The 71,439-nt window shown below is 41.3% G+C and overlaps 4 protein-coding genes and 1 non-coding gene across 8 annotated transcripts in view; 3 read left to right on the top strand and 2 right to left on the bottom strand.

Moving 5' to 3' along the window:
- The first annotated feature begins 9,558 nt into the window (after positions 1–9,558).
- On the top strand, positions 9,559–26,479 carry DCAF11 (DDB1 and CUL4 associated factor 11). 3 transcript variants are annotated; one of them, XM_075277074.1, is made up of 15 exons: positions 9,559–9,639; positions 12,923–13,088; positions 14,923–15,050; positions 16,668–16,786; positions 17,060–17,115; positions 18,131–18,231; positions 20,062–20,208; positions 20,377–20,431; positions 20,711–20,779; positions 23,078–23,135; positions 23,312–23,497; positions 23,812–23,965; positions 24,057–24,209; positions 24,845–24,951; positions 26,041–26,479. In XM_075277074.1, exons 2-15 carry the CDS (start codon positions 12,934–12,936, stop codon positions 26,155–26,157), a joined length of 1,605 nt encoding a protein of 534 aa, XP_075133175.1. In that variant the 5' UTR covers positions 9,559–9,639; positions 12,923–12,933; the 3' UTR covers positions 26,158–26,479. The 3 variants fall into 3 exon arrangements, with proteins under 3 accessions (XP_075133175.1, XP_075133157.1, XP_075133165.1); XM_075277056.1 differs by having other exon boundaries at positions 9,563–9,639; positions 12,890–13,088; XM_075277064.1 differs by having other exon boundaries at positions 9,577–9,639; positions 12,906–13,088.
- Positions 26,480–26,548: 69 nt separating this feature from the next.
- Positions 26,549–26,657, bottom strand: LOC142190907 (U6 spliceosomal RNA). Its single transcript, XR_012714554.1, has one exon. It is a non-coding gene; the product is annotated as a U6 spliceosomal RNA (small nuclear RNA).
- Positions 26,658–28,504: 1,847 nt separating this feature from the next.
- Positions 28,505–36,024, top strand: FITM1 (fat storage inducing transmembrane protein 1). The gene is made up of 2 exons (XM_075263327.1): positions 28,505–28,996; positions 34,969–36,024. The coding sequence occupies exons 1-2, from the start codon at positions 28,803–28,805 to the stop codon at positions 35,585–35,587; spliced, it is 813 nt and encodes a 270-aa protein (XP_075119428.1). The 5' UTR covers positions 28,505–28,802; the 3' UTR covers positions 35,588–36,024.
- Positions 36,025–41,108: 5,084 nt separating this feature from the next.
- PSME1 (proteasome activator subunit 1) lies at positions 41,109–59,010 on the top strand. 2 transcript variants are annotated; one of them, XM_075277415.1, is made up of 11 exons: positions 41,109–41,254; positions 42,318–42,350; positions 42,462–42,524; positions 44,602–44,703; positions 46,112–46,157; positions 47,814–47,911; positions 48,055–48,123; positions 48,201–48,268; positions 50,015–50,069; positions 50,199–50,285; positions 58,708–59,010. In XM_075277415.1, exons 1-11 carry the CDS (start codon positions 41,216–41,218, stop codon positions 58,786–58,788), a joined length of 741 nt encoding a protein of 246 aa, XP_075133516.1. In that variant the 5' UTR covers positions 41,109–41,215; the 3' UTR covers positions 58,789–59,010. The 2 variants fall into 2 exon arrangements, with proteins under 2 accessions (XP_075133516.1, XP_075133522.1); XM_075277421.1 differs by having other exon boundaries at positions 41,110–41,254; positions 44,602–44,697.
- Positions 59,011–61,009: 1,999 nt separating this feature from the next.
- The window catches only part of EMC9 (ER membrane protein complex subunit 9), an 11,062-nt gene continuing 632 nt past the window's right edge, over positions 61,010–71,439 (bottom strand). The window contains exons 2-6 of the mRNA XM_075263339.1: positions 66,266–66,458; positions 63,991–64,067; positions 62,336–62,405; positions 62,166–62,263; positions 61,010–61,369 (exon numbers count right to left, since the gene is read on the bottom strand). Of these exons, the coding sequence (XP_075119440.1) occupies positions 61,189–61,369; positions 62,166–62,263; positions 62,336–62,405; positions 63,991–64,067; positions 66,266–66,454 (615 nt within the window). The 5' untranslated portion in view covers positions 66,455–66,458 and the 3' untranslated portion in view covers positions 61,010–61,188. The remainder of the gene's footprint in view (positions 61,370–62,165; positions 62,264–62,335; positions 62,406–63,990; positions 64,068–66,265; positions 66,459–71,439) is intronic.

Below are 71,439 nucleotides of genomic sequence, written 5' to 3' on the forward strand. Positions count from 1 at the left end.
GCTGGGACCAATGTAACAAAGCCTACCATCAGTAACACACTACGCCGCCAGGGACTCAGATCCTGCAGTGCCAGACATGTCCCACTGCTTAAGCCAGTACATGTCCGGGCCCATGTGAAGTTTGCTAGAGAGCATTTGGATGATCCAGAAGAGTATTGGGAGAATGTCCTATGGTCTGATGAAACCAAACTGGAACTGTTTGGTAGAAACACAACTTTTTGTGTTTGGAGGAAAAAGAATACTGAGTTGCATCCATCAAACACCATACCTACTGTAAGGCATGGGGGTGGAAACATCATGCTTTGGGGCTGTTTCTCTGCAAAGGGGCCAGGATGACTGATCCGGGTACATGAAAGAATGAATGGGGCCATGTATCGTGAGATTTTGAGTGCAAACCTCCTTCCATCAGCAAGGGCATTGAAGATGAAACGTGGCTGGGTCTTTCAACATGACAATGATCCAAAGCACACCGCCAGGGCAATGAAGGAGTGGCTTTGTAAGAAGCATTTCAAGGTCCTGGAGTGGCCTAGCCTGTCTCCAGATCTCAACCCTATAGAAAACCTTTGGAGGGAGTTGAAAGTCCGTGTTTCCAAGCAACAGCCCCAAAACATCACTGCCCTAGAGGAGATCTGCATGGAGGAATGGGCCAACATACCAACAACAGTGTGTGCCAACCTTGTGAAGACTTACTGAAAACGTTTGACCTCTGTCATTGCCAACAAAGGATATATAACAAAGTATTGAGATGAAATTTTGTTACTGACCAAATACTTATTTTCCACCATAATTTGCAAATAAATTCTTACAAAATCAGACAATGTGATTTTCTGGATTTGTTTTCTCATTTTGTCTCTCATAGTTGAGGTCTACCTATGATGTAAATTACAGACACCTCTCATCTTTTTAAGTGGTGGAACTTGCACTATTGGTGACTGACTAAATACTTTTTTGCCCCACTGTATATATATATATATATTTATATATATATATATATATAGGGCCGCCGATAGGCCAGTATTACTGCTACTGGCGTCAGGGGCCCGGCCAAATTGAAAAAATGAGGGGGGGGCCCGGTTTTGGACCACCACCGTGTGCCGGCCCCCCGGCGCCCGCAGCAGTCGTGTGTCCGATTTCAACTCAGATCTGCGTCCAGAGGATGCAGATCTGAGTTGGACACATACGTGGCTACAGCAAGGAGCTGACGTCACATCGCGTCTACGACTATGCGCGAGTGAGAGAAGAGGCGCGCAGACAGCAGCGGGGGAACGAGGAAAAGGTAAGTTTAATGTGTACACAGTACACTGAGGTGGAATGTGAAACGGGGGCAGATGAAGGAGAGGACGGCATGACACTGAGGGCAGAGATGTGGGGACATAAATCTGGGGGCAGAGATGGAGAGGACAGCATGACACTGGAGGCAAAGATGGAGGGGACATGAATCTGGGGGCAGAGATGGAGAGACATGAATCTGGGGGCAGAGATGGAGGGGACATGAATCTGAGGGCAGAGATGGAGGGGACATGAATCTGGGGGCAGAGATGGAGGGGACATGAATCTGAGGGCAGAGATGGAGGGGACATGAATCTGGGGGCAGAGATGGAGGGGACATGAATCTGGGGGCAGAGATGGAGGGGGGACATGAAACTGGGGGCAGAGATGGAGGGGACATGAATCTGGGGGCAGAGATGGAGGGGGGACATGAAACTGGAGGCAGAGATGGAGCGGGGACATGAAACTGGGGCAGAGATGGGGGACATGAAACTGGGGGCAGAGATGGGGGGACATGAAACTGGGGGCAGATGAAGGGTGTATATGAAGCTGGGGGGAGATAGAGGGGGACATATAATTTACGGGTGACTGTAGGGGGATTATACTGTGTGCGGGCACATGAAAAATTTATGAGAATGGGCGGAGTCAACATAAAAAAGGGTGGGGCTAAATTTGCCGCAGCGCGCAGAGCGCGCCGCACATTTTGTCCCTCTTTCAGTTCTTCAAAAGTTGGGAGGTATGGGTACAGGGGGCAGTGGAAAGGATGTTAGAAGGAGGACGAGGGGGGGGGGGATTGTTGGGGCATTGGGTGTGCGGCACTGCGGAGAGGGAACTGGGGCAATAATATATAAGTTTTTAGCTGGAGAACTACCTCCAAAGGTATGTGTGCTTTGTATTAATAATCATGTAGGCCGCTATGCTACTAGCATAGCAGCCTGTTTGGGGGTGGGACTTTCACTTTAAAGGAGTGTTCACATTGCGTTTTTGGCCTCCCTTGCCGGGATACGTTGGTAACGAGTCACAATCAGCTACCCACTTATCCCTGCACGGAGAACTGCAGGCCCCCCCCTTTTTTTAATGGCCAGCTCTTCGTGCAGGGATAAGTTGAAAGCTGATTCTGACTGGTTACCAACATATCCCGGCAAGGGAGGCCAAAAACGCAATGTGAAAAAGCCCTGAGGATTTATTAAGAGGGCTCTTATAGATGGTGTTGGCTCTCTATAGGGGCTGCCACACGTAGCAGATTTTACCTGCAAATAGAATCTGATTAAGCCTTGTAATGCTGCTAAATAAAGAGAAATGTAACACATAATTGGTATGTCGCAAAATAAGGTAGTTTTAAAATGGCGGGGGGGGGGGGGGGGCAGACACTTAGGCTGTATGGGGCCCCAAAATTCCTGATGGCGGCCCTGTATATATATATATATATATAGTGTCAATGGATGATCTGGAGCTATCTAAATATCAATTTCTGCAGTGTCTATGGACATTACATCATAGGATAGCACCAATCTATTTCACAGCTATAGGGAAGAGAAAGGGAATTTCAGTGGGCATTTACTAATGACATATACAATTACTTTCAATGGGTGACAGTGATATTTGTTTAAATACTTTTATATGAAACATGAATGTTGTTGCTGAAATACCCCTTTAATATATCAGAAATTGCCCCTACTGAGCATTACATACATAAACGCTAGGTCCCTTTCTTGAGCAGCTTGACCCCACCACACTTTTTACCATATTTTTTTTCAAGATAAGTACATTTTTTGCTTCCATGTTAACATTGACGAACCTGTCCAGACTACATTCTTTCTAGGTTCTCTCCACCTTTTAAAATTGGGAAGACATGATCCTGGAATCAATCCCTTCTCTTCAAAGGGCCACACAGTCTGCCACTATGGTATGTATGTTCAATAACATTCGGTGAGAGGCAGAAACAGCTCTCAATACATAAGCAAGGGGAAGAGTAAAAAATGCAGGATTTCACAGAACAGGTCCAAAATCTGTTAATAAAATATATTACAAAATGGATTAATTACACAAATACTGCCAGAAATCAAAAGTTGTCCAAAAGTTTTGTTATACTTTAACAAATCAAATCCTAGGATAATCATCCAAGGGGTGGAAATATTTTCTTACAGCAATGTACCGTATTTTTCGGACTATATGGGAGGAAAATGTGTGTGCGTCTTATAGTCCGAATGCAGCGTGTGCAGCGTCTGTGTCCCGTCTGTGAGAATCAAAAGGAGAGCAGCACGGTGCCTGCCTGCTCTGCCCCTCCTTCCCTGTCTGTGTCGCATGTTTGCAGGAGCGAGATATGAGAGGCAGGGAAGTAAGGGCGGGTCAGACGGGTGAAGGAGGCGTGGTTTCAAGCTTGCCGAGAAAGCCACGCCTCCTTCTCCCGTCTGGCCCGCCCCTCCTTCACTGCCTCTCAGATCTGGCTCCTGCAATGATGCCACACAGACAGGGAAGGAGGGGCGGGCCAAACGGGAGGAGGAGGCGTGGTTTTCTCGGCAAGCTTGAAACCACGCCTCCTTCACCCGTCTGGCCCGCCCCTACTTCCCTGCCTGTGTGGCATCATTGCAGGAGCCAGATCTGAGAGGCAGTGAAGGAGGGACGAGCCAGATGGGTGAAAGAGGCGTGTTTTCAAGTTTGCTTAGAAAACCACACCTCCTTCACCCGTCTGGCCCGCCCCTTTTTCTCTTCTTGCATAGCTTCACTGCAGGGTGTCTCTTTCCATCCATGGATGAGAATAGATAGATTAGATAGATAGATAGATAGATAGATAGATAGATAGATAGATAGATAGATAGATAGAGACAGACAGATAGATTAGATAGATATGTTCAAATCACCCCCATATCCCTAGAATACATATAAAACAAAAACATTACTGTGAAACACATACACATTTGGTATCCCTGTGTCCGAAAGCCCCCGATTCTATTTACATTGGTGAAATATTATATTAGGTTATTAAATATTTCACCAATTTTTTTTTCCTTAAAAATTTTTTTCCCCTATTTTCCTCCTCTAAAACCTTAGTGCGTCTTATAGTCCGAAAAATACGGTATAACAAAACAATGTTATATTTATCCAGGGCAAAGTAGAACAAAGTATAATATAAAACAGTTCAACAATGTTGTTTCAATGAATGACCCCTACGCCCCCTGGTGGTCTGTAGCAGAACTTAGTTTCTTAGATTATTGTACATTCTCATCTTCTAGACCAGGGGTAGGGAACGTACGGCTCTCCAGCTGTTGCAAAACTACAACTCCCAGCATGCATACTTACTCTGCTGTTCATGGAACTCCCATGGAAGTGAATGGAGCATGTTGGGAGTTGTAGCTTCACAGCAGCTGGAGAGCCCAAGGTTCCCTACCCCTGTTCTAGAGGCTCCATCAGATTCTGTGAAAAAAATCTGGACAAAATTGCGAAATAACGAATACCCTGATGGAGACCCAATACATCCAATTGCAGTCAATGGGGTTTGGTTGGCTATATTCATATCTGTCCTACAACAAGTCCTACACATTGTCATTTTAATTGTTCTGCTCTTATAACAGAAGCGAACAATTGAAAGCAACGTCTTTTTCAGGGACGCCCTTGGTTATTTCAGCAAGACAATGCCAAGCCACATTCTGCACTTGTTGTCAAGGATAAAAAAAAATATTAAGCCAGGGAAGGTTAATCCCCACCCCCCCCCAAACACTCACCTGTTATTCTCTTTCAGCAGAAGATAACATTGGAGCAGCAGAACCCGACTGCGTTGGGAGAAAACAGAGAACCAGGGACAGGTGTGTATGTTTTTTTTTATTTAACATAATATTAAAAAAATAATAATTAGCGTGAGCAACCCCATTAAACCAATGCCCTTTGGGCAAGCAATGTGGACAACTTATGATTGCTTCCTAGAATATCCAATTTTATATCCTGTTCTAAATTAAATAGATGTATATGATCTTTTGAGGAAATTAAAATTTGTTGACAGGTATTAATCACTTCTAGACAATGAGTCTAGTCTCTTGTGTCAAGAGTAAGCAATATACTTTATTACCTAAACAATAAGCCTATCAGCCATTACTGATAGTAAGCATAAGGCAATGAAGATACTCTGTTGACAAAGAACTCAGTGTTTGGTGTCGCATAGTTTCCATCCTGTCATAAACATATTAACTTAACGTTATGAAATTAATTTCCTTTGCTAAACAATGGCAATTTATATGGCTATGTCCATGATTTAAGAGAATAATGTTCAGTCTGTAGGCAGCATGTTCTAAAACAGAAAGAGCCAAGCACATTGGTGTATAGGTTTGTGCGAAAAGATTCAGTATAATTTTATTCACTGACATCTCTGCTCTTTCTATGTTGAGAATTCAAGGAGGCGGTTCTATTAGTGATTAACAGCCGGTCCTCTATGACTGTATATCCAGAGATAACTGTTTTATTTTACTGACTCATAGACTTTAAAATGGTTAACCAACCAGTTAAAAAAAAACAAAAAAAAAACGGGACAGATAACAGGAAGCATCCATACAAAACACTTCCTAATATACATTGTGATTAAATTTGGCACTGCTTATCTGCTTTATTTCTAAGTCATTGACCATAACTGTGAAGTTTCACTTACAAGCTGGAGGCTTGGGGAAGCTAGGGGAAAGTGGAAAAAAAAAAACAAAGAATACTCACCTTGTTCCTCAGGCCTTTTACAGTCTCATACATGAGTGCTGAGGCCCACTCACAGGCCTCAGTGGTTTTTCATGTCATTCATAACATATCTGAGACCAGAAGAGGCCTGGAGTAACATTACTAGGTATGTTTAATAATCTCCCCCTGGACCCCCGCTTTTTATATTCTGGGGTCTGAAGAGAACCCAAAATATAATAATGTCTTGTGAGTGGAAAATCTCAAAAATTTCAGTTTTGGCTGAATCTGAAATTTTTGGAAAAAATGAGATGTATTGTGTGGAGGGATCACTATGGGAAACTATACTGTGTGGAGGGACTACTGTGAGACATTATATTGTGTGCACTATGGGACATTATTCTTAAAGGGATTTTCCAGGAGTTGGAAAAACTCCAGAGGAGTGGGGGCAGGTGTAACATTTAAAAAAAAAAAAAGACATATTCACCTGTTCCTGGAGCTGTGATGTCTGCCACCGCAGTCCGGCTGTGGCTGCCCTCCAACTCATCTGTGTCTTCGGCGTACAGATGAGTTGAATACTAGAATGACGCAGTAGCTGTCCACTTTCTGCTTCGCCATTAGGCTCCTGCCTCTTTCTCCTGGTGTCTTAGGAGCAGTAGGAGCAATGTAGTGATGTCACTTCCATCACGCCTGTTGTTCTCTGAAGACTCTATTACTAAGTTCAAACAGCAGAAAACGAAGAGGAATTCCCATATATTCTGCGGTAGTATCACCGCTATGGATGCTCATGCAGGGCATCGGCAATCCACTGCGTCTTTCTTCTGCTGATTAGGACCAGACGAATAGGCCTAATCAGCAGGGACTTCCATGTAAATGTACACTAAGGGCCAGTTCACACATAGTTTTTTGGTCTGGATTTTGACGCAGAATCTGTGTCAAAAAACCGCCTCCCATTGAATTCAATGGGAGCTGGTCATTTCCGTTTTCCAAGAGCGGTATTTTACCACTCACAGAAAAAAGAAGCGACCTGCCCTATCTTGATGCGGATTCCGCGTCCACGGCGTCCGCGTCAAGACAATCCCTCCGGACTAGGCCCATTCAATTGGGCCTAATCCGGAGTGGAAAACCCCGACCGTCGTAAGCTGCGACAGTTGCGGCTGGCTGTGGCAGGCGCATTTTGGTCTGGATTCTGACGCGTCTTCCTGCGTCAAAATCCGGACCAAAAAACACATGTGAACTAAACCTAAGCGTAGACACAGATGAGAACAGGGGACAAGAGAGTATTGTGTTTTTCTTTTTTTCTTTGTTTGATATATACTGTGGAGGGGGACATGTAACTATGAGGGCAATCTACATGAGGACATTAAACTGGGGGCAATCTGGAAGGGGGCATGAAACAGTGGAGGTAACCTGCATAGGGACATTGCCCCCACCCCTGTGATGTTTTCGGGGGTGCCAGTGTTCTTATTTGGCAGCTTGGTGTCAAAACAGTGACCCCAGGTCAGCCCCACCGTTGCCCTGTCACATACCTGGTTGATCCTGCCCATAATGGAGGCTGTGACCCTATTCGTCTGCATAAGCTAACTGTCTAATATACACTGCAATACATGAGTCAGCCACGGAATCTGTGGGAAGATAAGATGTGTCACTTCATTTTCCCTCTAGCTGAAAAAAATCGCTAGTGGGAAAAAAGGGAGCAACTCCCATTGAAATGAATGAGAGCCTGTTCTGCAGGCAGAATTTGAGGCGGATTGCGCGTCAAAATCCGCATGCAAAAAACTCCTTGTCAAAATACCCTTAGGTTAAGGCCCCACGGGATGACCCGCAGCTATAAAGCAGTGCAGAAAAAACCGTGGCAGGAACGCATCACGGTTCTTCCAGCAGCGCTTTAAACAGAAAGTTCACTGAGTTTCCTTCCGCAGACTTTCTGTTACAATTATATCTATGAGAAAGCCGCCGGCGTTTCCATATATGTATGTGTAATTGGTTTTTATTGAGGGTTTTATAACATAAGAACAGAACAAACATGGAAATCTGATAGCAAGGCACGCAGGCCCTGATTGTATGCGCAGACGAGGGGGGCACCCCCGGCCGACAAGATAAAATACAATATATCACTCATTGTCAAAGCAAAAATAAAGATAATACGAATCGGCCATATGGGCCAACTCATAAAAACGGAACGAACAAGAAGAGAAAAAGGGGAGAAAACAAGGCCCCGGAAGGGCAAGACAAACAAACAGAATAACAAGGGGGGGGAACATGACACGAATATGGAGGAAAACTGGGAAGGGAAAGGGAAGAGAGAAAGGAGAAGGGCAGAAGCGCAACCAGGTCCCCCCTCAGGAGAAAAAAAAGAGAAGTCAGAAGACTCCTGGAGACTTATCCCAATCAGCAGGCGGCAGGCCCGAGGAAAGGTCGGCATTCAGAATGGCCACATATGAGAGCAACCCCGGCGTAGCATCAGTGAGGAGGAGGTCGTACAAGAGAGAAAACACACGTTGGTAGGGAGTTCGAGGAGACAACGGTGGACTCCAAAGATGACAGGGATGTAGAGAGCAGGGGTGGGAGAGAAAACGACAACTGGCCATACTCCTGCCAGGAGAGATGGAGATCTGGGTGGGACAGGCATAGTCGAGGAAAGGGAAGGAGAGGGTTTCCGTAGATATAATTGACATGCTGCGATTTCCAAAAACGCGCCGGTTTTGGAAATTGCAGCATGTCCGTGCTGCAGTTTTTACTGCAAAGTGGGCATGGGATTTGCTAGAATTCCATCCAAATTTGCAGTTACTGTAAAACTCCGCACTTTTTCCTGTAGCATTTATGCCATGGGCAAATTGCAACATTTCCAGCGCGTGGGGTCCCCAGCCTTATGGTAAGTTCAGATAGAGTTTTTTGGTCTGGAACCTAAAACCGGGGAACCTGAAACCGCAACTGAAAGCCGATGCACTGCACCAGCCGCGCACTCCACTCTGGATTAGGCCCAATGAAGGGGGCTAGTCCGGAGAAGGGAGTGTCTTCAGGCCGAATTGCGATGCAAATCCGCCTGAAAGAATGAGCACCTCACTTTCTTTTTTTAAATTTCAATGGGAGCCATCTTTTTGGTCAGGATTTTGAGTCGGATACAGCCTCAAAATCCTGACCAAAAATCTCTGTGCGAACTTACCCTTATAGTCTATATGGGGTCTGTGGATTTCCTTAGGTAACCGCTTTTTAATGTGTATAGGTTTCCTTTGGAGGGTCCCTAAGCAGACTCCCCAAATGGAAATCTGAACGCAGATGTGAACGGGGCCTAGAATGGGAGGAAATCCACACAAACACGGAGAGAACATACAAACTCCTTGCAGATGTTGTTCCTGACGGGATTCGAACCCAGAAATTCAGCAATGCCAGGCTGCAGTGCTAACCACTGAGCCACTGTGCCGTCCCTGCAGTCATTTCTGTACAGGGGCACAGGTCAGTTAATGTACCGTTATTTGTACTAGGGATTGAGTGTGAGGAGAGGGTTAACGGTCTCCTGGGTGACCGGACCAACCAATGAGCTACAGATCGCTGTTCTACAGTAGAACATTGTAAACAAGAGGGCGGGACTAAGGGGAGCCAATTACTGGCGGCGGTGTAGAACTCAGGCGACCTGTTGACCAATCAGGGTTTAGTCACGTGCTGAGTCTGAGAAGCGGAAGCAGCCGGGAGACGGTCTGAAGAGATGTAAACACTTGTGTATGTATCCTCAATCTATATACTGTTCTTAGCGCTCGGCATCCCCTCTGGGTGCCAGGCAGGGCTACCGACTTAAGGAGCTCCGTGGGCAAGCTCCGAGCCGGCCACTTTGTGCGCCTGACCTCCCCGCCGTCATGCTTACGTAATGTCACTGACAAGAGGTGGCTCATGGGAATATATAGGAGTATTGTGCACTAATGCCCAGGGCTAAGTTTACTACAGTGATATGTTACACGGCCGCCATGGTGTCGTGTCTTCAGTGATAAGCATGCATGCAGTGTAAGCTTGTATTGAGGATTGCTTGACTAGCACTCCCCTAACATAGGGCCAGCCATCCAATATTCACGTGAAGGGCTGCAGAGAGTGGCAACACTGCTGGCTACTGAGAAAGGGGAGTTGGAAACGGAGTTAACCCGTTTAGGACCGTCCAATGTGGGACCTTTATGTTAATTTGTTAAGATTTGAGCAAGAAATGGCCACAAATCTCTTCATTACAATGATCAGAAACACTTCGGCATTTGAGTAATCGGGTGGGGGTGGGTTGGTGTAAATTATTGAAGGGCTATATCTCCAGTATGTGATTGTTGAGGTTTTGACACTTGGGACCCCTACACATCAGGTGTTTGAAGAGTGTCCTGACTTCTTCCCTGTGCTAGTGACATCACGTGGTGTGGCAGCAGCTCAGTCCCTTTCTAGTGAATGGGACTGAGCTGTATACCAAGCACAGCCTTTGATGCAGTATATAGCGCTCTGTGCTTAGTATTGAGGAAGCCGTATACAACACCAACCAAATGTGGCCTCTTCAACCAACTGATCTATTTTTTTACGGTGTAAGTACTGAAAAAACACTTTAGGTTAAGGTCCCATGTAGAGAAACAATGTTTTTCATTACATTTTTCTGTGCACTCTTTCTTCACCTATTACATTGGGATAATGCTCACAACTCCGCAGCTAAATTCTTGTGCTTTTCTGTAACTCTTTTTTCCACTGTGTGTGGATGAGATTAGTGAGTTTTGTTAATTTGCTGGTACTATAAGACAAAACGTTTTTTTTTGCGCTGTGTTTGCAGCATGGGGCCTTAGCATAAAACATTTTATACAGTGGGGTTTTCTAAGGCTGACAATTAATGACATTTTCGTATCCATCTACTTCAGGCTTTGTACACTGTGCTAAAAGCAACTGATCAGTGCAGAACCTGGGTGTCAGACCCCTACCAATCTGATATTAATGACCTATCCTAAGGATACGTCATTAAATGGAGTCTATCATTGGCAATAGCCATTTTTAAATAAACATATCTTTGCATAGCTTTTAGAAAGGCTGTTTCCAGGGATACTTTTTATTCTTTCATCGGCGCTGGTGTTTTGGAATGAGCCCATTTTTACTGATATGCAAATTGTCCAGCACAGAGCACCAGAAGCCTTCTAACTATTCCTTGAGCACTGCTGCATCATCAGCCTTCCCCTTCTCACCGCCCTCTGGAAGAAGAACTATAGGAGGAGGGATCCTGTGCCAAGAAAAACCACCCCCTCCTACTTTCTAAATAACATTTAATCAAATATGTATATTTACCTACATTTTCTGATTATCTGGTGATGATCCGTTTCCCTATTTCCGGAGATGGATCATCACTACTACTCCCACCCCCATCCACCCCCATCCACCCCCATCCACCCCCATCCACCCCCATCCACCCCATTATACATACCCTCCATGCTTCTTCTGGCGAGATGGCTCCTCCCCCTTTAATGATTCTGCAGGTGGCGCAATGTTCTCCTCTTCTCCAAGTGCTGTGTGCGCACTACTGCTGGTAATTCACCTCTACTGCATATCCACGCATGTGCAGTAGAGGTGGATCATCACTGGAGGAGAAGAGCTCTCACAGACAGAATCAATACAGGAGGGGGAGGGGCAGTCTCACAGGAAGAAGCGTGGAGGGTAAGTATATAATATGGGTCGGTAGTTTGGGTTGAGTATGTAGGGAAAAGCGGGATAGCTAGAGAGACAGGGCGGAGGTGTATGGGAGGGAGTGAGGAAGGAGATGGTCCTATCAGCATTTCACAACTAACTCTGTGTGCATATTCATAGGTCAACCGGTAGGTAATTGGCCCATCACAATGTATCAGCAATGACGCCACCAGAACCCAACATGTGGCCGCTGAGCCCTGTAATGGGTTGCAATGGTAACGTGAGCTTCTTCATTTTTGGCCTCGCCAGTCCTGGCATCAGAGAGAATGGGGGATGTGCCATCTGAATAGAGGACCATCATTTCTTATTTTATTTTATAGTAACCCAGCTCATTGTCATTTATCCAGGACAACCCTTTTAAGGATGAAGTAAATTTGTTTTGCTTTTTTTTTATTGTACTTATTTTTACTGCTTTTTCACAATAAAAGATATGAAAAAAATCATGGATAAAAAAAAAAAGAAGCATTACCACATCCAGAGAGCCACAACTTTATTTTATTATTGTTATAGTTTCATGAGAGCTTGTTTTGGGGGGGGCAAGTTATGTATTTCTTTGGCGCTATTTTAGGGTACACTTATGTCATCAATTTGTTATATTCATGTTTATGGGTTGGGTTTCATAGGAATAAACAGCAATTGTGCCATTATTTTTTTTGGCTTCCTTCTGGCACTTGCCATGTAGTATGAATAACATTATTAGTTTATTGTGTGCATAATATCAGTGCAATATTTGAGAATTGATATTTGTTACATCATTTCCAAAAAATTTATTTGTTTTGATGAAAAACATCCCTAATAAGGCAAAGATACATTCAATACAGACAGTAGTAAAAAAAAAAAACAACCACAACATGCTCCGTTCAAAGTTGTATGTGGGCTTTTTTATGTAGATTGAGAGCCCCACATAGAGCTCACAATGTACATTTTTCCCTATCAGTATGTCTTAGGAATATGGGATGGAAATCCATGCAAACACGGGGAGAACATACAAACTCCTTGCAGATGGTTTTTTGCCCTTGGTGGGATTTGAACACCAGGACTCCAGCACTGCAAGGCTGCAGTGCTAACCACTAAGCCACTGTGTGGCCCTGTATGTGGGCTTCTTTTCACTGTGAAAGCATTGCTTTGGGGGGAATAATACAGTGAGATATTTTGCCCATCACAAAACTTATAACTGCATTTAAAGAAAACACTGTCAGAGAAGCACAAGGTCCCAAGTACAACTGTTCCTGAAATATACGCAAGTAATGTTAATTCTCATGTTTTTTTCTTTGTAACAAAGGCTTTGTTATATTAAGGCTTATATGGTGTACAGGGGAATGGAGAATGGGAACACGCAGTAGTAGCAGTGCGGCTGGAGGAGGAGCTTCAGGGGATTCTCCAAGAGGCTCCCGCAACAACTCAGGATCTCGAAGTCTGCAGGATGATGATGACGAGGAGAACGTTGACCTGGCGCAGGTACTGGCGTATCTTCTGCGCAGGTAACAACACCCCACACGTCATTGTACAGTTCACATTACATACATTTTTCTATTTCATCAGTACATAAGTGTTAGTACCTCACCTCTGTGCAGATATATATAGTGCCATAGGTCCCAGTCGCTTTATCCTCCATGTTCACATTTAGAAGGGCTCCACAACGAGCTGAAACATTCTAATGGCTGTATAAAGGCATCGTGGATTTTGGTACTGATCTTATATCTTAATTTTGGATTGCTTCTGCGAGACATTGCATCAAGTCTTTTGAGGTCTTGCACCTTGGATGTCCTGTGCAGTTCTTGTATTTTTATATATCTGCATTGCTTCTATGCTCAACTATACATTGACCAAATAGCCTTTAGAAAACAGAAGGGCTAATAAGCAACCAGAAAATTGACAAAATATTATATGAATAGTACAAAAATTAATAATCATGTACAAATCTAAATAAACATCTAAATAATAAAAGATAGATAACAAATGCATTAATATCTTTCCAGTTATTTTTATCCTGAACCAGCATCATTTTCTGTTTACAGTTCTTCAATGAGCAGCTTTTGTGTGATAATATATAGTAATAATAGCATATAATAATAATAATTGTCTTCAATCCTGAAACAATATCCACCATATAATACAATCAATAGAGCATTGTAATACAATGCTGAAACAATATCACCATAGCCAGGACAATGCTGTTTTACAATGCTTAAATAAAAGTGGAAAAATCATCCACGTGATAGCTATCTATATTACAATCTAACATTAGTCACATCATGGTGCTATAGAGTGCTCAAACAATACTGCTACATAGAACCAAAATAGTAATGTCATACAGTTCTTAAATAATCCTGTTTTCAGGAGTTTTTATGCAGCATGTGAATGGAATTTGTTTAAATGCTGCAACTATAAATCACATAGGTTAGCTGCAGGAGATGTTGTGTCTGTCCCCAGACTCACTATACCAAAAAAAAAAAAGAGCATAAAAGCACACATACAAATATGTGTTACTTGCATGCACACTCACAAACATACGTAGACTCATTACTTCCATGCTAACTAGATACATTTGGGTAGACAGTACTTGTATGCAGTGTGTTTTCTTCACTGTTTAGGGCATAAGAATGTACAAGTTCAAGTTGCAGACTAGGTTGGGGATCCTTGGCCTTGGGCCTGGATTAGTCAGAACAAGATGCAATTGCTGCGGCACATTCAAGCTGCGTAGCTTTTATTTCACAAATTTTAGTATTTATATACTCCCTTGATGGAGAGCCGTATTCTGTCGTACATATCCCTGTAGTTAGCACATTACTTTTAATATTAATCATGTAGGTGATGCCTACAAATATATTTTCTTTCAGAATCGTTTGCCTATACTGTTACAGCAGTAAAAACACTTCATGCACCTCTATCTATCAACATTTTTACTTTTACTGGTCGGTGATATTTCCAACTATACAGGCATGTTTACACATTTTGGATTTTGGCTGCAGATTTAGTGTTTCATGAAAGTCCGTATGAAATTTGCATCACATGAATGTAATTGTGCCTGCAAACCCATTTGTATGCATCCAAAATCTCCTTATTTCCTGCACTGAAAAATTGAGTATTAGTACCATTGAATGACAGTGACGTTCAGATTTGTTGCAGTGCAAACTGCATATTTGCAGCAAAAAAATGGGAGGGTCTGCTTCCTGTTTCTGCCCTGACCAATACATGTTGCCTTTCAATCCAATGTGTAAACAACAGCCTATGTATATAGTCCCCCTATTTATAGCAAGTGTATGCAGTATTGTCACTCATACACTATTTCTCCTCTCTCTCTCTATCCTACAGAGGGCAGGTTCGGCTAGTGCAGGGAGGAGGACCTGCAAGCTTGCACCTAGTACAGTCGCTTTCTGATTCTGATGATGACAATGACAGTGCTTGGGAGGGCTGCTTGGGAGACCGCTACAATCCTCCTGGTAAGTAATAAATAAAGGCAGGTTAATTGTTTAAAGTCTTATAGCTGTAATATGTGTTCTAATGCAGCTAGTTGGGATCATTAGATTTGCTTTAGGAAATCTGTAACGCAGACCTCCTCTTTCCTCATAAGCCAGTCCTGTTCTGCTACTGGTAGAGCTTGTAGGCCACAGGCTACATTGAGTCTGTGGCCTACAAGGAAAGTACCAATACTTACCTGTCTGTTATCTGTTGCATCCCGTTTCTTTCTGCTGCGGGTGCGCATGACGTCACAACTGTGCTCCCTGAGCAGGAAGACAGAGCGGGACCAGGATGCAGACAGGTAAGTAATGACCTAATAAATAAAGGAGATCAGTGAAGAGGCTATTATCCCCCGCACCCATCCACATACAGTATCTACTTCACAGCTCCCCCTATACAGTGGCTCCTTCACTGGTCCCCCATACTGTTTACATGGGGACCAATGATAACGCCACTATATTGTGTCTGGGCAGTGATGGGGGCTAACTTTTGAGCTCTGTGTGAAGAAATTAAACATATGCCATTTGCAATAAAAATTTCATAAAACCGTTCATTTGCATTTAATGTTAAAGAGGACCTTTCATGTCTGAATTCAGAGCACTGTCGACTTTCTAGAGCTATATAATACCGCATATCTATGAGAACGAGAAAGGTACTTTTTAATGGTTATAACAATATCAGTTTGAATGGTCAGCCTCCACACATTTTCAAATCTGGCCCTCTTGGCAAAGAGTTAGGACACCTCTGCCTTAAAATTTAAATATGAGCAAAACTGGGAATGTCAGCAAAGTATAGTAATATGTAGTTTATCAAAGTATGTATTATGCCTAGATATCATAAGAGTGCATTCACACAAGATGGCAATAGTATGGCAAAAAGCCACACCATTATCACATTGTGAAATCCAGGACATTGGCCATAAAGATTTCTACCCAGTCTAGACAATTCTTTTTCAGCTATGCAGATGCTAGCCTTGGCTTTATACTGTTTTATTTTCATCTCAGCAGTGATATTTTTCTGGTTTTCAGCAATTCACTGATCAAACAGAGAAGTAAAGAAATAAAAACCAGTATATAGAGATAAGCAAGTACTGTTCGGATCAGCCGATCCGAACAGCACGCTCCATAGAAATGAATAGAAGCACCTGGTACTTCCGCTTTGACGTCGGCCGGCCGCTTAACCCCCCGCGTGCTGGCTACATCCATTCATTTCTATGCGAGCGTGCTGTTCGGATCAGCTGATCCGAACAGTACTCGCTCATCTCTACCAGTATATATTAGAAAGTTGTATAACTCTTTCTAGGAACCATGCATGATACTTGCTGTGCATTGTGAGGTGTCCTCAGCAGCTTTATCGCCCAGCATGCAGTTGCATCTCTCCACATACTTTAATGTTTAATTCATAAAAAAATCTTTTTATTGCTTCTGTAGTTTCTCTTGTTTCCGTCTACAAATTAATAGCGCTACACTAGTTCATGGTTGCTGGGATATATCCAGATGTTATTGGAACATAGTTCTTGATGCTCATTTTTCCTGTTAGTCTTTATGTTTTATGGATATTTATTTTGCCTATTCTAAATTTCTTATCTGATATTGCAGTTGATCCCACACCAGACACTGCAGTACTGGACCAGAGCCAGATAAGAACCCAGGTCTTGCTTGCTACAGGAAGACTAGGAGCCCGCAGAGAACAAAATATCACTCGACAACTTCTGGAGGTAAATTCTGTACTTATCAACACAGTCATTATTAGTGGATATCTTTTTCTTCCATGATCAATAAGTTGCTGTAATATTCACCACTTTTAAGCATGAAATATTATGTATATCAGAGGATAAATCTACTGTAGTTACAACTCTTCTTGCTCATACAGACTTTGACATAGTTCAATACATATGTGACCAATGACACACTGGTAAATATTAATAACAAATTTACTAATATTGGTGGTTTTACAATGTGTACATAATTTATTTTTTTATTGGATACAGAGAGAGCGAGGAGGATGTGGCTTCTCGCATGGAGTGCGTTGCTGTGTGACATCTCAGTGAGTATTTATGATCATTTCTACTCTCATGATTTTGATAATGATTCCTCTTGAGATACATTTTATCAGTCTATACCTGAAATGGTTGGTAAATAACTTTTCAAAAACTTGTCATAACTTACTGGTGCAGGTGAATATAATAAACTTTATAATATTTCTTACCAGAATTTCTTTCTCCACTTATCTATTTTCCTGCTCTCCCCTCCCTCCTAAAACATTGATATTTAGGGGCCATTCATATCACATTTTGATCATCAGATTAACAGATCATTTTTTGGAGTCATTTATTTCTCACTTTAACTATCTGTTTGTTTATCAGTTTTATGGATACAAAAAAAAAACAAAAAACTAATGCTAAAAATGAATGGAAACAGTTGAGCATCTGTTTACATAGTACCAATGGTGAATAAAATCGGATCAGTTTCTGCAGGATACAGAAGTAGGATATACTATACTGATCTGTTTTTTTTTATTAAACATTTTATGTAAACAGATGGTCATCAGTTTGTATCTGTCGTCAGATGTGTTAAATGGGTGAAATAATGTGATGTGAACGGCCCTTGACTCTGAGTTTTCTGCTTGAGCAAGAGCCATAGTATGACAGCTTTACATAGTTTTCTATGGAGAGGGGAGGAGAGACATAGGCACAGCTATTGAAGTTAAATGGAAAGCTTCTATTTCAACCCATTCGCATCAGTGCAGGTCAGTACTTCTGTATAACAAGATCCTGCTGATGCTTCTGAGTGAGAGAGAGGATTAATTGAACAGTATATTATCTATTTTCTGTGTGCCAGTAGAGACATCTTAACATCTATACTCCACCCACCAGCTTAGGGAAAACTGAGAATTTGAAATGGAGTCTACAGAATGGAAACTGCTATAAAATAAAGGATATAAGTCATATCATGACCATACCTAGTGGTATTACTCATGTACACACACTTTGCTGTTTCAACATTTTTTGAAAGATTATTTATGCTTGAAAAATCTATGATTTAAACTTGCTTGCTTGCAGCTTTCTGCCAAACCATGTTTTTGCCACGGATTCGTACACTCAGAAGGCTTTCTGTGGAGTATATTCTTCAGATGGAGCCATCTTTATGTCCGCCTGCCAGGGTATAGTATCCTCAAAGTGCTGATGCAATGACAATGGGAACACAAAGGACAATGTCATAAATATATAGTAATAAACATACCGTAGGTTCTGTTATGTTAGACAAAGACGAGACTTTGATGATATGTGCACTGTACTAGCAGCTTTGAAATGGTACCTAGACATAGGTTTCTGGTAGGGTTGAGCGAAAAGATCGGATAAGATCGGATTCCGATCCCGATCTTTTCCCGCGGGATCAAGGTCGGAGGTTATTTCCCACAATGCTTGACTACTGGCTAATCATTGTTAGCTATTCCCACAATGATTGTCCAGTAGTGAAGCATTGTGGGAAATAACCTCCGACCTCAATCCCGCGGGAAAAGATCGGGATCGGAATCCGATCTTATCCGATCTTTCCGCTCAACCCTAGTTTCTGGTGCTGAGAACACCTGATTTGCATGTACTATGTGGTAGCTATATAAGTTTTCTGAACCTATATGGGAAAAAAACTGTAGAAAGTAAACAAAAAAATCTGACTTAAGTAGTTCTGTTTGTATAATGGGAATCTTTCACCTCTCCCAAGAATACTCATCTGCCACTATTGTGTCACAGAGCACATTACAGTGATAAATAACACCTTTGTTATATATGTCACTTTTGTAGATTTGGAGAAAAACTGTTTGAAGTCTTATGCAAATGAGGCAGTTGGTGCTCTGGTGCAAGTGGAGGCACTCTTGTAACACTGATCTTGCTGCTTAGGTAGCAGAGGCAGGATCAACTCCCATGGCAAAGGGTGGGTGCAAGCTTCCTAATTTGCATAAGACGTATGACCACTGTATAAGCAATGCTACCTCCAGTGCCGCCCCTGCTACCTCTTGTGTCACCCCCCTCTACCTCATAGATTGTAAGCTCCTGCGAGCAGGGCCCTCAGTCCCATTGTGTGAAGTAATTATTTCTTTATAATGTAACTTTCTGTCTGTACTTGAACCCTACAAATTGTACTGCGCTGCGGAATATGTTGGTGCTATATAAATAAAAATTATTGTTATAAGACTTCAAAGTTGTTTTTATGTAAATCTCCAAAGTGACATACATAACAAAGGTATGATGTTTAGCAATGTAATGTGCTCTGTGACACGAGGATGGCAGGTAAGTATGATTAGGGAAGTTTTCTTTATTAGACAAATGCGTTTTAAAGAGGAGCTTTCACATCCTCATAGATGTGCAGTATTATATATCGCTAGAAAGCTTACTGTCAGCTTTCCCAATATGCACCTGAGTCCTGTACATATTGGTGTACATCTGTGCCCCTGACAGATGAAGCCTATGTTAGAGTACTGCCCGGAGGGGCAATATGTAATACCGCACATCTGTGAGGATCTGAAAGATCCTCTGTAAGCTTGTGCAGAGCATAAAAGTTTTGCAAAAGAGCTGCTTAAGTTCTTAGTGTATTTTCTGGCATCACATGCCTGTTTAATGGATTGAATCTTATAAAGGTTTTGCATGTTTTATATCACTAGTGCTTGATCTTTAAATGAATCTATATTTTTAGCTCACACAATGTTTGTGGACTGTTGGGCATTTCTTTTCTCTTCACACATACAGATGTTGAAGAGTTAACTAGAACTTCTGAAATTGGTCAAACTGCTGCATGAAATCTTATGGAAGATGAAAGAACAAAAATAATGATGTCTTTGAAAAACTATTTTCTAAAGACTTTTAGTTAGTTTTTGTTGTCTACTGTGAGATATATATATTTAAGGTATCTCAATTCAGCAGTTTTGACAGTTACATAAGTTTGGGTTAACTCTACTACGTCTGTATTATAATACAAACTACATCTGTTGCCTCAGATCAGAATATTCGCCTGTATGACTGTCGTTATGGATCCTTCAAAAAGTTTCGGACCATAAAAGCCCGAGATGTCGGTTGGAGCGTCCTTGATGTGGCATTCACTCCAGATGGAGGACATTTCTTGTACTCTAGCTGGTCTGACTACAGTTAGTATACACCCATTTATTTATCCTATCAAATAAAACAGCCAGTTTAATAATAGAATGTGTGTGCACATATGTAGTTACACTTTCACATATTATACACATATATAGAGGTATGTTATTACAGTATGTGTCTTGATATGTAATAATGGTGTTTTAATTTGATTACAGTTCACATCTGCAACATATATGGGGACACGGAATCACACACTGCACTTGATCTCAGGTACTGCTTGTAGACACTTTATGCAGGATATAGCACATATATTTTAGCTGTACTTTTTAGGACATATATAAGACAGCTGTGTTTAAATACTTTATTTTTATATTAAAGGGGCTCTATCATTTGTCAGCTACTCTTTAGCACTGCATACATATATTGTTCTCAGTGATGTGTAGGCTACCTGTTACAGGGCACAGAAGGATATGAAGCTCTCTTGGAGCTATAAAATAAATTCATTTAAGTAGCCTTATAATGCCCCTCTGATCTGTCTCTTTTAAACAGCCCATCAGAGAGACGCTTTGCTGTTTTTTCTCTCACCGTATCCCGTGATGGTCGGGAAGTGCTTGGCGGGTGAGTAAAGATTTTTATTTAAAAAAACGCAACATTATACAGATGATTTAAAGCTGAGGCACCACGTTGTGGAAACGGAGCTTCTTTTGTTGCTTATTTTGCTGCGTTTATTTGAGTCAAACCTAGGAGTGGCTACAAAAGGAATGGGAAATAAATAGAAGCTCTTATACTTCTACCATTTGCTCAATCCATTACTGACTTTGGCTCAAAAAACTGCAACAAAATCTGCAACAAAAAAAATCTCCATTTCCGCAACGTGGGTGTTTTCAGGGCAAATTTATTTATTTTTTTAAAAAACAGATCTGTTAATGCTATTAATGGATTAATAAGTGCAACAAAATATCTTTAGCAGTGTTTTGAGTGATTTCTGGGTTTCTCTGGGAGCTCCTGGTATCCTCTGCATTTGTTTACAGGTGTAGCTTCCTGTTGTCTTAGCTAATTCAATGCATCATGGTAGGTGTTGGCTGATTCACACTACCTCCCTCTCACTCACTCCCCCTTCTTTTCTCCCTTCCTGTCTCCCTAGCTATCCTACCCACTACTAGCCCTTCCCAACTAACTAACTCAGATGACTTCTCCCCCACCCCATCATACTTGCCTGTCTTCTTGTCCAGATTTCCCTTCATGCAGGGACGGCTCCTCCTCTCCTTTGACTCTGCTGGCACGTGCGCAGGCTGGAGGTCCCTCTGACATCTGCATAGTAGAGATGGAGTCCCTGGCTACAGCACAGGGCTGGGACTATTGCGCATGCAATAATCAAAAAGGAGGAGGAGCTGTCCCCAGTGAAGGGAAGTCTGGACAAGAAGACAGGTAAGTATGATGAGGAGGGGAGTATTGGTGATGTTCCATTTCCTCGTTTCTGGATAATCAGAAAATGTGCCTAGAGTAAGGATATGGGTAAATATACATGTTTGCTAATGTATGTAATTTACAAAGTAGACGGGGGGGGGGAGGGTGTTTAGTGTAGAAAATGCATTTTAGCCCGGAAAACCCCTTTAACATTAATATATCTACCTGTATATGGAGATTATCTTTATGTTTTGGTAACAAGACGTGTACAAATATTGTGAAATTGTTGTTTTGTTAGTTTTCACCTTTTGTCATGTATGTTGTGTAAGTGGAGTTAAAGAATTATAAACATTTGTGCTTTCTTTCAAAAGCAGCCTTTTATATATTAGCAGGATGATTTTTCATCTGCAGTAGGTTGCTGCCTTTTTCTTCTCTCATAATTGGCACTGCAGTGTATAGCATCAGCTTGTTCTTTCTACTGTTATCTGTCTTTTTGGACATGACATTATTAATAGAAGTAATGTTTTCGTCTGCAGTGTGTTGGCATTCACTTAGACAGGGTTTAATCTATGGGAATAATGGTGGAATCATTGGTAATGTTGCAGCTGTTCATTGACTGTGTGTGTATATATGCGTATTACATTGCTCTCTCTTATCATGCCCAGACTATCCATCCGCTGCTCAGCTTACCTTTAAAATGAAAGCTCCGCCATGATTGTTTGCTGTGGAGGGGACCATGTTTATTAGTTTTCAAAGTACCATAATGTGAAACCAAAATGGTATTACTTGTACTAAATTTGTTTTATTCTTTGGTTGCTTCTGACTAGTAGGTTTCTTTACTCGTTTCCACACAGTTTCAATGGAGTTTAGGTTAGTGCTATTCCAGGTCATTCTAGCAGTGTAATATGATTATCCTGAAAACCCCTTTTTGCGCACAGTAGCAACATGAAATATAAAGGCTTTATTATTTTGAGAAAAATCACATTTAATTTATGACTGGGTCTGAATGCCAAGAAAATGTGAGATTCCTGGTAAAACCGGATGATTTGCCATGTCTGTTTTATGCACAATGGACATACAAGAGACAGACTGGTGATACATAGGGGACAGGGATACTATACCCGGGGACTCAGTTTCAGGAGCCCATTTTTTCATGGGATAGGCTTTAAAGGGGCTGTCCACAATATTTTTGTATTAAGGCAGGGGGGCTGAGGAAGATGAAAAGGAAAAAACATATTCATCTGTCCCCAGTGCTTCGGTGGCCCAGGCTGTAGTACAGTCCCCACAGTGTCCTGGAGCTTTTTTTCTGTGGGAAGTCCCTGTCACATGTAACCACTGAGGCCAATCAGCGACTTAAGGTAAGGACACAAGACGTCACTAGTGCCCTCTGCCGCAATACTAAAATATCATGGACAACCCTTGTAATGCAAAGGGAGCGTTAATGAATATAAATTCTGCCTGAAAAGTGTGATCCAGAATTGATACAGATAATGTACATTCTCTCCACAGAGCTAATGATGGATGTGTATATGTGTACGACCTAGAACAAAACCGTCGAATTCTGAAGGTACAACACTGCGTCTCCTGACGTTCACACTATTTCTTTCTGATCTTTGTACTTATTGTTCAACTCTTTCTCTCTCTTTTTCCCAGTCTATATATCTGTAGTGCTCTGGTTTCTTTCTGATATATTGTCCAAGTCCTAAGGTTTTTTTAATACCATTTGTTTTCTCTTCAACCTAGATTGGCTCTCATGAGGATGATGTGAATGCTGTCTCATTTGCTGATGATAGCTGTCACATCCTGTATTCTGGGGGTGATGATGCTCTGTGTAAAGTGTGGGATCGTCGCACAATGCGTGAGGATGATGCCAAACCGGTGGGACTGTTGGCTGGACATCAGGATGGTATCACATTCATTGACAGCAAGGTGAAAGCAATGAAGTTTTAGGTATCGTGTGTTGCTTTGATTCTTTGATTCTTACTTTTACTGTGATCTGTATTGCCTTATTTTTTGCATTTTCTTTTAACTTCAGAAATTCTTTTGATCATAGATTTCTCAATGCTTTTCTTTATTTCTGCTTCTTTTTTTTTTTTTTTTTTTTTTTTTTTTTTTTGCTGCCAGATTCTCATCTGTATGTCCGAAGAACTTGTGCCAGCATTGCTTTTCCTGTCATGTTTCTTCTCTTTTGGGGCAGTTTTTTTTTTTCTTACATATAATAAAATTATTTCTTTATGTCCCAGGGGGATGCACGATATCTACTTTCAAACTCAAAAGATCAGAGCATAAAGCTGTGGGACATTAGGCGATTTTCAGGTCCAGAGGGGCTTGAGGCCTCACGTAGAGCAATCACCCAGCAGAACTGGGATTACAGATGGCAACAGGTGCCCAAGAAAGGTGAATTAACCCTCTAAGTCCAACAACAAAAGTGTTGTATTCATATTATTTTGCCTTTTCTATTTAGTCTATTGTTTTTTATACCTTCCAGCTCTCAGGAAAAAACGCCTTCCTGGAGACACATCTCTGATGACTTATCGTGGTCATGGTGTCCTGCACACTTTGATCCGGTGTCGCTTCTCCCCTGCAAGCAGCACTGGTCAGCAGTATGTGTACAGTGGATGCTCAACTGGCCGAGTCGTGAGTAAGTGAATATATTTCCTTGCTGGGTTGTTTTGGTTTTTTGTTTTTGTTTTTTGGAATATAAGCAAAGAACTTTTCTTTTTTTTTTTTTTTTATTATTTTTATAAAGCCATATACATTTACTGTCCAGTCCTCTTAATAATAATCTCACACATTCACCCCATTCAGTTCACCCAGATATAATAGCTGATGACCAATGACTTATCATCTATTAATAGGTGCTGCTCCACTGATTCTGGCACAGTTTTTTTTTCTCTAGCACCCACCATTCCTGAGCAGTGGAGTTAATTTTGGTGCCTGATATACTATTAAACTGTGTACTGTCAGCTGGTCAGTGTCAGGTAGAAATAGGCAATGGAGTGTGATTTAGAGCTCCAGTGAGAGGTGGCCAGTGTTAGAGCTCAGAATCATTTCCCCTTTCCTTTTCCTGCCTAACACCAGCCACTTGACAGTACAGAAACTAAGTAGCATATCAGACTAAGAGTAAAGTAACAGCATTTATTGCTCAGTGTTGGAGGTAGTGAGAGGTCCTCTCTTAGGCATCAGTACAAAGTCAATCCAGAACACTAGAAATAGAATAATTGAATAAATAGAATAAACTAAAAATAATTGGTTTGATTCTTTTTGTTTCCTCAGTTTATGACTTGTTAACAGGTCAAATAGTGAAGAAATTGGCCAATCATAAAGCATGTGTGCGGGACGTTAGCTGGCATCCTTGTGACAACAGGCTTGTGAGCAGTTCTGTAAGTTATAACACTTGTCCATTTTAATGGGAAGTATCATTGTAAGGGGTTGTTCACATGACGGAAAATGAAGAGGAATTCGAGGCAAACATCCACCTCAGATTCCTTTTCATTTCATGGGCCAGATGATTGGGCCTAATCAAGCTGGAATCTCAAGCTGCAGACTCTGCGGCTATATCTGCCACAGCATCCAGGCCAAGCTCAAGCAGGACTCTTATTTTTTCTGCATCCTGCAGTCTATGCCTCCCATTGAAAACAATAGGAGGCAGAATCTGCCATTGATTTGGGGGAGCGGAATTTATCCCAAATGAGCATTAAATTCCCACTTGTGAACAACCCCTAATGTTAACGGTGAAGAAGCTCAACTCTTCTACTCAATAAATTTTGCCTGGTTTTGAATTATTTTATGGAAATCTGTACTATTATGTAAATATTTTATATACCAAATAGCTGTATGATTATCAGCAGCTTTTATGCTACATATACATTGCCAAAGTTATGGCAAAAAATGCTACGTTTTACAGTACCTACAAATTTGGACTAATCTAGTCCACTAATTTTAGAAAAAAATCTGTAGTAGAAAAGCTGCATTTTTAAAAAACGCTTGTGTTTTTGAAAATCGCAACATGTCAATTATACCTACGGAAACGCTGGCATTTTCCGTATAGGTATAATAAGGGTGAGAAAGTCCCTTACTGTGGTTTTCTACATGGTACCATAGACTAAAAGGGTTTTCTAGGTTGCAAACACTGGTCTCCCAATGTCCAAGAAAGTGATTTCTAGTTCTCACTGTTTACACCATGAATGTGGTGATGTGCTATCCTTGGTGGCCACAGTGGCTTCTTGCCATGACTTAGTTATGGATGAAACTTCAGCAAAGCAGGAAATGACAGGCCATTATGATCAGGTGACACTGCATCACATGATGTCAGATGATGTTGTTGCGAGTGAAACAATGGGCACAGAACACAACAAAATTCAGAAGTGATGATATTACATATTATTGACATTAGATTATGATGATGCAGCATGTTGTCAATCTCAGTATTGCTGTCCTGTTACATAGTCTCTGTTTGTTTTTAACTTCAGTGGGATGGTACCGTTCGTGTTTGGGATCACCGCCAGTCTGAATTTTATGAGGAAGATCTGCGCACCCCACCACTAGAGTCTGAAGGCAGCCCTGCTAGCAGTTCCAGCTCTTGGTAGTCAACTGCAATGACCACTAACACACTTGGCTTGCAATGTGGGAAACAGAAGATAGCCAGGGAATCAAAGGATTAATTCTTAGTATGTATAGTTTGGTGAATGTAATAGCATGAATTATGGATTTCTTCTTCTAAGCTGATAAGGACTATTGAAGCTTGCTGACCGTAATTACTGACAGGTATCAGATTTGGTGGTGGGAATTTTTGTGACACAGCAGTGACACCTGTCATTGACATATGGTAAAACAAAGATGTGCTATTATGGTGTGTTTCTTGTGTCCTGGCCTTTATTTCTATAATAAACATGTACCAAATCAATAGAATGTTGACTCTTTAAAAGCAGCAAAAGTGTTCAGTATTTGGAATGTGCGTTTGCATGTTTTGTTTCGTTTTGTTTTATGGAACGCTTCACAAATTTGTGTGTCATCCTTGCGCAGGGGACAAGCTAATCTTCTCTGTATCGTTCCAATTTTTTAGCATATGTGCTGCCGAAGCGAGCACGTGTTTGCATGTTTTTCTATTAACCGAATATTAATATAATATTAATATTACAAGCAACTCCATAGGTACAGCTTACCTTGGTTGCTTACTGTGAGGTTTCTTCGCACATTCTATTACTTGAAGCTCTTAAAGATGTGCCAGAAGATGTATAATAAGGTACTCTCATTTTAGGTACTCTGACATTTTAGGTTTTATGTCCCCATGATTACACTTCTCCCTTCTGTTCTTTGATAGTTTTTGTTCAAGCAAACAATCACAATACAGTTTTCATTTTTTAAGGCCTGTTCAGACAGTGGAAAATTAAATGATGTGGGGGGAATTCTAGGAGCACATGCTGTCAGTTCCAAATTAAAACAAAATGGTAGCCGAGCTCGGGAACACACAGAATCAGACATACTTAGTTTCTGGAAATCAGAGGTGTTCTCATCTTTATTAAAAATTGTTAGCTTATATAGATGAATTATGGCTATTTGCCAATTTGATACATCACAGAAAAATATGAATTATCATTGGTTAGGATATATAATGGGTGTTTACAACTGATAAATATGTGCATAAGCAATTCATGAGTTAACACATGGTTGTCCGTGTCATCCATTTTAGTTTTACAAAAGTATTAGCACAAAACATCAAAATGGATGCTCTCGTCCTTCATCTTTAGAATTTGTTTAGACTGGTCTAATATCTAATGGACATTCTGTATTTGTTTTGAGAACCTAAGTAACAGTTATGAGAAACTGAGGAACATTCCAACCTTTTCCTCTAAATAAGACAAAAGAGCAGATCTGCAAATCTCAAGGTTTAAGCAAACTAAAAGACAGACAGAATGGAGATTTTCAGATCAAGATGGCGGAATGAATGCTGATCTCTCTCTTTACACAGCTATTTTCCCCTCACGATGGGATTGAAGTAAACTTCTGCCTCAGATTCCTCTTCATCATCCAACCCTATGGCTACCTGTGTTTTTTTGTTGTTGCGGCTTTCCCTCACTGAACAGCCCCTGATAATCTTTTAGGTATATTCACATAGAGACAGATTCTGCCTTAAAATCATCTCCATATTCCACCTGAAATCCCCCTCCCATTTATTTTAATGGGGGGCAAAGGCAGATTTGTTTCTGCTAGCTGTCTTTTCCTACTGATTTTACTGGAAAGTCCCACTGAAATGAATGGGAGGCAGAATTTAAGCATCCACAATTTGCTTCAATTTCCCAAAGTAGAAATTCGGTGTCCGATTCCTCTGTGAGATCCAGCTCCTTAGGGCTAGTTCACGTGGAGTTTCACGTGTACACATTCCGTCGCAGCTGCCGCAATGGGATGCCGGTGCAATACACTGGCATCCCGTCGCAGTATTCCTTCCGCGATGGATTAGATCCAAATGAATGCGCCGGAGCCTCATGCTATGGACATTGCGACTGATTTAGCCGCGGAATCCACGGCAAGATAGGGCAGCTCGCTTCTATTTTCCGCTACTAGCTAGCGGAAAAAAGAAGCGAGCGGCTCCTATTGAAGTCAATAGGAGCCAATTTTGGCAGCAGATTTTGAGGCAGATTCTGCATCTAAATCCTCTGCCAACTTGCCCCGTGTGAATGGTACAAACTGCTGAAAATGAGTTATTTATACTTTTATATTATTAAACTTTAAATTCTACGTGTATCATTGTAACAACAATTGTGATATGGAAGTTTAAAGGAAAAATGCAAGGTATTTTCCCCAAAATATCCTCATACCAGCAAGTGGAGAGCGCTTCATGGTCCTACGCAATGTGAAATGGACAGGATCCCAGTGTCATATGTGCAAGGATTCGGCAGCTGACAGGGGGATGGGATCTTAGCTGTCCTTCCTGGGGGGGTGAAGGGCAGGATAACAGCTGTTGTGGAGAAGTTTGTGTTCAGTTGGGGTCTCTTGATCTGTGCCTGTTGCTTCATGTCTCTTCCATAGTGAGCTGTTATGATATCTTTTGATTCTTGTTTGTCTCGTAAATCTTTGTTCCTTTCTTCCGCTTCTTCTATTTTATCTTCTTTTCTGTGCAAGTGTCTTGTCTGCATTCTTTACACAGTTCCATTTTTTCTTCCTATTGTGATCTATTTATCTCACCTTGTCCTTCTGAGCGACAATTCTATTAAGCTGTGACGTGTTTTCTCGCATGGCTGTTCTAAGCAACTGTATGTGCGCCCTGGTATGTCTCTGCTCAGAGATATGTGCCCGTATACTGGGTAGTGTTTGTATGAGACGAGGGTACCACTTGTGGCTGGCAGCTGTGGTGAGTGTGACTCCTTTCCTTCAGGAACTAAGTAACCCGCGAAGTATTTTTTCCAACGCCAACAACTTCTTCAATGTGTGAGTATATATCTTTATGTATATAATTGGTATAAGAAATGTAAAAATAAAACACAGTGAGAAATAGATCATTTTTCTCATATTAGGGCACCTTTTTATTGATGTACTTTATTGTAATCACACTTTACACTCATCACTAATATTAATAACTGTATCCTAGCAAAATAAATGTCCTACCCTTTCCTATTTTAATAGTTGATAATATTCATTTATATAAGTATAATACAGTGATTGTGCTAATGTATATTTAACAGAACTTTACATCTACTGATCCTCTGATACGGTTCCTCTGCTTCAACACATGTCATAGTTATTTATACTTCCAAACAGTTCATGCCAAGCAGTCTCCTGCCTCCCAGCATGTCCCATAGAAACTCAGTCTGTGATATTTAAGTACCACTGCATAGGGAAAAGGTCATGCAAACCGTACCCGCCAATGAGGCAACTTTACAATTTCTAAGCTGCATTAGAAAATGGCCAATGTGTACTCCAGCTTGTCAAACTACAACTCTCAGCATGAACTTCCTCTACTGTTCTTGGAACTCCCATGGAAGTGAATGGAGTATGTTGGGAGTTGTAGTTTCACCACAGCTGGAGTGCCAAAGGTTGCTGACCCCTGCTCTAAGCAATAGGTCAGTGATTTACCTCACAACGCTAGTCCTGGGTTCAAATCCTGCCAAAGACAACATCTGCGAGAAATTAGTATCTTCTCCCTGTGTTTTCGGGGATTTCCTCTGGGTACTCCGGTTTACTTCCACACTCCAAAGACATACTGATGAGGGGTGCAGATTGTGAACCCTATAGAGGACAGTGGATGACAATATCTGTAAAGCGCTGCGGGATATGATGGTGCTATATAAATAAAACAAATAAATAATAGTTTCTTAAATATAATTCTGCTAAGGACTATTATGTACTTTAAAGAGTTAGGGCCTTAATACACAAGCCGATACAGGCTGAGAACGAGCGCCATTTGATGATAAACACGATATTTGCTTGTTTGCATTGTCCTCTTATACAGGGCTATGTGCTGATTTTAGGTGCTGCATAAAAGATGGTTGCCAATACATTTATACAGACCAGGTATGGAGAACATGCATTATTACCAAATGCTTGTTCCTGATAATTGGCTAAGTCATCAACCTGTGTAATAGGAACATACACTGTAGAACATTATGGGCTTTTTATTTATTTTTTTAAATCTTCCTAAGGCTAGGTCCACACCTGCACTGGGCTCTTTGTCATTCAGGTACGGTGAGGGAGAACTGTAGTGCTAAAACAGCAGTTATCTGCGGACTCCATAGACCATAGTGGGGTCTGGCAGGTTTCCGCCATTTTTATCCTCCATGCAGGACTGTTCTAGCCTAAGACTCCTGAGAATCAACAGGTGTTTAGAACACCTTTACTTATTTTGTAGTGGTCTGTTGAGCTTGACTATACAATATAGTATCTGCTGGAGCATGGATCATGCCCTTTTTGTTTTTAGAAATTAATCTGAGAGTGTTGTCACATGGCAATTGTGTGAGAAATGGTCGTTGCCTAATACTCTGTATCCCGAGAACCTGGCCATTGGAAGAATAGTGAGTCCTACAGATATTTTTTTCCCTACAAGTAATATGGCCATGTGCATGTTCTCCGATAGAGCATTAGTGTAGAAAGTAGCTGAAAATGAACTGCTTTATATTTGCCTATGTATTCTAAGAATCATCTCAAATGTAGTCTACCGCCACCGCAATCACTGCTAAACCACTTATAGGCTATTGTACAGCCTGTTAACAGCATAGTGAACATACCTTTCTGTCATAGTATAATCTTACTGCTGAGATATTCAACATTTATTCCACACCTGCTGAAGTACATTTACAGTTCTATTACTGTTCAAGTAAATTTGATTTAGGTCAAATTTATGTAGAAATATAGAAAATTCTGATGAGTTTACAAACTTTCATGCATCACTATATATTCACTAACCTGCCCTACAGCAGCATGTAAATGGTTTAAAAGCGGTTTTAGTGGTGCTAGACTCCCTTCGTGGTCTGCTTGTTCATCCTCAGTCTTTTATGCTCTGGTAAAAGTATACCCTTTACCAGTAACTGTATTGCAGAGCCATGAAGAAATGCCCTCCTCAGATGCCATCAGATTCATTTGAATGGAGCTGAAGAACTGCCCTTACACACCCCTATTCATTTTCCATTAGCACACTAGCTATATTATAAATTGTATATATATTAACTTGAACAAGTAGGTAAGAATAGAAGAAGGGAAATCAAATTCCCAATGGCTATCTCCTAGTGCCCAAAGAGAACAATCCAGGTAACTGAACTGTATTGGGAAATAACTGTATATCCATTCACCCCTCGCACAGTTTACTTTCATTTTTGATCATTTACTTTTTACTCTATTCTACACAGTGGCGTAACTAGGAATGGTGGGGTCCCGTGGCAAACTTTTGACATGCCCCCCCCCCCCCCAACCGGCGCCGACGTCGAAGACCTCGACCGTCCCCCTCCTCCACACTCTATTATCCCCCATAGTGGCCCCTGCACACAGTATTATCCCCCATAGTGGTCCCTGCACACACTATTATGTCCCTTACTGGCCACTGCACACAGTATTTTGTCCCTTACTGGCCCCTGCACACAGTATTTTGTCCCTTACTGGCCCCTGCACACAGTATTTTGTCCCTTACTGGCCCCTGCACACAGTATTATCCCCAATAGTGTCCCCTGCACACAGTATTATACCCAATAGTGGACACCCATAAATAATTATTATACTCTGGGGTCTTTTCAGACCCCAGAGTATAATAATCGGAGACCTGGGGGGAATAAAAACATAAAAAATTACTGTTTCTTACCTGTCCCTGGCTCCTACGCTGGCCCCTGCACACAGTATTTTGTCCCTTAATGGCCCCTGCACACAGTATTATCCCCCATAGTGGCCCCTGCACACAGTATTTTGTCCCTTAATGGCCCCTGCACACAGTATTTTGTCCCTTACTGGCCCCTGCACACAGTATTATCCCCCATAGTGGACACCCATAAACAATTATTATACTCTGGGGTCTTTTCAGACCCCAGAGTATAATAATCAGAGACCCTGGGGGAATAAAAACATAAAAAATTACTGTTTCTTACCTGTCCCCGGCTCCTACGCTGTCTTCTCCACTGGCGTCCTTCTGAAATGACGTCAGACGTCACATGACCCGGGACACAGACCGGGTTTATGTGATGTCAGAGGCGTCAGGACGGAGGCCAAACAGGATCGTGGAGAGGTAAGTAACAGTGTTTTTTATGTTTATTACCTCTCCCGGTTCGACGATCATTATACTCAGGGGTCTGCAAAGACCCCCGAGTATAATGATAGTATATGTGGGGCCCGCGGTGTCATTTACAGATCCCGGCCCAGCCAGGATCAGCAAGTGAATAGGGCCCGTAACGGCCTATTAAAAAAAAAAAAAAAAAAAAAACGCAGTGGTAGCGGCTGTCACCAGCCCCCTAATGGCCCGGACCCTGTGGCAGCCGCCTTTGCTGCCTCTATAGTAGTTACGCCACTGATTCTACACCTTATTTTCTCTGATTTTTTTTCTCTGCATTTTGGAGATAAATGAGACAGACTATATTAAATATAATCTTCATCTAACTATAGACAAATACATGAATATTTTAGTGCCCATTGAAAGCTTTACACCCCAGTTTCTACTCTTCTGGTAAATATATTACATACTGTAATATCCAATATCCATAAATGTGTCAAACTAATTTCTGTTCTAATGTGGCACTGAGTGTGACCTGCTGCTTTGGCCATACATCTTATTATAAATATCCTCCAAGAGATGACATCCAGAACCTTTCATTCTATACATTCTACTGCTTGTCCTCCTCTCAGGTTCCACACCTTAAATTAGAAACTTCCTTAAGTTTACACGTTGCTATAAGTCCTGCTATCATATAGGATTTATTGATGCAAGCCCCTGTATAGGGTAACGCAAGTACTTCACTAAATGTGTACTTGTCATTTGTATATGAGAGACACCCGTTGAATCTTCATCCTGAATAAGGGCCCTCCCTAATAATATGCTATTTTATGCTATTTTGAAATGAGTTTTTGTGACCCTGACTTATTATATGTGTATAAATAAATATATAGATCTATACACATAGTGTGTGTGTATATATATATATATATATATATATATATATATATATATATATATATAATTTTATTTTATTTTTTTCATTATACATAGATGACAACTCTGCTTTAGGCTTAGGCCCCACATTGCGGAAAAGTTGTGTTTTTTTTGTTGCAGATTGTAGAAGTGGATTGGGCACAAGGGAGAAGTATAAGAGCTTTCTATGTATTTCCCATTCCCTATGTGACAACTACTAGATTTGGATCAAAAAAAAAAAAAAATCACATCAAAATCTGCAACAAAAAAAGTAGCATTTCCGCAACATGGGACCTCAAGCGGCTCTATCAGCAAAATCATGCTGATAGAGCCCCACATATGCGTGCATAGCCTTTAAAAAGGCTATTCAGGCACTGTAAAAGTTAAATTAAACTACCCTCCCGTTTTAAAATAATAACTTAAAAAAGAATGTTCTCTACTTACGGAACGTGCACCCTGGGCGGGCATTCTGGGTGTGTCTTCATCTTCTTCCCCGCCTCTTCTTCCTCCGACGTCCTCCGGTCCCGTCCTCCTCCGGCGCTTGCTCGCAGACACTGATATAAAAAAATAGCCCGGGCGCATGCGCAGTAGCCGTAGTAGAAGCCGCGTGCTACTGCGCATGCACCCGGGCTATTTTTTTTTTATCAGTGTCCGCGAGCAAGCGCCGGAGGAGGACGGGACCCGAAGACGTCAGAGGAAGAAGAGGCGGGGAAGAAGATGAAGACACACCCAGAATGCCCGCCCAGCGTGCACGTTCCGTAAGTAGATCACATTCTTTTTTTAGGTTATTATTTTAAAATGGGGGGGGTAGTTTAATATAACTTTTACGGTGCCTGAATAGCCTTTTTAAAGGCTATGCACGCATATGTGGGGCTCTATCAGCATGATTTTGCTGATAGAGCCCCTTTAAAGTCTGCAGACATGAAATTGCATTATAGACTACACACAGTACCTTGCTGCCGTTGTATACAGTATCCCAATCTGTTTTATATAGAGATGTAAATTAGCTCTAAAGGGCTTCGGCGATGCGTTTACTACACGCCCCTAAAACCCAGTTACAAGCCATGCAGTTCTTCTCATCAGGAAACTGAAGCCCAGCCCTCTATCTGGGCTCCGGAATCGGCAAACTTCCTCAGGTACAATGTGCACAAACTGTGCATGCGGATGGTGTCACAGTACTCCGGACAGTTGCAGACAAAGACAATAAAAACAGCTTTGCAAACTGTATATAACAGCCAGCATGGTACTGTGTGTAGTTTACATTGCAATTTTATGTTGATTGACTCCCTTTACAGTACCTGCAAAGTGAATGGGAGCCAAACATGTCAGAAAATTATCCGCAGCAAGGACTGCTGCAATTTCTGATGACTTTCTGTGGAAAGTGCTGCAGAAAAAAACACGATACATTTCCATTGCAGTATTTACTGTGGCTTTTGGGCTGCAGCATGCTACCTGGGGCCTTAGCGTAAAGGGGTTTTCCTAAGATCATGTTGAGTATTTACACTGCTGCTCTATTCAAAGATTGAGGAACTCGCAAAGCAAAAAGTACAATGAGGACACAGGAACCATATTCCCATGATCAGTGGGAGTTCCAGCGGCTGGACCTGTGCAGATCAGGCACTTATCAAAATTGCAATCATGGAGATGAGTCCACTTTTTAATCATATAGATGTGTCATTCATTCAAGATGAATTGGAAATACTTTATAAATTTGCAGAGTGTACTGTACATTTCCTAAATAACTTATTGAATCCTTATCCTTCCTGAAGACCATAAACTTTAACTCTCTCCTCTTTTACAGGAAATTTGTTCATTGCTCCTGTGGTTGGACATTTCTGCTCCTTTCTGGATTTGTTCTGCTAGTGTCTTTAGTACCTACTGGCCGTCCATTGCTCTCACTGAAGCACCTTTCAAGATTGGGAGTAAGTACAGCTGTTTGCCAGGGTGTTCCCTACTTATTTCAACTCTTGGAGGATCTCACTGGTTCCTGTCACCAACCATTGCCACCTGGAACACTACTTCTTCACCGGCTGGAAACCAGACAAAGTTGCCGAGCAGAAGGGCACGAATGGCATGGTTACCATATCTCTCCACAGACTTTTACCCTGACATTGTGCAGTCTTTGTTTGGCCGAAGAACTGGCTGTGTTTGCGCGTTACTTGCGAAGGGGCTATCCGGCTGGCACTTCTCTGCGGTTAGTTTTCTTATTAAATGCTAGTCTTCTCGGGTTGTACAATCTACTTTTGTTTTGCACTGCACTTTATGCTCCTAGCTATACCCAGATTGTGGTTGGGGCAGCAGTTGGGACCCTGTGCTGGCACCTTACCTATCGTGGCTGGTTCCGTACACCCTATTCACCTGGACCACCTGGTTTTGGAATGTTTCCCAGATTGGCTGGAACAAGAAATAAATTAGGATGAAAAAAGAGACATTTTCACCTGGAAATATATTTATGGTTAGTTTCCATCTAGGATTTTGCTTGACATCAAATGAATGATTTTGTATTTGTAAATCATACTTGGAGACTTCCCTATGAGAAAGATGAACTATTTCGAAATAACTGACTGGTCACAGAACGAGTTTTATGACAAAAACCGAAAAACATTACGTGGCATCAGAACAAAGAAGTGAAGAAATAATTGGACTTCGTAAATAAGTGTAACATTTAGGAATTGTTACATTTAAGACATATTTAGGGTGAGCTAAGAATTGTCGATTCTACACTGAAGATCTGAGACAATTTACACTACAATATATCATGTTGAGGTTATCAAAACCTTTGTGAAATTCAGGGCATTCAGCAGATTAACAGCTTGCCTGTAATATGCAGTATTATGTTGTTATTATTAAAATAAAATAATATTCAATACATTAGCCTAGTTTGTGCCTGAAAACATTCACCCAATGTCTAAAATACGTCTTGGATATTTATGTATTTAGATAAGTGGAAATGGTGGTATCTGGCAGCTGCCTATCTTTACTTCTCCCCTGAATATGATCAGGGACCTATAGCATATGGAGATGACCATTTTGAAAAGTTCCATGTTGTAAGATGGCCGAGTCACTTTCTGGGTATTTCTCAATGTCTGGAGCATCACACATATGAAGCCACTGTTGGCCCAGTTGGACTGAGTCCATTCCCTGATACATTGAGATTACAATACCCAGCAATACCTGGTGACCAAACTCTAATATTTTGGAATCCATAGCTGGTGATCCAAGCATGACGTTCTATGTTAGTTATCCTCTTTTTAAAGGAAGGCTACCATTTTCTTGAGAACCAGCTTTTAGTTCCTGCTCTTAGAACTCGGACCTCTACCATCGTCTTCCTGTGCCAACCTCAAGAGTGCATCCTCCCACTGTTATGACATCAACCATCCTACTTGAGCTCATGAGTTAAAGGGGTTGGCCACTTTCAGAAAGTGGTCTGAAAGTGGCCAACCCCTTTAAGGTCTGGGAGCTGAAGGTCCATCCCCAGTGCACCAACTGCTTCATTTACATAAGACTTCAAAGTTGTTTTTGTCCATTGCAGGAAATTGAATGTTTTATTTCTTTTGTTCTAATAACTGATGGTGCAGAAGATCTCTCTGACAAACCAGTAGCCACCCACTGCTCTTTTCCTGGACATATAGTGGTGAACTGATGCTGTGATTTTAATATGCCCGATCCTTTTGTTCTCAGGGAGATAAGATGACAACATCTTTCTCTCCTTTCCTAACTCAGAACAGATTTGTACTAGCCCAATGCGTATGAATGAAGGTGATCAGGAGAGGTAGCTGACAGGTATCGCATGTATATAAAATAAAAGTCTCTATATAAAAATTTAAATTTATTTTATTTAAATTAATTTATTTATTTTTAATTTAATTTGGGGAATTTTCTTTGGTAGTTTTTTGTTAGTCTTCACAAAGATAAACTAACAGGGTTACATTTTGATTAAGACTCCTTTATATGGGCATGCTTAGCAAGGAAGATACCCAGATATAACTCATTAATTGTCTCTTGTTTAGATAGCCCAATGTAAACTCCATAGGTGGGGAACGATCACTGTGATCATTTATCCCCATACAATTCCCTCTTGTCAGTAAAACATCCCCTGTTTACACAAGGTGATGTGCTAACGACAAATTATAACTTTTGATGATACATACAATTTTGAATGCGCTAAGATGTGGTCACCTTGAAAAAACTCAGGAGGCCAAGAGAGGCCTGAACAGGATGCAAACCCTGAACAGGAATCCAGGGGAGGTGGGTAAGACTGTTTTTTATATTTACTCATCTCCCCTGGGCCTTCGCTAATTATATTCTGAGAATCTGAAGCAGAGGCAGATTAGGACCTGTAAGTGGACCTGTAAGAAAATTTGAATGTGGCTCCATTTTATAGGTAGGCTAAGTGCAAGTAGGTGGAGTCAATACAAGTAGGCAGGGCCAGCACAAGTTGCTCATCCATGTAAAGCAGTCCCAAGTAAAGTAATTTTGCACAGGACTGCTTTACATGGAGGCAGAGGCAGCAGTCCTACGCAAATTACCATGTCAGACTGAAACTAGCTTACACAGAACAGGACTGCTTCCTCTGACTCCATGTAAAGCAGATATTTCTGTTACACAGGGCTGCCTGCTTTATACAGTCATGGCCATAAGTGTTGGTACCTCTGAAATTTTTCCAGAAAATTAAGCATTTCTCCAAAAAAATTAATGCAATTACATATGTTTTGTTATACACGTTTATTTTCTTTGTGTGTATTGGAACAACAGATAAAAACTGAGAAAAAAATGCAAATTGGACATAATTTCACACAAAACTTGTAAAATTGTTGGCACCTTTTCTAGATCGTGGGTAAACAACTTTGTTACAATTATATAATGCTTATTTAGACTCATCTGTGGCAAGTAACAGGTGTGGGTAATATAGAAATCACACCTGAAACCACATTAAAAAAAAAAAAAAAAAAAAAAAGAAATTGACTCAATCTTTGCATTCTGTGGCTATATTTGCCACACTGAGCATGGAGAACAGAGAGGAGAAGAGAACTGTCTGAGGACTTGAGGACTTGAGTAATTGTCCTGCAGGTTCAGGGTGCAGCAGTGTCAGTGCAAACTATCCATTGACATTTCAATTAAATGAAACACTGTGACAGAAGACCCAGGAGAACCCCACTGCTGACACAGAGACAAAAAAAACCAAAAACACTAGACTGCAATTTGCCAAAATGTATGTGAGTTGGCCAAAATCCTTCTGGGGAATGTCTTGTGGACAGATGAGACCAAGATAGAGCTTTTTTGGTAAAGCACATCATTCTACTGTTTACTGAAAACAGAATGAGGCCTACAAAGAAAATAACACAGTACCAACAGTCAAATTTGGTGGAGGGTCAAAGATGATCTGAGGTTCTTTTACTGCCTTTGGCACTGTATGCAAGGCATCATGAAATCTGAAGATTACCAAAAGGATCTTGGTTGGGTATCAATGTGTAGGGCTCACTGTCAGAAATCTGTTTTTGCTTCCTAGGTCATGGGCCTTCAAGCAGGGCAATGACCCCAAACATACTTCAAAAATCACCCAGAAATGGATGGAAACAAAGTGCTGAAGAGTCCTGAGAGTCCTGAAAATTGCTGTTGGGAGGCACCCTTCATATATAAGAGCCCTGGAGCAGTTTGCAAAAGAAGAGGGGTCCAAAAGTCCATTTGAGAAGTGTAAGAAGCTTGTTGATGGTTATAAGAAGCGACTGATTTCAGTTATTCTAAAAGGTGACACCAACTATTAAGTTGAACATGCCGGTAATTTTGTCCAGCCCATTTTTGAAGTTTTGTGTGAAATTATATTATTTTTGGCTTTTTTTCTGTTTTTTTGGTGTTGTTTCATTACACACAAAGGAAATAAACATGTGTATAACAAAACATGTTATTAGTGTAATTTTCTAGAAAAAAATACTACATTTCCTTAAAAAACTTCAGGGGTGTCACTTATGGCCATGACAGTATGTAAAGGTAGCAGTTCTTTGTCAGTAAAGTTATAGGCAGTGGGGTCAGCAGCCATTAAATTCACAGTCCACTGACTCAAACTAGAGGCTCTAAGGATTTGAATAAACTCCAGAGGGGCTGGGGGCAGGTGTAACATAAAAAAAAAAAGTACATTCCCTGGCTCTTTGGTGCCCACTCCCGCAGCCTGTGACCACTGAGGCCAATTAGCAGCCTCAGCTTTTGCTGGAGGGCTACTAGTGACATATATGAGTGACATCACAATCTCTCTCCAGTGACCGCCTAATTGGCCTCAGCAGTCAAGTGGGGTGCAGAGGGAATCAGGCACGATGTGTGACTGAAAGGGCTATGGTGTCAGAACCTGGAATGCTGGGAACAGGTGAGTATGTTTTTTTTCTTAATGTTACTCCTCTTTAAGAATAATGTCCAATAGTACACACTGCATAAATGTCCCACATTGGCCCTCACACAGTATAATGTCCCATTGTGGCCCCTTCACACAATATAATGTCTCACAGTAGCTCCTATACATGGTATAATGTCCCAAAGTGGCCCCTCCTCACAGTATAATGGAGGGAAGAAGGAGAAGCGGAGGAAGCTGTGAGCAGGAGCAAAGATCGGTAGGTAAGATTATTTGTTGAGCGGACCCCAGCAAATACTGCTGTTATTATACTCTGGGGTCTCTTCAGAGTATAATGATCAGAGGCCCAGGGGAGTTAAGCGAACATAAAATACAGTGCTACTCACCTGTTCTAGGCACTGTTGTGACTCTTCACTGTCACGTGGGTCAGGCTGGCATTGCAACACATAATGACGCCAGATTAATCCATAAAATGTCTGTGAGGTCTTTCAAAAAGGGCCAAAAACAGCAGGGACTTGTGCAGGAGAAGTGAGTACCATTGTTTTTTATTTTTGTCACCTCCACTAGGCCTTCAATCATAGATAATAGATGATGTACACAAAAAATTTGGGGTTTTTCTGAACCCCATTTTTTTGCGGTATTTGCAATGAACACCGTTGGGGCCAAGATGGGACATAATACTATGTGGAGGGGCCACTGTGGGACATTATACTGTATGAAGTCTACTATGGAACATTATAATGTGTGCAGGGGCCACTATGGAATATTATACTGTGTGAAGGGTACACTATATGACATTATACTGAATGCAGGGGCATGATACTGTGTGGAGGAGCCATTATGGGACATTGTAATGTGTGCAGGAGCTGCTATAAGACATTATACTGTGTGCAGGGACCACTGTGGGACATTATACTCTGTGGAGAAGCTGCTATGGGACATTATACTATGAGAAGTGACCGCTATGGGATATTATACTGTCTGGAGCCTACTTTGTGTAAATGTGCAGTGTTACACTTTGAGGGGTACAGGAAGGGGGCGCTATGTCATGGAAGGCCCCAAGTCAAAGTTTGCTATGGGGTCCAGTATTTGCTAGTTACGCTCCTGCCCAGAATATACTAGTAGTTCGTGGGTGGTGAACCCCATTAACTACCATCATGAAGGGGGGTATTCTCACTGCGGTGCATACCCCTGGGGTACATTTACCACAGGGTGAGAACCAGTAGTCTAGTCTATAGTATTTCTGCACATATGTGTGACCCTATACCAAGTAGCTGCACTGTTGTACAGACCACCTCCCTGGGTACATGAGCCCATACTGTGTATTCAGATCTGAATCATTTCACAATATGGTAAGTTTTGTTTCTTTGCCCTGAAAGATCTAAAACCTTAAAGGAAAGGGTTAAAAAGATTAACTACAGTGCACTTTTGACAGATGAGTCTCTTGCATCAGAAACTTCTTTTTGCCTTATGTAAAATAGCCTGTAAATCTTTCTCTATGTTTCGAGGGTTTGCTCAGACAACCCCCTCCATACGAATAGGTATACAGTTTAACCCCTTCACCTCTGCACACGACCTCCTTTTCAAGCTCCACCTCCCTCAAGAAAGTCCCTTTTTCTTCCTTTCACTTTCTCTTCCAGAGTCAAACGCTTCCCCTAAACAGAAGCAACAATACAGATACTAGGTCTGTCTGTACAATTAATCCAGAATGGCAAATGTAGAGGTTTCCAGGGCAGCCATAGAGAAGGTGAGTAGCACAGGTGTATGCTTTGTATGGTTTCAGTGCATGTGTCAGAGGAGACCTAAAATCTGCACCGTCATACAACTGTATCTGCCTGTCTGTCTATCTATATACAAACAATACTTCCTGCCTTGCAGTTTGCTGAGACCTCTTCACACATAAATATCAGAATAGCTGAGAAGTAAACACTGATAATAGCTTTAATTTGTCAGTCGTAGGTCCTAAATATACTGTAGATACAATCATAATGATACGTCATATCATACATGGATATCTGTGTATATTCTACAGAGTACACTGTCATAAGGAGCAGACCGATAGCTTTATAACACTTGTATTCTGCCAGTCGAGAGTAACGACACAACTAAAGCTTTCAATCCAGGAAGGGAAGAAATGTGATCTGATATTAAACTTGAAGAAGAACCTGAACGCCAGAAACTTGTAGATTAAATGACATAAAGACTCAAGATCAAATATCACAGCAGATTTCTGATCTGAGGCCAGTGTTTTGCTTTCAAGTCCATACTCTACGGTATACTGAGATATATAAATAGGATTATGTATTGTGCCAACAAGTAGGGGCAAGGCCAGGAGGAAGCGTGTGTTTCCTAACTTGCTGAGTTATGGCCTTGTGAATACTGTAGTAGTGAAACCATACCATTAGAGATTACTGAGAATTCAGGATCTCAGGTTTGTCCTTTACCAAAGCCCATATTATCACACTGTTTCCAAAGGCTTCCCTTTCAAATGCATGTGGACTTTACCACACATCCATATGCCGTCATATTCAAACAGGAGCTGAAAGGAGTCCTGTTCTTTTGGATTACAGATATATCCAACAGAAAAATTATAGTATGCTCAAATTTGGTAGAATTCCCGCCTCAAAATCTGGTCCCAAAACTCTGTGTGAACCCAGCCTTACTGATAGGGAAAAAATAAATAAATTAAGAAAAAAAAAAAAGACTACAATGGGGTCTGGCCGTTTTCCTCCTGAAATCGGTGGAGAGATAAATCCTGCTTGCAATGTTTGAGATCATGTAAAATCATCTCTTAATACTTCTTTTTACAGGTAAACAGTTTCCAAAGCCAACTCTCTAAGGAAGTAAGTTATCCATATTGTAGCGACTTGTATATGTTTCTAACATACTGTCAGTAGTCTTATCAATAACCATCATTCTTATTCTTTACACTACATTCTTCATCCATGTGTTAGGCTGATGAACTGATCTCAGTGGGATTTCCTAAGAAAATTGACGAGTTAGACAAACTACTCAGTGTAAGTCACTATGGTATTTATCCATCCAGTTAGTCTGATGAGTAAATGTCCTCCGATGTCATCTGTTCCTGCTTTTAGATAAAAAATAAATAATGATATCCTGCTCACGGCTTGTTATGCTGCTACATTGTATAATGTGGTGCTGTAGGATAGGGCCGTGAGTGTTTTCACATAATTGATTATGGACTTTACCTTATTAATAGCTGTGAAGTCACCTGCAACACCCTTCTGCCAGTAATGCTGGTTCACAAGGTGCATCTCTAGCAAAGAATGTGCACATTTCATATAAAAACAGGTTTGTCTGTTTTTTTTTATCATAATGAGTGAAAGCTGCTAATCAATGAGTGCTTTCTCTGACTCCCTACAGCACAGTACAGCATTTGGCTGCCCCCTGAAATGATCTTGTATCTAGGGCTCATACAAACAAGCATTAGATAGTAGATAGGGTTGAGCTGATCTTGAGATTTCAGGATCGCTTTTTAAAATCCGATTTTCAATCATTTTCTAGCTGATCCCAATCGCAATCGTGAAATTTTGTTGATCGCCAATCGGGATCCGATCTTTCCCGATCCCGATCGCTTAACCACACTAATGGTATATACTTGAATAGGGTTGAGCTGATCTTGAGATTTCAGGATCGTTTTTAAAATCCGATTTTCAATCGTTTTCCAGCCGATCCTGATTGCAATCGTGAAATTTGGTCGATCACTGATTGGGATCCGATCTTTCCCAATCCCCATTGCTCAACCCTATTAATGAGTAAGGTTGAGCCGATCTTGAGATTTCAGGATCATTTTCCAGCCGATCGCGATAGTGAAATTTGCTAGATCTGATCCAATCTTTCCCAATCCCAATTGCTCAACCCTAGTAGTAGATTGAATCCTGTCCTTTAAGGCTAGTTTTACTGTTGTGCTGAGCTCTCCGTTGTTTGGGTCTACCGGAGGACCCAAACGGAGCAGAGCTTGTCTTTAAAACAGCGGTAACCTGTAGACCCCATAGACTATAATAGAAGACTCCACTTCAGAATCCACCAAGAATCATCGGAGAGAAAAGTTCTGCACAGAGGACTTTTCTCTCCATTGGTTTCTGTATAAAAACGTGAAGGTTTTCTCCCTTCGCCAATTGTCAGCCGATTCTGCAGCGACTCTCAAGCAGATGTGAATATAGCCTAGAAAGGCTGTCTTCAAAAATACTGCGGGAAGCCTGTCCAGGATTTGATCTTGTAGCTGGCTTTAAAGGAAGTCAGTCTGTCTTCACAACCCAGCATATCAACCCTTCCCCACAAATAAATAGATTAGTGTCACCTGAATCCAACAGTGTTTTCCTCTTGTGAATACGTCATTCCATTGCCAAGATATTGCTGTGTTTGTCAATATGTAAACTGTTCATTGGAGCAATGAGGACATTACTGCATATGTTTTTGGAGTAAAGGCAATGCAAGGAAGGAATAAGGTCACATTGCAGGCAAACAAAGCAGAATTTCTAAAGCAATATATTTAGAAAAAGGCTTCAATTTACATAAACGACCATTATAGATAGGATCTTTGAAATGGGACAACCCCTCTAAGGCTTTTATTTTATTTTGCTCATTTTATGCCTGATGTATAGGTATATTTATTTTCCTGTTTTTCTAAACAAATCTGATTCCTGCTTTTTTTGTGTCCCTGTCTTTGACTGATTGAGTCCACACCACTGCTGCTACCAAGCTAACTTCTCCACAGCCGATTTTGAGGGCTCTTGTACAGGGCTTGTTACTTTGGGCTTGGGTGTGTTTTATCTTAAGTAACATTTTATAATACATCTATAAAGTGTGACTTTTTACAAAAGCTACAAAAAAGGGGCAACTGCACTTCAGTACATGGCCAGGACATGGATAAGATTCATTACGCTTGTCCACCTTCTTAGAAAATTAGGTTCATGGAAATACACCTCATAAAAAATGTGCACACAGCTCATAATGGGCAAAAAAACCTGCATATAATACATTTTCCCCATTATCGCTCTTATATTACCCGTCTTTCCTATGTATTTGGAATTTTTTGTTCTAATATTTTTTTTTTTTTAATGATTTTGTCAGTCTCCAGAACTGAATGTTTCAGATCTGAAAACATTGAAAGCTGAGCTGGATATACCAATCCCAGACCCTGAAAAAGAAAAAGAAAAGGAGAAATTGGTAAGAGTATTACGGTGTGTTTATATTCATGTTTGTTGGAAAAAAAAAAAAGAGTACATGTTCTCCCCCTCTTTGATGCCTTCAAAAAGTACATCAATAAACCTGAACATGGAAACTCATCCATAGGCTGAGGCCACACATTGCAGCAAAGCTGTGTTATTTGTTGCAGATTTTGCAGGAGGGAGTACAAGTGCTTCCTTTGTATATCCCATTCCAATCTAGGCTTTGGCTCCAAAAAAAAAAAAAAAAGATGCAGCTGTTCCTCAATGTGTGGCCTCAGCCTTAGCCCCCTTGCGACAACTGTATGACCGGTTAGTGTGCTATTCGGGTTTTTCCTGGATAGCTCACTGACCCATTCATTTCTTTGGTCCTATTCCTGTCTGATTTTGTGGCCCTGCTTCCGCGGTTCCTATTAATTGAATGAAAGGGGCTGCGGAAGCATTGGCGGCACACAGCTGGCATCCACATGTCCTCTGTGCTCCGCCTGTTCCGTTCATTCATGGCAACTGGTTAGCCTTGTGCAACTGGCTTTAGGGCTGATTTCAGGCTGCTTTATTTGGTCTAAGAAACCCAGTACATCATGTGGAACATTAAATGATACCATCACGAAATACAGTTTGGTCCACAGAAAATAAGCCCCCATATACAGCAACTCAGAACGCAGGACAGCCACCAGAAGGGTCCCAAAATAGTATAATAGTTTATGGAGTCATCATGAAGGACCAATCAATACGGTTAAATGCTTTCTTAGGGTGCATTCAGTCTACGTAACGCCGGGCGTGTATGAGAGCCGTACACGCCGGCATTACGGCAGACTGCCGAACACTTCCCATTCACTTCAATGGGAGCGCTCGTAAACGCCGCTGTTACGAGCGCTCCCATTGAAGTGAATGGGAAGTGTTCGGCAGTCTGCCGTAATGCCGGCGTGTACGGCTCTCATACACGCCCGGCGTTACGTAGTCTGAATGCACCCTTAGAGTTAAGGCTAAAAAGAAGGGCCGGGGTCAAGTAACTATTGGCCACCTCAATCAAGTCCACTGTCCTTCTGATATTATCTCCTCCCTGACAGGGAATGAAGCTTACCTAGTGCTTGTGGATAAGAGAGGGTTTTAGGTTTGTATTTAGTAAACCAATAGGCTCGTTGAAAATTTCTGTAAATCCTTATTAGTTTAGGGACTAGAGTAATGTGGGAGTGTAGCATTTTGTGCGGGATCAAAAGTACAGTCGTGTGAAGGAGGCCATAGGGTCTTTTCCATGCTTGAATTAATGCCTCTACCTCTCTGACCTTTGCACATCACACTCATACAGTACTCTATGAATATATCCCTATATATATTGTATATAAGTTTTAAATAATGTGGTGAAACTTGTATGAAACGCTTAACTTATTTACTTGAATTTTATTGTTATATAGAAGAAAGAAAAAGATGAAAAAAAGAAAGATGATGATGAGGACAAAGGTAAGTCATTTACTGTTTGTCATCATTCTTAGGGTCCATTCCCATGGAGGAAATTTTATTTGGGGGTGGGGGTGGGGGGCTATGACCAGCCGCAATAGTAATGTATAGAATCTCCCACAAAATAGTGAAAAAAAAGAAGCTTTAAAAAAATATAATGTAAAAATAAAATAAGTAAAAGCTCTAAATCCCTCCTTTCCCTAGAATACATATAAAAGTAGAAAATGACTGTGAAACACAAACACATTAGGTATCCCTGTGTCTGAAAGTGCCCGGTCTACTGAATATAGGGGATCTGCAGTGCTCCTGTTCCATTGGGAAGGGGTTAATAGGAGCACTGCAGATACCCTATATTCAGCCAGGCTGAATTCCAAGTGGGGGAAAAAAAAAATCCCAGTCCTCAAGCTCAGGGAAGGGGCAGACAGACAACCAAAACAACCCCTCCCCTTCCCCATCACCCAGCACCTACTGCACCCAAAAACCATTTTAATTTTTGAAATTTTCCAGTAGCTGCTGCATTTCCCCCCCTAGGCTTATACTTGAGTCAAAAGGTTGTGGTAAAATTAGGGGGGTTGGCTTATATTGGGGTCGGCTTATACTCGAGTATATACGGTATACCCTGAAGGGCATATTTACCTTTATGTCACACTTCTGCAGACCAATAGGGCCCATGTACGAAGCATGTCTATTCACAAGCAACATCTCCCTCTGCAAAAAAGATTCCAAGGTTCAGCCCGCAAAAACATTGAAACAAAAGAAAGTTTATATGTAGTAATGTATATGTTACTAAAGTAACATTCAATTTTTGAGAATATATTTCACTTAATTTGGCTATTAACACTAGGTTCACACTAGCAGGCGGGTTTCCATTCTTCGGTTTTGCTTGAGGACCCAAAAGATGGAAACCCATTCTGCTTAAAAAGTGGTTACACACAGAAACCCGCAGACCCTACAGTGATTTTTCTCTTTGCCGATTTTAAGCAGAATGGGGGACGGAGTCTCGTAAATGCTAGTGTGAACCTAGCACAAATATGTTTAAAACAACCCTACAAATTGTGCAGTGCTGTGGAATATGTTGGCGCTATATAACTAATTTTATTATTATTATTATTATTATTATATTAAAACAAAGAATGCTGGGAAATCTAAAGCCTTCAGAATTGCTAATGCAGTCTAATGGAGTGCTGGACTATAGTACAGGCTATAAGCATGATATAATGACATAAATTGTGTGCGGTCTATGATTGATCTGTTTTCACATCCATTTTTTACATTTCCAGTGTATCTAGCTCTGTGAAATACGGAAAAAACATGGTTTTATGCCATCCGTTTTATTTCACATACCCATAGACTTGCATTGATGTGTACCCTTGATATCAATGAGCATTAGTGAAAAAAACAAACATGCTTCAGATTTATTTTTCACCTATCCCCCATGGAAATATGGATGTCTGAATAAATACATTAAAACAAACAGATGCATAGGCCATCCATAAAAAATGAGGATGGCGTAAGTACGTAAATTGCAGACATATTAATAAGATTTAATTCAGCTTTTTTTTTTTATAAAGATAATCTTCATATATACAGTAATTTGTAAAATGGTGTACATACCCTTATAAAAGTAACCAAAACACTTTATTACTCTTTTCTGTACAGGACCTCCCTGCGGTCCAATATCCTGTAATGAAAAAATCACAACTTTGCAAAAAAAGATCAAGACTGAAATCCAGCAATTAAAGGAAAATCTGAATACGGTAATAAATAGTGCCAAGGGTGAAACACAATAGTATTGGGTCTATGGTCTGCAGAAAGGAAACTGAGATTTAGTAGATCTGAAAATGTGGTAGCTAAAAATGAAAAATGGAAAGCAATACATCATATTTTGTTTCCTTCTTAGGTTACCCTTTGGCTTCAACTTCAGATTCCACAGATTGAGGACGGGAATAACTTTGGAGTTGCAGTTCAGGTGAGTCATGTGACCCTCATACATGATGTAACTCTGCAGTTTATATTGACCATTAATACGTTCCTTTTTGGATCTAGGAAAAAGTGTTTGAACTGATGACAAGTGTGAGGACCAAGATAGATGCATCTCATACCCAGATATCAAAGTAAGTGACATTTCTAAATGGTAGGACTTCATATCAAATGTATGCATTGAAAGCATTGCCTTATATATTGGGTCATATGGAAGTCATAGAAGCAACCCCCTGCTCAGGAGACTCTTCAATAAGCTGGTCGGACTTAAGTCTTATGTATGTGTGACATTGGTAGACATTCATAGGAGAGGCCTCTATGTACAACTATGCCAGAGATAACGGCAGTAAAAAGTGAGGTATCATACACTCGTATAGTTTAAAGAAATAAATATTAAGAAGAAAAAAAAGGAAATCTGGACTAGATGACGCATGTATGGTATAGAAAAAGAAAGGGCGCAGAGGAACAATATGTACATAAAAGGTGGAATGCACAGTTCTATACCAGTGCACCCTGAGGCTTCATGCACATGACTGTGTGCAGTGTACGGATCAGTAAAATCGAAATGGACAGCACACACGTGAGTATGCATGTGCCATCTGTTTTTCCCTGACCTCATACCCTTTAAAGAATATGGCAGAGGTACTGTTTCCACCTGCATTCCTTTAGGGTATGTTCACATGCCGGAAACCTTTTCCACTGTGTGATGTCCAATGCAGTGCATTGACATCCCGTTGCGGCATCCCACTCCTGAGTAGGCCTGAATGAATGGGCCTGATCAGGAGTGTGTATGGTGCTGGGGACGCTGCACTGACTCAGCCACGGAATCCGAGGCAAGATAGGGCATGTTGCTTCTTTTTCCTGCTAGCTGAAAAAAATTGCTAGCAGGAATAAAAAGCGAAGGACCCCATTGAAATGAATGGGAGGCCTTTTTGCAGGTGGATTTTGAGGAGGATACCGTGTTAAAATCTGCCTGCAAAAAACTCTATGTGAACTTACCCTTAAAGAGGACCTTTCATATCTTCAGGCACAGGGTGTTCCTTACTGCCCTGCCATGACACTGAGTGGTGAGGAACGCCACTCTCCTCCTGACAGTATGTCTCCATAGATTAGTACTGGGTGGGCGTTCCTCACCACTCAGCGTCATCGCTGGGCGGTAAGGAACACCTCCTCAGACAGTATAGCGCTACGGTCAGTACTGCCAGGAGGGGCGTTCCCAGCTAGACTGTCAGGAATGCCCTTCTGATAGTGAAGAGCTATCGGTAACTGCACCGATATCTCTTCTCAGAGGGGCACTTAATGAGAAAGCCGACAGTGTGCTGAATTCAGAGCACTGTCGCATTCTAGCGGTATATAAAAGCACATGTGCCCGAGGACATGAAAGGTCCTCTTTAATGTCAGATTACCAATTTCTTGTAGGGAGAAGTGGGGATGTCACAAACAGGACAGGTGAGTTAGGCAGTTTTTAACTAGTAAATTTGGAGGTCATATGTCAACCTTTGATCCAGAATGACATGGAACACATCCAAAAGATATCAAGTAATGTGTGTACATCAAACCCACATCTTCAACATAAAAGGGTGACAGAGGGAATGAGGACATGGAGTTTAGAGGTTGCTCTGCACCATGAGGAGTGAAGCCTGAGGCCAGCCTATGCTCTGTAAGGGCCTCGGCATGATTCCTCCAGCAGTATCAGCTGTTGTAATTTTCAAACGTTTTCCCTGGTAAGACATCAATTTATCAATTACAAAGTTTAGGCTGTTGTCTAACACAGTAGCCACCACATGCATTTCTTTTCTGGTCACTGTTTTGTTGTGCTAGTGAAGATGGATGGAGCTAGCAGGAGAAACTTCTAATCGTGTCATCATTGCCTTTTTTAGATATCTCTCTGATCGAGGGGATGCAGTCGCCAAAGCGTCAAAAAGTCCCCATGTGGTAAGCCTATGCAGTCTGTTCTTAAGAGGTTTCATATACCAAATTAAAGTAAGGCTGAGACTTCTATTACCAGAACAGTTGTCTCCTTACAACTAACCACTGAAGAAGCTGTCCTTTTGCCTTTCTCAGGGTGATTATCGTGCGCTAGTTCAGCAGCTGGATGAATCCCAATACTCTGAGCTCCGGATCACAGCTTTGGAAATAAGGAACTTCTATGTGAGTCTTGCAGGGGCGGGTTTGTGTCTGTCAGTAAGACGCAATGTGTTGGCAACTTGGCACAGGAGAATGCAGCTAGCACTTACAGGACATAAAAATCACAGCAGATAAAAAAAACCAAAAACCTAAAACAACTAAGGGCTTAATCTGCTCCCAATATCCCTGCAATAGAACTATGGATTATATAGTAAAGAGAAGGAAACAGCAAGTAGTCAAACTGATATTACTTATATCATTGCTTCCCAATGAGTGCATACACAAGGTTAACTCCTTAGTGACTAGACTGTTTTAGGCCTTAATAACCATACCAACTTTTTTGTTTTATTCTGTCACTACATACCAAGAGCTATAGGTTTTTTTTTTTTGTTTTTTTTTCTGTCAAGTTATCTATGTTTTTTTGTATGACAGTGCACTATTTTGGGGCAGATTTATCTCATTGATGAATTTTTACTAACTTTTTTGGGAAAGAGTAGATAAAAAATCTGCCATTGTCTTTATATGCTGACCGATGTAGAAAGTCTATGGGTCAGTCACTAATTGGCTAAAATGGTCTCTGGGATCAAAACTGTAAAGCAACCAATAGGGTAAGTTTATAAAATAAGTGTGAACTGATACTTAGCTGCATTCTCCCCTCTGTTCCTGTACTGGGACTGTACTGTATATAGAACCGCAAAATGCAGTGATGTGACATCATCAGGACTGTCACATTACATCATTACCACAGTTGTCCAATATACAAACAAAACAGCGGAGGTCACGGCTAGCCCAGTGCAAGAAAAGGGAGTGGGGATGCAGGTAAGTTTCAGCGCATTTTTATTTTATGACCCTTCCCTGGTGCATGCCTGAAAATGGTTAACCCCAGAGAACCCCTTTAATTCTTAAAGGAGTTGCTAGGATTTAGACATTGATAATCTATTCTTAGGATAGGTCATCAGTATTTTCTGAGTATAAAGAGAACCTAGAATCTATATAAGGGTAGGTTCACTCCTGCGTCCTGTCCTGTCTCTGCTTGGGGATTCTGTTGCCCATTCCGCTTTAAAAATCCATTTTCCGGGTAGAAACCCGGTGGACGCCATTAAGTCTATGAGGTCTGCAGATTTCCGCAGGTAACCACTTTTTAACCCCATAGAGACACAGCCCAAAAGTGACTTAAGGACCAGGCCTCTTTTTTCAAAACTGACATGTGTCACTTTAAATGTCAATAACTTTGAGACGCTTTAACTTACACAAGTGATTCTGAGATTGTTTTTTCGTAACACATTGTACTTCATGTCAGTAGTAAATTTTCGACAATATGTTTTGTCTTTAATTATGAAAAAATAGGAAATTTGGTGAAAATTTTGAAAAAAATGCAGTTTTCAAACTTTGAAATTGCAAGCCTTTCAAATAGAAAGTCATACTACCCAAATTTTTTCATAAATATAATTAACCATGTCTCATATTTATGTGGCAATCAAATTTTAAGCACCCTTTCATTTTTTTCAGAAATTATAAGGCTTACAAGTCAAGCAGTAATTTTCCAAATTTTCAAGAAAATTTCCAAAACACATTTTTCAAGGGACTAGTTCAGTTCTGAAGGGAAATTGAAAGGCCTCTCTAATAAAACCCCCCAAAAGTCACCCCATTCTAAAAACTGCACTCCTGAAAGAATCCAAAACAGCAGTTAGAAAGTTTCTTAACCCTTTCAGCATTTCACAGCAATTACAGCAAAATGGAGGTCAAATTTACATTTTTCAATTTCTGTCACTAATATATTCATTTAGCCCTAGAATTTACACATTTACTAAGGGTTAAAGGAGAAACTGCACCCCACATTTTGTTACACAATTTCTCCCGAACACGACAGTACCCCGTATGTGCTGGTACCCTAATGTACGGGCACACAATCACTCTCAGAACGGATGGAGCGCTAATTGGATTTTGTAGGCCAGATTTTGCTAGAATACTTTTCAGGCACCATGTCCCGTTTGCAGAGCCCCCAAGGTGCCAAAACAGGGGAAACCCCCAAAATGTCACCCCATTTTGGAAACTAGACCCCTCAAGGAATTTATCAAGGGGTATAGTGAGCCCTTTGACCCTACAGGAGTGTAGCAGAATTGGCCCAACAAAAGGAAAAGTAACATTTTTTGCTATAAAATGTTGCTTTAACCCCAAATTTTGCATTTCCACAAGGGGTTAAAAGAGAAAATGCACCCCACAAATTGTCAAGCATTTTCTCCCAACAACAGAAATGCCCCATATGTGGATGTAAAATGATCTATGGGCACGCTGTGAGGTCCAGAGCGGAAGGAGCGCTATTGGGATTTTGGAGGGCAAATTTAGCTGGAATCTGTTTCAGGCACCATGTTGCATTTGGAGAGCCCCTGAAGTGCCAGAACAGTAGAAACCCCCCCAAAATGACCCCATTTTGGAAACTAGACCCCTCAAGGAATTTATCAAGGGGTATAGTGAGCACTTAGACCCTACAGGTGTTTCACAGATTTTTTTACCATTGAGATGTGAAAATGAAAAATTACTTTTTTTATAATAAAATGTCACTGTAGCCCCAAATTTTTCATCTTCACAAGGGGTTAAAGGAAAAATTGCACCCCACATTTTGTTACACAATTTCTCCCGAACACGACAATACCCCGTATGTGCTGGTACCCTAATGTACGGGCACACAATCGCTCTCAGAATGGATGGAGCGCTAATTGGATTTTGTAGGCCAGATTTTGCTAGAATACTTTTCAGGCACCATGTCCCGTTTGCAGAGCCCCCAAGGTGCCAAAACAGGGGAAACCCCCAAAATGTCACCCCATTTTGGAAACTAGACCCCTCAAGGAATTTATCAAGGGGTATAGTGAGCCCTTTGACCCTACAGGAGTGTAGCAGAATTGGCCCAACAAAAGGAAAAGTAACATTTTTTGCTATAAAATGTTGCTTTAACCCCAAATTTTGCATTTCCACAAGGGGTTAAAAGAGAAAATGCACCCCACAAATTGTCAAGCATTTTCTCCCAACAACAGAAATGCCCCATATGTGGATGTAAAATGATCTATGGGCACGCTGTGAGGTCCAGAGCGGAAGGAGCGCTATTGGGATTTTGGAGGGCAAATTTAGCTGGAATCTGTTTCAGGCACCATGTTGCATTTGGAGAGCCCCTGAAGTGCCAGAACAGTAGAAACCCCCCCAAAATGACCCCATTTTGGAAACTAGACCCCTCAAGGAATTTATCAAGGGGTTTAGTGAGCACTTGAACCCTACAGGTGTTTCACAGATTTTTTTTACCATTGAGATGTGAAAATGAAAAATTACTTTTTTTATAATAAAATGTCACTGTAGCCCCAAATTTTTCATCTTCACAAGGGGTTAAAGGAAAAATTGCACCCCACATTTTGTTACACAATTTCTCCCGAACACGACAATACCCCGTATGTGCTGGTACCCTAATGTACGGGCACACGGTCGCTCTCAAAACGGATGGAGCGCTAATTGGATTTTGTAGGCCAGGTTTTGCTAGAATACTTTTCAGGCACCATGTCCCGTTTGCAGAGCCCCCAAGGTGCCAAAACAGGGGAAACCCCCAAAATGTCACCCCATTTTGGAAACTAGACCCCTCAAGGAATTTATCAAGGGGTATAGTGAGCCCTTTGACCCTACAGGAGTGTAGCAGAATTGGCCCAACAAAAGGAAAAGTAACATTTTTTGCTATAAAATGTTGCTTTAACCCCAAATTTTGCATTTCCACAAGGGGTTAAAAGAGAAAATGCACCCCACAAATTGTCAAGCATTTTCTCCCAACTACAGAAATTCCCCACATGTGTATGTAAAGTGATGTATGGTCACACAGTGGGAGAGAACAATAGTTGGAGGGTAGATTTGGCTGCAATTGGTTTTAGTTACCATGTCACATTTGCAGAGGCCTTGAAGTGCCAAAACAGTGAAAGCCCCCAAAAATATGACCCCATTTTGGAAACTAGACCCCTCAGGAAAATTATCAAGCAGCATAGTTAACACTTGGACCCTATAGGAGTTTCACAAAATAATTAACTATTGGGATGTGAAAATGAAAAATTTCCTTTTTTACAATAAAATGTTGCTTTAACCCCAAATTTTGCATTTCCACAAGGGGTTAAAAGAGAAAATGCACCCCACAAATTGTCAAGCATTTTCTCCCAACTACAGAAATGCCCCACATGTGTATGTAAAGTGATGTATGGTCACACAGTGGGAGAGAACAATAGTTGGAGGGTAGATTTGGCTGCAATTGGTTTTAGTTACCATGTCACCTTTGCAGAGGCCTTGAAGTGCCAAAAAAGTGAAAGCCCCCAAAAATGTGACCCCATTTTGGAAACTAGACCCCTTGACTTCAGTGACGTCAGTGTTAAATTGCACCCAAGTATAGCAAACATTTGGATGCAGCTTGTATGGCAATAATTTATTTTGCAGAAATTACTGCATAACCGGATGAAAGTAATTGTGTGCAGAATACGTGATGGTATAAGGAGGCGATATTCCATGGAAAATAAATTCTAAAATTAATATTCCATGGAAGTGTGCTACAATCTAAAGCACTCCTTCATGCACAAGCCAGGTTTATCAGGGCAGGTGTCACACTGATAAGTGGTGTCTCTCCTTATTCCTCTTTTGTAACACACTCTGCATCTTTTTTGGTTTTTCCCTTTTTTAGCAGTTTGGGGGACTTCGCCGGGAAAATGTTGCCCTGGTACTATACGGGAACCTTGAGTTTCAGAAGTACTGGGGCCTGGCACTTCTAGGTCCCCAAATATCAGGGTCTTGTTAATTGTCTCCTGAAACTCAAGGAAAGTTCCTGTGTGGCCTGCACATCGTGATAGCACGTACGCGTTATACAATGCCATCTGAACCATGTGCACGGCCAGCTTTTTGTACCACACTCTTGTTTTTCGCATGGCACTGTAGGGCTTTAGGACTTGATCAGATAGATCAACCCCTCCCATGTACCTATTGTATGCCAGGATGCAGTCTGGCTTGGAGACAGTGGTACTGGTGCCACGCAGAGGGACAGAGGTGCTGCCGCTGCCATGAATTGTGGTCAGTACAAAAACATCCCTCTTGTCCTTATACTTGACCAGCAGCATATTTTCATTGCAGACGGCACTACTCTCACCCTTTCTGAGGGGCTGCGCAATATGTGCCCTAGGGAGGCCTCTTTGATTTCTGCGCACAGTCCCACAAGCTGCAGTTCCTCTGGAACTCAGGGATCTAAAGAGTGGGATGCTGGTGTAAAAGTTATCTACATAGAGGTGATAACCCTTGTCCAGCAGTGGGTGCATCAAATCCCACACAATTTTCCCACTAACTCCTAGGATTGGGGGGCAGTCTGGGGGCTCAATCCTTGTGTCCCTTCCTTCATACACCCTAAATTTATAAGTGTATCCTGAACTGCTCTCACATAGCTTATACATTTTAATGCCATACCGTGCCCGCTTACTGGGCAAGTATTGGCGGAATTTTAGCCTCCCTTTGAAACTGATCAGAGACTCATCAATTGCAATGTTCTGATCAGGGATGTAGGACTCTGCAAATTTGGTACTAAAGTGTTCAATAACTGGCCTAACTTTGTATAAGCGGTCAAAATTTGGGGCATCTTGGGGCGGGCACTGGGAATTATCATTGTAATGAAGGAACTTTAGGATACTTTCAAACCGCTTCCTGGTCATAGCCATTCGATAGATTGGAGTGTTGTGCAAGACATCTGTACTCCAATACTGACAAATTTTAGTTTTTTTCACTATGCCCATATGCAGAATAAGACCCCAGAAAATCTTCATTTCTGCTGCATTTACTGGGGTCCAGTTCTGTGGCCTGGCATAGGAAGAGGTGGCATTTTGTTCCAAAAATTGTACAGCGTACAAATTCGTTTGGGCCACCATAAGATCTACAAACTCATCAGAGAAAAAGATTTTGAAAAAGTCATTTTCTCTGAAGCCCTCAGTCTCAATTTGTATTCCTGACCGGGCAACAAAGTCAGGAAGCTGAGGTTCAAAATTTTCTGGTGGTGGGGTCCACATGGGCTCTACAGGTGTGGCAACTAAATCAGCAATTGTTCTGGGGCGCCTCCTTTGGGGTTGCTCATCACTGGATGAGGAGGAGGAGGAGGAAGAAGAGGAAAAATAAAGGAATGGGGCATTTTCCTCTTCTCCCTCGCTGGCGGTATCAGTGTCAGAGGCCAGTATGGCGTACGCCTCTTCTACTGAAAACCTTCTTTGGGATGATTGGGACTGTTGGGACATTTTTGTGTGTGTGTGGTGTTTTACTTGAGTATATAAAACTTTATTTCTTGAAACTTTATTGAAAATTCAAAGTGTGGGGTGTGTGTTGTGCTTTAACACGTGTATTTGATGTAAAAAAAAAAAAAAAAACCTGCAAAAAAAGTACAGATGTGATCACTAACGTTTATTTGTTACTGATCACTGCGCTGAGTAGCACAACGGAAAAAAAAAAGATTCTTTTCTTCTAACTAAAATTGAACTAATAAAATATAAAATAGACGGAGCAGTCTATATATATTTTATTACTAAATCTAACTAGAAAAAAAGTGCGCAAAACAGTACAGATGTGATCAGTAACGTTTATTTGTTACTGATCACTGCGCTTTAGAAAAAAACTGAGTTTAGAAAAAAATTCTTCTCCTAGCTAAAATTGAACTGCAATAATACAGATAGAAGTGTGTGTATATATATATATATATATATATATATATATATATATATATATATATATATATATATACATACATACACACACTATATCTTTATTGCAGAAACTAACTAAAAAAAAAAACTCCAAGAAGGGCTTTCCAAAAAAAGTTCTGCTGGTAAAGTGTTAATTTTACCAGCAGTCAGGAAGAAGGGGGAGGGAGGCTCTGTTCTGCACCCACTGGCTAGGTGCAGATTGCAGAACTTTTTAGGAGCTGATGCAGCCAGACGTGAGATCAGAGGTTGGTGGAGAGGGGGGATGGGAAGGGGATGGGAATGGGGATGGGAGGGTGGAGTGGCTGGTGGAGTGGCTGGGGGGAGATTTTTAGGAATGACAGGAGAGGGTGGCTGGCAGCAGCAGCGACGGAGCTCTGATCAGATCAAATATGTCACTGAAGACACGCAGCAGCAGCGGTAACGCACAGAAGGCTCACAGGGCAGCACGGAGGTCTACTCTGCTCGCAAGTCCCAGGGGAACTGACATGGGAAGCAAAGTGACCCCCGGTTAACACTGTCCTGCAAGCCTGCAATTGGTTGATCGGCCGTGACACGTGCCGATCAACCAATTGCAACATCTGGAGGGTTGGCGCCACTGTACGCCCCCCAAACACTCGACAGGGATTGGTGGTATGTATACCTCCAATCCCTGTCACTTTTACTGACATCTGCCGGCGCAGATCCAATGATCTGTGCCGGAAAGCTGCCGGAAAGCTGAAATTTACCGATCTGAATAGATCGGTCATTTTCAGCAATCTAAGTGGCAGGGAGGGGGTTAAACCTCCCGATTCACGTGGAGAAGGTTGTCTGCTGTCATGGACAGCAGCAACCTTCTTACAGTTAGCGTCTCTTGAGACGCGGAGACTATTTATAACCATGACGTACTATTACCTCATGGGTCGCTAAGTACCAAGCTCCCATGAAGTAATAGTACGTCAAAGGTCGCTAAGGGGTTAAAGTGTATTAGGTTTCCGTTCATGGAGTTCCCAAGCGAACCCCACAAACAGAAACCTGAATGCAGGTGTGAACCTACAGTAATAATAATAAAATAATATGTTCTGGTACAGTATCCATTATATTGTTTATCTCTTGTGGTTTTTAATTTGTACAATAACATTACATTTTGAGGTAAAACAACAACAACAAAAAAGCATCACTATCAAAAAGAAAACAAATTATGCAACTTTTTTTGTATGTTTAATTATTACCAGCTATATAATAGTAACTCCGTATATACATTACATATAAATGCATAGTTGATTTTATAACTATATTGCTTATCGTGTTTGAATACAGGAGAGTGAGCAAACTATATTTCAGCACAATCCTTATGACCCCTCTTAGGACATGATACGTTTATAGAATGAACTCCCCATTTTAGGACAACGTTTGTTTACAAGCAAAGAGCAATTTATACAGCTATTTATATACATACTAGAGAATCTGGGTCAGAAAACCTGGTCGTATTTCCAGACCTGAACCCAGTCAGGAGAACGGGACTCCTTGCATCATAAAGATCTATATTGCTAGGAGTCTCTGTCTCCCCATGGTTCTACTATCCGTGCTATATACAGTATTACATAGTGAAGCTGTTGACAGGCCTGGGCACCCAACATCATAGATTACTATGATGCAAGGAGTCCTGGTCTCCTGATCGAGTTTTGGCTGTGTACGTTTGTGAATAACATTGTGTCTTTCCACAGGCCACGCTGTGTGATATTATTATCAAGAATTACAGCAAGATTAAGAGACCTCGTGGAGATACCAAGAGACTCGTCTACTAAGCAAATCTACAGTGTCATTCTTATCTGCATAGATTTGTGATGTTTGTCCCTTGATACATTTGTAGATTGTCATTGCCTGTAATGGAATAATAGTTTGCTTTCACAATTCAGGTGCAATGAAAGACTTACAAGCAAAATAAAGAAATCTATCAATGCTTTGAGAACTGAGCCATTGTACATGAATCAAGATCAGATGTAATAAATAACAATTCTGACATTAAATTTGTACAGTGTAATAATGTGACGTAATAAATAGGCAAATGTAAGTGATAGAGTTACAGCTTATGTACACTTATGAGTGTTTATATATATATATATATATATATATATATATATATATAAAATATATATACATACACAAAGTACTGTGCAAAGATTTTAGACAGTTTGGGGGAAAAAACGCTGCAAAGGAAGGAGGTTTTCAAAAATAGAAGTGTTAATAGTTTTTTTTGCCAATGAACAAAATTAAGCGAATTAACAAAAGAGAAATCTAAATAAAATCAATATTTGGTGCAACCACCCTTTGGCTTCAAAAGAGCACCATTCTTCTAGGTAAACTTCCACACAGTTTTTGAAGGATCTCGGCAAGGAGGTTGTTCTAAACATCTTGGAGAACTAACCATAGATTTTCTGTGAATGTAGGCTTGCTCAAATCCTTCTGTCTCTTCATGTAATCCAAGATAGGCAGGATGATGTTGAGATAAGAGCTCTGTGGGGACTATATCATCATTTTCAGGTGTCCTCTTGCAAAGGGTGGTCACACCAAATATTGATGTGATTTATATTTCCCTTTTAGTATATTTGCTTAAAGGGATTCTACCACTAAAACACTTTTTTTTCTAGTTACCACGTCGGAATAGCCTTTAAAAAGGCTATTCGTCTCTTACCTGTGGAAGTGCTCTCCGCCGCGCCGTTCGTTCAAAATACCGGTTTGTACCGGTATGCTAATGAGTTCTCTCGCAGCGATGGGGGCGTCCCCATCGCAGGAGCAGCGATGGGGGCGTCCCCATTGCAGCTCGAAAACCGACCGCAGTGCCGCCTCTCTGGTCTTCTGTATCCTCCCCTTGCCTCTTCAGCGTCTGTCGGACGCCTGCGCAGTATGCTCTCTGTTCGGCGAAGATTGCCGAACGTACTGCGCATGCGCGAAAGTGCGGTGCCCGCACTATGGCTGGGACTGCAATTTCGCGCATGCGCAGTACGTTCGGCAATCTTCGCCGAACAGAGCGTACTGCGCAGGCGGCCGACAGTACGCTGAAGAAGCAAGGGGAGGACACCGAAGACCAGAGAGGTGGCGCTGCGGTCGGTTTTCGAGCTGCAATGGGGACGCCCCCATCGCTGCTCCTGCGATGGGGACGCCCCCATCGCTGCGAGAGAACTCATTAGCATACCGGTACAAACCGGTATTTTGAACGAACGGCGCGGCGGAGAGCACTTCTACAGGTAAGAGACGAATAGCCTTTTTAAAGGCTATTCCGACGTGGTAACTAGAAAAAAAAAGTGTTTTAGTGGTAGAATCCCTTTAAAGGGATCTTTCTTTCTCACCAGTTTGCCGATCTCTTCTTCTCACTTCCTGTATTCTTTAACAAGCTGGTGGGTGGACTTTGACTCTTTGATGGACAAAACACTATAAAAGTTCCTCAGATATAGACATATATTTCACAGATAGTACACTGACCCATTCTTTTCTATGGGCCCGTATACACAGGACCATGATTTTCACAGTCCCCTGTGTGGGCTGACAGTCTGGGCCACATCAGAAAGGATCTGTCCTATTTTGCGGCCCATGCTTCCATGGCTCCTATTAATGAACGAAAAAAAACTTACATGGTGCTAGGACTGACAACGGACTTGACTTGCAGTAAGCTAAATATTATCTTTGTGTTTACATAGAGAGATAACAGACACTGTCCAAGCCTTTATCTGAGAGCTGCAATTAGCTGACCTGATTGCCCAGACAAAAGAGCAGAAAATAGCAGCTCTCAAAGAAAGCAGGATCTGGAGAACTCAGCACCATTCCCCTCCAGAGAGCAGTAAGTTATGTCATCCATCCTATAATACTAGATAAGGAGAGATACCAAGTCGGTTGCCTTGACAATGGTGTATAAACAATGGGAGGAATAATTTCACATAGCAGGTAAACAAGGCAGCATTTCTAAAGCAATGTATTTAGGAACTCTCTTTAATTTACATTAACTAGCAGTTTAGATAGGATCCTTGATATGGGATATGTTAATTGACAAAAATAAACTATTAACACTTCTATTTTTGAAAGCATTCTTACTTTGCAGCACCTCCTATAACATTTGCACAGTACTTCATATACAGACATACATATGCAACTATCATGTACTGTTATAAAATAACTTATAGTAAAGCTACTATCCCTCAACAATTACTAGTTCACGTGCTTCCATTTGCTACAGCAGCTAGACGGATTATTTCCATATTTAGGGCTTCATTGGTCCAATCAGTTCTGATATCATCAAGATGAGTGTCAAAGTCAATAAGTCGCTGGTAAGCTTTAGCTTGTAGAAGGTGCCTTGTAATACGCTGAGTCTCTTCCCAATGACCCCACATTACCCTATGAAGGACAAATGAATAAAATGTAAGTACTGCTAGATTTTATAAAATAAAACATGCTACAATCAATACTTTTTTGGGTCAGTGATGTTAGATTCATGGTGTTTTTACAAGCAAAGCAAACACTTAAAAACGTATTAGTGAAGGAGATGTTAGTGCCCCAGAAGAAGACATTGAAGATGACGCTGCGGATGAAGAAGGAGGCGGCGCTGGAGATGCTTCTCTGGCAGTGGTGGGGACGCCCCCATCGCTGCGAGAGAACTCCTTTGCATACCAGTAAAAACCGGTATTTCTAAGGAATAGCGCAGCGGAGACCACGTCTAAAGGTAAGAGACGAATAGCCTTTCTAAAGGCTATTCCGACGTCTTATCCACAAAAAAAAGGTTTTAATGGTAGAATCCCTTTAAAGTAAGAGGACCTCCAAAGTAAGAGATCATTTGCGTAACAGCTCTTGCCTGCATGAAGCTGTATTCCAGGTATACAGCCAGAACTAGTGAGTAGTCACTTGAATAGGAGCAGAGTTGTTTCCAACCATATACCGTACTTGGTATATGGCTTCTGACAGGTGAAACAGCAGATCCCTGGGTTCCAATTGTTAGACCCTGACTGATCTGATGATCTATCCTGTGGCTAGGTTATCAGCATCCAAGTTTACTAGAACCTAGGCAACGCGTTTAACTTGTTGATGTTTTCTAAACTGGCCAATGCTTTAACAAGAAATGTACAAAATACTGTTGTTATTTTTTCCTATTATGGAGATGAATATAGGTTTGTGCATCAAATACAACAGTACTTACAAAGTTTTTTCCTTAGGAATCCACTGTTTGTTGCTGTTCTGATGCAGAACTGTAAGAGGGGGAACCCCAGGACTGGGCGACAGACGCTCATTATCCATCTAAATAGAAAAATACACTTAGAACTGCTCAGTAATGAAGTCTTATCTATTTCTTCAATAATACTACCTTACCAATATTAGAACAGCATCATCCTGGTATTCGGCTATCAAAGAGGCGGATCGAAGAGTGGCAGAGTTGATACTGAAAAATAACACATGTTGGAATGTGAATGTTTCTTCACACAATATAGCAATTATGGTTTTTTGCAAAATTTTCACAAAACAACATTTTTTTTATACACAGATGTTTTTTTTTTGAGCATGGTATACACACTACATACATAAATATACTAAAACACAGATCCTGAATAAGCCCCTTCAAGTGGTAGCAGAAGTAATCATGCTCTATTGTTTTAAGCAAACAAATTCCCTGTATACAAGGTATATTAGATACACTATGTGATCAAAAGTATTTGGGTCAGAAATACTGATTTAGCAATTAAATCCACATTATGATTAAAAGACTTTATAACTGAGTCATTCATGATGTTAAGGATGCTGCCCTCTATAGGGTGGTGTACAGAGTGCACTCTGTTCTCCTAATTCCATCCAGGAGAATAGATTTGCATATTTTTTACCCATAATCCCTAGCGGAGCAGGAATGACTTGTAAGTCTCCGTACTGCCTATGTAGGCACACGCTCTCTCTAATGTGGACGAGTGTCCCCATACCCTGGTCTATAGTCTCTCACTCTGCTAAATCAGTATCCCTACGCTATGCTGAGGATGGCCCAATAGGCCGAAACAGCGCTGTCCATAGCTGGGAATCTGTTCCTTTTGGGACAGAAATACTGATTTAGCAATTAAATCCACATTATGATTAAAAGACTTTATAACTGAGTCGTTCATGATGTTACGGATGCTGCCCTCTATTGGGTGGTGTACAGAGTGCACTCTGTTCTCCTAATTTCATCCAGGAAAATAGATTTGCATATTTTTTACCCATAATCCCTAGCGGAGCAGGAATGACTTGTAAGTCTCCGTACTGCCTATGTAGGCACACGCTCTCCCTAATGTGGACGAGTGTCCCCATACCCAAAAGTATCCAGACACCCCCAAAAACATAAGTTTTTCATATTAGGTGCATTGTGCTGCCACATACTGCCAGGTACTCCATATCAGCGACCTCAGTAGACATTAGACATTGTGAGAGAGCACAATGTGGCGCTCCGCGGAACTCACAGACTTTGACCATGGTCAGGTGATTGGGTGCCACACATCACACAGGTCAATGCCAAACGACACCTCACTTGGTGTAAGGAGCGTAAACATTGGACGATTGAACAGTGGAAAAACGTTGTGTGGAGTGATGAATCACGGTACACAATGTGGCGATCCGATGGCAGGGTGTGGGTATGACGAATGCCCGGTGAATGTCATCTGCCAGCGTTTGTAATGCCAACAGTAAAATTCGGAGGCGGTGGTGTTATGGTGTGGTCGTGTTTTTCAAGGAGGGGGCTTACACCCCTTGTTGTTTTGCGTGGCACTATCACAGCACAGGCCTACACTGCCAGAGCAAGAGCAGCTTCTTGATACCAGCATTCCCCTTTGACTCATGCCATTGTGTGAAAAGAAACTAATAGGGCACCTGCACAGGGATATCCTGTTTAGACACTCCCTTTAAGCAAACCTGGATAATAGCCTTTTTCATTTTCTTGTTAATATACAACATGACAGATGTAAAATTAAGAGTGGTGTGGTGAGAAAGTGTTAAATAGAGCTGTTCACCTTGTATCTCTAAGGCCAGAGTTAGCTTGGTAGAAACCTGCAATAACCAGTCCTTGAAGAGCACTCCAGGAGTCTATCTGTGAGTAGGCAAAACAAGACAGAAAGATGAGGGTGAAATCACAGGGAAAGTAGAAACACCCATTAAAATGAATAAGACAGACAAAGATAGCAGAAAAAAAATGTTTAAAAATGGGAAAAAATTGGCTGGGTTCACAGTGCGTTTTTATGAATCTAATGAACTTGTATGAATTTATACATTGCATTATTTTCAGATGAGGGTTTGCTGTAGTTTTAAAGCTTTTTTTTTTTTTTTTTTAAAGAGGGGGCTATTGGGGGCATTTTAATAGTACACTCAGATTTTCATCTGTGGTGCTAGTTGCATAGTAGCACCGGCTCTCCATTGCTAGAGTCCGTTGGAGAGATGGATAGCCGGACTGCTAAAACAGTGGTTACACACGGACACCGGCAGTGTTTGCTAATACAAGACTGAAAGTGGCGGATAAAAAAAGTCCTTCATGATGAACTTTTTCTTCCATTGATTTTCGGAAGTCTCTGTGCTGCAGATATGTACCCAGCCTAACTGGGGTTCACATAATGACCTCCAAAGATGGACTATAGAGGTTAGCAGCTACTTCAGCTTTGCTGTATCAATGAAACTGTGACCCCCCCTCCATTTTTTTTTTATATAACTACAACAATGTTAAAAATGTCACAGATTTTATTAATTAATAATATAGTATAAAAACCAACACAATTGTCAAACCATTAAAAACTAAAATAGCTCATTGCAATTTAATCTATAGTTCTTAAATGCGCAGTGCACACAAGTCCATACATTGGTAAATAAGTATCAGGATCCTAATTCAAAATACAACCTAAGGGCCCGTACAAGGAGTAAACGGGCATGTATTTTGGAAAAATACATGTGTAAAAATAAGACCCCCATTTACTTCAATGACTTTTTTTACACGTGTAACAAAAAAAAAAAAGTCAAAATACACATCAAAATGCACATCAAAATACACGTGTAAAATGTCATTGAAGTCAATGGGAGTCTTAGGGCCCGTTTACACAGAGTAAGCGTGCATGTATTTTGGCAAAATACACGTGTAAAAATAAGACTCCCATTGACTTCAATGACATTTTTTTTACACGTGTAAAAAAACACGTCAAAATACACGCGTAAAATGTCATTGGAGTCAATGGGAGTCTTATTTTTACACGTATTTTTTTTTTTACACGTGTATTTTTCCAAAATACACGCGCATTTACTCCGTGTGAACGGGCCCTAAGGGAGCCTTCACACGGAGTTTACGCTCGCTCATTCTGAAGGTAAAACTCATTCAGAGTGAGCGGCGTTAAAACAGATCCCATTGATTTCTATGGGTGCCGGCATACGCGCGTATCACATTGAAAGCAATAGTTAAAAAAAAAAAAAAAAAAAAAAAAAGCCTCCCATTGATTTCAATGGGTAGTGCACGTATGCCGGCACCCATAGAAATCAATGAGATCTGTTCTAACGCCGCTCACTCTGAACGAGTTTTACGTTCAGAATGAGCGAGCGTTTACTCCGTGTGAATGCTCTCTAAGGGGTAGTTCACACGGAGTAAACGCGCGCTCATTTTGGCAAAATACACATGTAAAAAATACATGTGTAAAAATAAGACTCCCATTGACTTCAATGACATTTTTTTAAAAGTGTAAAAAAAACCACATCAAAATACACGTGTAAAATGTCATTGAAGTCAATGGGAGTCTTATTTTTACACGTGTATTTTGCCAAAATAAGCACGTGTTTATTCCGTGTGAACTACCCCTAATAGCAGCCAGCAAAAATTTGTAACAAAAGGCACAAGGACATCGGTGACCTCCACCTTCTTCACATAAGTCTATGAGGTAGAATGAACATGCTGCTTTTCTCATAAATATATGGTAATTTTTTAGGCAATGTGGGAATGAGAATAAATAAAATCCTATTCACTTTGCTGAGACTATACAATGCAGTATTTGTTTTCACCTGCTCCATTTCTGCAATGTATGACCTAAGGCTGAGGTCACACACTTATAGTTTATTTCCCATGAAATAGGGAAGAAATATATATATATATATATATATATATATATATATATATATATATATATATATATCCTGTATATCTTCTATTTGTCTATCTATAAAGGACAGCCTTTCCTCAATATGTGGCCTCAGTCTAATTGAGGTTTCCAGTGATCAGTAGGGCTTATAAACATAAAGCTCTGTGGATACTGTCGGTACCTGTGTAAGAGCCACCTCGAGACTCAGTGCAAGCGGTAGCTGGTGGCTGATCGGCACACAGTCACATAATGTGAGGCAACCAGGAGTTCTGCGCCCAAGAAGAGCCCCGCTCACCGTGCTGTGCGGGTAACGTGCTGCATGTAGCATCATTTTCACATACACACGCGTGCTCAGTTCAACCTCACACATTGTCCTGCAAAATAACACCAAGTAAGTATTATATACATCTACATTGCACTTTTCTACATGTACAGTGTAAATTGAGTATCACTTTATTACAGCTACTTTATATAAAAACACAACATAAAAGAAATGTCCTGTATTGGCTCCATTCTGGAAAGAGATGTATCTCCTGATTTCTAGACTGACAGATACTCATATGTAACTGAACCCAGCAATGAATCTTGATACTTTTCCATGCAAATTCTGAAAACTTGTGGGCCATATTTTCCTTTCATCTAACCTTCTTGAGGCTAAATACTGTAAGTCTCCCTGCTCATCTTCTAATAGCTCTCTTGTGGCAATGATCTTTGAACACTGAATCTTTGAACTATTTGCCCGTAAAGGGGGATTCCAATGAAAGCTCCATTTATTTCAATGGGCGTGCCAGAGAGACGAATTACAGTGCTCAGCTATTCCTGGTGCTCCCAATGAAATGAATGGAGCAGTGCAGGCAATGCCAGACCACCACTTCATTCAGAATGGGGAACTGAAGTCCTCCATTCTCCTGATCATCGGTAGTCTAAGTGGTCAACTCCCCACTGATCGACAAATTAATAACTTGCTAAGGCTAGGTTCACACTTCCGCCAGGCTCTCTGTCGCTCAGGTCTGTGGGGGGACCTGAACAACAGAGAGCCCGTCCATTAAAACAGTGGTTACCTGTGTTCGCCATAGACTATAATGCAGGACTTTTCTCTCTGATGTTTTTTGGCAGAATCTGCGGAGGAGGCTTCAAAAAGCTTCAACTACATTCATTTTACTTTAGCGTTATTATCAGCAAATTGTACTGTATTGCCTAAAATACTATTACTATAATAAGACTACAATACCCCAGAAAATTCCCACTGTTTTCACAAGGCACACCGACCACACCACAGAAAGACCTACAAATGTGCCTTCTCACCAGGGCTACACTGCAACTTTTTGTAATTTATTTTAACTATTGAACTACAGCTGCAGTACAAATGATGCACTGAGTTGTGTGCAATCTTGTGTGCTGCAGATGACACTCCATATTTAAAATCAATTAGTCGTGCAACTAATTAGAAATAAATGCAGCTAGCCATTAGTCCAAATAAAAACAATAAAAAGAATGGAGGTAGGAATTTGTGGCTAGCCCTAAAATATAAATTAAATGGGTTTCCAGAATCTGAATGTTTTTGATACTGATGACCTATCCACAGGACCAGAACCCCAAAAAGATCAGCTGATGCAGCTGCCAAAACCGCATACTCAGTATATGTTCGGAAGCAACTCTGTTCCTATTCATGCGAATGGGAGTGGTACTGTAGTTCCAGGTGCTACCAATACACTGTACAGACCAGAAACTCTGTAAATGTGGTACATCAAACCGCAGCCCTTCTCCCATTCATTTGAATAGGATCAGAGTTGCTTTCGACCATATACTTAGTATACGGCTTCCAATGTCCGCATCAGCTGATCGATTTGGGGTTCAGGTTTCGGATATCCATAGGATAGGTCACCAGTATCAAAAATGTTCAGGTCCTGGACAACCCCTTTAATTATGTAATAGTTTTCTGAATATATAAACATATATATTTGTGTACAACTAGACTGATATATTGCTGTAATATCCATCCCAGTAATACCACAAGTAAAAAAAGGCACACATCTCAATAAAGAGCCAACGTATAATATAATAACCAAACACAAATACAAATCTGGGATGTAGTACAAGCAAAGGGGGACATAGCCATCCTCCTGCCCACAAGTGCAGAGATGCATATATGTGAAAAAAAATAGCAGCCATGGACTATATCGCTAAGTATCCACATAGCCACAGCCAAAATACGATGCGGAAAAGACGGCAGCATTTTTCACAAATAGTCTGCAGAGTTTCTCTCTACGGACTTTCTGTCCTATTATTCCTATATGGAAATCGCCATTGTTCTCTAGATATAATTTACATACTCAGATTTTCAAAAACACAAGCTTTTTTCTTTTTTAAATCAGAGCATTTCTGCTGTAGATTTTTTTCTGCAATGTGTGGATGGGATTAGCCAGAATCCCATTCATTTTGCAGGTAGTGTTGTCTTGGCGTAGTGTTTCCAACAGTCAAAAAGTTGTGTTTTCACAATTTGGGGCCCTGGGCTAAAATGTGATTATCTATTAAGGAAATGTCCAGATTAGTATAAAATACCATTTTATTAATGTAAATGCTGTAAAGGTAATAAAAAAAATCTAACAAGGCAGATTCCATGGGGATGACGGCTGCATCAGAAAAGGCACAGTTACATTTTTAAAACTGGAAAAGTTATTTTAGGCTAAGGGTGCCTTCACATGGAGTTATGCTCCGTGCATTTTGTCCATTTTACACGTGTAAAAATACACATGTAAAAATGGCTTACTATATTTTACATGTGTAAAATGGACAAAATGCACGGAGCGTAACTCCGTGTGAAGGCACCCTAAGGCCCAACGTAGCGGAACTACGGTAGCTAAAAATGCTGCAGAGAAAAAAAAAAGAAAAAAAAGCTGCGTAAGGCCGAGGCCCTACGTTCTGGAAACAGTACAATTTGCTCGCGGGAAAAATCATGGCATTGTACAGTACTTGCGAAGTGGATGGGATTCATGCAAATCCCATGCCCACTTTGCAGAAAAGATCGCAGCCCGGACACACTGTGATTTCCAAAACCACCACGGTTTTGAAAATCGCAGCATGTCAATTATATCTACGGAAACGCCGGTGGCTTTCCCATAGATATAACTAACAGAAAGTCTACAGAGGAAAACTCAGTGAACTTTCTGTTCAAAGCGCTGTAGGAAGAACCCCAATGTATTCACGTTGCGGTTGTTCCCGCAGCGCTTTAGGACTGCGTTTCTGGCCCGTGGGGTCTTAGCCTAAGGCCCTACCTAGCAGGCAGCAGCAAAAAAGTGCTGCAGGAAAAACCATGGAAACAATGCATTGCTGTTTTTCCCATAGTGCTTTTCACACAAAAGCTTCTATTATACCTCTAGGGAAACTGTTGTCGTTTCCGTAGGTATAATTAGCATGCTGCAATATCGAAAAACAAAACCACAGCGTTTCCGCTTAGCCTATTTTTAAAGAATGTGTGGATGAAATTCACTAGGAACCCATCCACTTTGCAAGGACTGTCAGGGGTAGTTCATATAGTGAAAAAGTTTTCCCCTGTGTGTTTTTTTGGTGCAGCTAACCGGGATGGGATGCTGATGCAGTGCATCGGCATTCAGTTGCGGCATCCCATTCCTGATTAGGCCAGAATGAACGGGTCTAAACAGGAGTGTGTCTCGAGCCGCAGGCGCCGGAATCCGCTGCTGACTCAGCGGCAGAATCCGCAGCAAGATAGTGCATGTTGCTTCTTTTTTCTGCTAGCTAGTGGGGAAAAAATGCGAGCGGCTCCCATTGAAGTGAATGGGAGCCTTTTTTGCAGGTGGATTTTGAGGCGGATTCTACGTCAAAATCCGCCTGCAAAATACTCCATCTGAACATACCCTAAAACACCGCGTTTTAAGCATGTGGGGCCCCAGCCTTAAAATCATTGTATTTTTTCTGTAGCGTTTGTCAGAGTTTTTGCTTCATTTTTCTCTACTTTTTGATCTTCCCATATTAAATCTATAGGGAAAGCACTTAAAGGGATTCTACCATTATAAACTTTTTTTTTTTGTCGTTGACACGTCGGAATAGCCTTAAGAAAGTCTATTCTTCTCCTACCTTTAGATGTCTTCCTCGCCCCGCCACTCAGTTAAAATTCTGTTTTACGTCGGTATGCAAGTGAGTTCTCTCGCAGCACTGGGGGAGGGCCCCAGCGCTCAAACAGCACTGGGGGGGGGCGTCCCCCATGGCTGCAAGAGACGTCTCTAGCGACGCCTCCATCTTCTTCTGGAACGTCCTTTTCATGCGTCTTCTTCCGGCGCAGGCAGTAAAACTTGTAGGCCTCGGGCAGAGCTGACTGCGCATACCCACAGGCCACAAGAAAATGGCCGCTTACTTACTGTGTAAGCAGCCATTTTTCTTGTGGCCGTGGGCATGTGCAGTCTTCATGTAAGGCTGAAAACGCTGAATTTTACAGTACCTGCTAAGTGAATGGGATTCTGACTAATTCCATCCACATATTGCAGAGAAAAAATCTGCAGCAAAAAAACTAGGTTTTCAAAAGCGTCCACGTTTTTGAAAATTGTGGAGGGTCAATGCTACCTGTGGAAAGTTGGCATTTTCCATATAGGTATAAGGGAAAGTTCACATGGTGGAAAGTGAAGATAAATCTCCTCTTTCACTTTTTGCTGCCAGCTTTTTCGTGCGGCTTGCTGCGATGGAATGCCAATGCATTCAGTTACAGCATCCTGCTCCTGATTAGAACCGGATGAATGGGAGGGAGTCTCAAGCCGCGGTTGACTCAGCAATGGAATCAGCGTGAAGATAGGTCATGTCACGTTTTTTTTCTGCTAGCTGAAAAAAATCACTAGTGGAAAAAAACTGCAAGGGCTCATTCACATCTGCGCCCGGTCTCTGTTCATGCAGGTTTCTGTTTCCTGCACAAAACAGAGCAGGAGACGGAAAGCTGCAGGACTCTTTCATACCCATTCATTTGAATGGGTTTGAAAGATGTCCAGGCGTGAGCACCAGTGAGCGGTTTATGGTCTCCGCTGCGAAACCATTTTTTTTTTAAAATCGGATACAGAGTCGGAAATGCAGTACTCTGTGTCCGGTTTAAAAAAAAAAAACAGTTTAGCGGCGGAGAGCACAAAACGCTCACCGGCGCTCATGGACGGACCCAGTCTGACAGCTCAGAGTGGACTCTGGGCGCTAGTGTGAACCCAGCGTGACTCCCATTGCAATGAATGGGAGGCGTTTTTTTCAGGCGGATACCGTGTCAAAATCTGCCTGCAAAAGTCTCCTTGTGAACACACCCTAATAAAGGCAGAAAGTCTGAAGAAGGAAACTTGCAAAAAAGAATGCGGAAAAAAACACTAT

Source organism: Leptodactylus fuscus, chromosome 1, assembly GCF_031893055.1.
Source record: "Leptodactylus fuscus isolate aLepFus1 chromosome 1, aLepFus1.hap2, whole genome shotgun sequence".
In the NCBI taxonomy this organism is placed as follows: domain Eukaryota; kingdom Metazoa; phylum Chordata; class Amphibia; order Anura; family Leptodactylidae; genus Leptodactylus; species Leptodactylus fuscus.

Coding starts and splice junctions, on each gene's coding strand:
- DCAF11 (XM_075277074.1), top strand. CDS start 12,934: ATGGGAACACGCAGTAGTAGCAGTGCGGCTGGAGGAGGAGCTTCAGGG. Junction 13,089..14,922: donor CTGGCGTATCTTCTGCGCAG/GTAACAACACCC, acceptor TCTATCCTACAG/AGGGCAGGTTCGGCTAGTGC. Junction 20,432..20,710: donor CACACTGCACTTGATCTCAG/GTACTGCTTGTA, acceptor TCTTTTAAACAG/CCCATCAGAGAGACGCTTTG.
- FITM1 (XM_075263327.1), top strand. CDS start 28,803: ATGGCTGTTCTAAGCAACTGTATGTGCGCCCTGGTATGTCTCTGCTCA. Junction 28,997..34,968: donor GCCAACAACTTCTTCAATGT/GTGAGTATATAT, acceptor CCTCTTTTACAG/GAAATTTGTTCATTGCTCCT.
- PSME1 (XM_075277415.1), top strand. CDS start 41,216: ATGGCAAATGTAGAGGTTTCCAGGGCAGCCATAGAGAAG. Junction 44,704..46,111: donor AAAAGGAGAAATTGGTAAGA/GTATTACGGTGT, acceptor ATTGTTATATAG/AAGAAAGAAAAAGATGAAAA. Junction 47,912..48,054: donor TAAAGGAAAATCTGAATACG/GTAATAAATAGT, acceptor TTTCCTTCTTAG/GTTACCCTTTGGCTTCAACT.